The sequence below is a fragment of the Gorilla gorilla genome, chromosome 6, assembly GCF_029281585.2.
Source record: "Gorilla gorilla gorilla isolate KB3781 chromosome 6, NHGRI_mGorGor1-v2.1_pri, whole genome shotgun sequence".
Classification (NCBI taxonomy): domain Eukaryota; kingdom Metazoa; phylum Chordata; class Mammalia; order Primates; family Hominidae; genus Gorilla; species Gorilla gorilla.
In genome coordinates, this window is record NC_073230.2 from 49,826,555 (window position 1) to 49,898,643 (window position 72,089).

The following is a 72,089-nucleotide window of genomic DNA, read 5'->3' on the forward strand; positions in this document are numbered from 1 at the left end:
AAAAAATGAAATTCAAAATACACTTTTAGGCTGGACTCGGTGGCTCACACTTGTAATCCCAGCATTTTGGGAAGCCGAGGCAGGCGGATCCCCTGAGGTCAGGAGTTCAAGACCAGCCTGGCTAACATGGTGAAAACCCTGTCTCTACTAAAAATACAAAAATTAGCCAGGTATGGTGGCGTGTACCTATAGTCCTAGCTACTTGGGAGGTTGAGGCAGGAGAATCGCTTGAACCCAGGAGGCAGAGGGTGCAGTGAGCCGAGATGGCACCATTGCATTCCAGCCTGGGTGACAGAGTAAGACTCTGTCTTTTAAATGAAATCTCCCAAATTTTAAACATCAGCAACAAATTCAAATATTTTTAAAGCCTGCTTGAAGCAATTCTATATGAACTGAAAGCCTCAATTGAAAACTCTCTTAGGAGAAGGATGAAGCCTTGTGAATTGAATTCCCTATTAATAGTGCGCTTAATAAAGTGGCAAAGTGAGCCGCTGATTGTGGTATTCTCTGGTAAAGATTTTAGGCTTCTGTCTCTAATTAAGGGCAGATACTTGATGACTCAAGCTGACAACAGAAGTGACATCCTTTTGTGAAGATCAAAGTGGTACTAGAACTTACCTGAACCAAGATCAACCATCTTCCATGGAAGCTCAGAGAGATTATCTGTAGGCTGGGCCACGGCTTGCCTTTGGCCAACATTCATTTTGCCCCAGCAAATGAATAATTGAGCATATATATTAACAGGATTCCAGGCCTGGCATGTTGGCTCATGCCTGTAACCCCAGCACTTTGGGAGGCCAATGTGGGCAGATCACCTAAGGTCAGGAGTTCAAGACCAGCCTGGCCAACATGGTGAAACCCCACTCTACTAAAAATACAAAAAGTTAGCCAGGCATGGTGGCATGTGCCTGTAATCCCAGCTACTTGGGAGGCTGAGGCAGGAGAATCGCTTGAACCTGGGAGGCGGAGGTTGCAGTGGGCCAACATCATGCCACTGCACTCCAGCCTGGTCAACAGAACAAGACTGTCTCAAAAAAACAACAATAAAAAAGGATTCCATCAGGGTAGAAGAACCTGTGAAAAAGGAAGCGGGCCTTAAAGAATTGTGGGAGAATCTGGGCAAAGAAGGTCAGAAGGGGTAGTTGCAAGATCAGAGAGTTGCAAGTCCCTCCAAGCCCACTGAAAGCATTGGAGACAATTTGGATTTTGCAGGGAAATGTGGGAAGCCAAGCACATCCCTTCTCAAAGGGACTACTTGTGGAAAAGTCTAGGAAGCTGCTATCTCTGTGTAACCACTGCCTCTGTGTGTCCATAGGCCAGCATCTTGGGATGGGTGTTGGCCTCTGTTGGTCAGCTCTGAAGTCAGAAAGTCCTGTCCAGCTGGTGCCATGGGCACCTCTGCATCTCCCTGTACCGTATCTGAGCACAGGAAGGTCTTCAGAGTCTAATGGGTCCTGCTTTATCTTTGCCTCCCAAATTTCACACCAGCTTCTCTTCTGGCCAGCTCTGGAATAACAGAGGTAAGGGGATTTTTGAGAAGCATATTGTCCAGATTGGCTAGGTCAACCACAGAACAAACTAGCACACAGAGGATGCATACTTCACTTTTTACAAACCAGGTCATGATCAGTTTAGCTCGTGCAGTTCCAAAACCATTTTGATTTCTGTGTTACAGATGAAGTCATTTGGGGAAGAAAAGAGGGAAGAGGTGGCTAAGAAGTAAGAGGGACTTGGATTTGAATCTTGATTACTTCCTTGCTTTATGGCCTTGGAAAAGGCAGTCCATCTCTCTCATTTGTAGTTTCTCCATCCATAAAGTGGGGCTCCTAATACCATTATGATAGTGTTGTCTTAAGGATCAGACACAATGTTGGGAAAATACATAGTGTTGTCCACGGGGACAAATGCTACGTTTAGCTTATTCATTGTTGCAGTCTCTTGGACCAAGAAAGGTGTGTGACACTAGAGTAAGCAAGCAATATGTTTAAATCACTATAATTATTGCTTATAAAAGCAATAGAGGCTCTTAAACACACATGAAAGTTTAAAAGAATGGATGTACTATGGGAATGAATAGCCAATGAGATTTTTTTCCTGATCTTTTTGGAGGGTGATGAAAATGAATTCTCTCAAAGGTTTGTTGTCTGCTAGGACACATTTAGAATGAGTTGGGTTTAATTTTCATAGTAAAAAAGATTGAGAGCCAGCATAAGACAGATTCTGTAAGTAAGTATTCTTTCATTCTTTGTCCAAAAGAGTGTACAGTCATGTAATCTCCCTCAAGGTACATTATCATTTTCATTGTCATTCAGCATCCCATCTCTGAACAGAGTCCAGCTCACATCCAATAAATGGAAGACAAGCACGCTGACCACACACACTGCATCTTTCTCCTTGAACACATGCACACACTGGCCTTTGGTAAGAGGCAGGGCAAGAATAGGGAAAAACAGAGATGCATTCCACAAAGACATTAGCTAAACAAAAGTCAAGTCCACCAGGCGAAGCCATCAGGAAATTGGTTAACATATTTTTCCCCCATTCAACAAAAGATAGCAGGCACTTGTCTCAATATCTCCTTTCATCCCTGAAAGCTTTAAAATTGATTCATGGTTTCATAACTACAACAAAGTAACCTTGGATAGATTAAAATCAAGCCTTTTTTTAATTTGGATATCAACAGCAAGAATCCCACCCAGGTCTTACTAAAAACGACTTTGGCTGACGTTATGAAATGCTTCCTCAAGCTCTTCTTCAGCCAAATGAGAAGTCGTCTGGAAAGGATTCATCCTTTTAGTGTACACAGAAGATCTTCTTCTTGGATCTATAAACTAAGTCTTTAAATTCCACTGTAATTACTCCAAAGACATAAATAGAGCTGATACTATTTCTGGTATCCCAGCTGGCCCTTTAGACAAGGTACACAGCATTTTCAAATAAAGCTTCCGCAAAGTGTGTAGGTATTCTAGCAACAGACAGATGCCTGGAAATTCTAAAACATAGTGTCTAAAAAGAATGGCTTCCAAAAATGCTAGTGTGTAAGACAGGCTCCTTTCTTCATTTTAATTCTTGTACCAGTTGTTAGGATTGAGTTTCTTAGTAAGGACTTAAGCCTATTCTGTTTTCAACCACTAACTTGGCTCTCTTTGAAAGTATACTGAAACAATTCATTAAAATACTCATACATAAAGTTTTATTAAGAGGACATGTTATTGCTCTCAGACTCACTCTGTAGTTATTAACCAGTGCAATTTAAAACTTTATTTCAAAAGCCAGAGCCTCACAAACCATCCTGGTATTTGTGCTGATTAATACCAACATCATATCCATTTTAAAAATGAACACCACCCATATCTGGAGTATGTCTCAGATTTGGACATGAACTTTTTGCTTTTGTTCTTTGTGGACATGTTTGGCTTTCTTTTCAGAGCAGATTTGTAGAATCTTAAGTTTCCATGCATTTGTTTCCTCTCCATTGTTTCTGATCACTTTTTTATTTTCCCTCTGAAATTTGAATTCAGATTACAGGTGCCATTGGTACAAAAAATGAACATAATTTATTTCCAGAACCTATAGTCATTTTCATTTCTTGACTTACTAACAAATATAACTGAGAATCAGCACTGTGTTCTTTGATTATTTATCAGTGGATATGTATCAGCTGTTCTGTGGGTTAGCTCCCTTGTACGCCAGGATCCCTTTGGGCATGACACCAGGGCACAAGGAAGAAGCAAAGCTAGAGCTTTAGCGCACAACTATGTGAGCTAGTCCACAAGAGGGACAGCCCATTCTCAGTGCTGGCCCTGATGGAGTGAACTGGCACTAGAGAGAGCATTTCCGTCTAGATTTGTGGATATTATGATAATGAGAGGATGGTGATATTTAAGACTGGGTCAGACAATTTCACATTCTGCTATAGTGACTAAAAGGAGGGGTTTTGAAGTCAGCCAGGACTTGGCCAAATCAAAGTTCTCAGTGATCATGTTATCTTCCATAACATAACCTGTTTGAGGCTAGATTGCATCTTTTGTATAAAGGAGATGCCATATTTTAATGTCTGGTGTATAGTGTGGGCTGTTATTATTGACTACTCTGTAGTCATTGGCAATATCTGCTCATAAATGAAACCTCTGCTTACAAAGAAAGCCAAACATAGCACACACACAAAAAATTGGGCATTTTGTGGCAGAAAGACTCTAAGGTGCCCCCATCATACCCACCTCCCCATACTCCTCTCTGTTTCATTCCCTCTCCTTGAGGGTGGGCAGGACCTGCAACTTGCTTCTAACTAATAGGACATGGCAAAGGTGATTGGACGTCAATCTCATCATTAGGGTATGCTATAACAGAATCTATCTAAACAGACCAAGCTAGAGACTTTCCTGTGGGCTTGATGCATTGAATGGCTGAGATGGCAAAACCCCTGTGGCAAGAAACTGCCAGGAAGGCTCCAGGAACTGCCGTGGCTATTAGGATCTGAGGGCAGCCTACGAAAAGTCAGGGCTCTAACCACAAGGAAATGAATTCTACCAACAACCTGCATTAGTCTGGATGTAAATTCTAACCTAGTGGAGCTTCCTAAGGAGAACAAAGCACGGTCAACATCTTGGTTGAGCCTCGTGAGACTGAGCAACAGACTCAGCTCAGCCCTAGGCAGGCCCATAACTCTGACCTGTATAAACTCTGAGAAAATAAATGTGTGTTGTTTTACGCACCTAAGTTTGTGGTTATTTGTTACAATAAAACAGAAAACTATATATATGCTTAACTGGAGAACTTGGCTATTATGCCATGCAAATAAGATCATTTGAATTTTTATTTGAACAGTTATTAAATTCTCTTTCTTCTGGTATCTTTTTCTTTATGAATCAAAAAAAAATTGTGATTCCAGGATTTTTCTCTATATGAGAAAGTGGCCCTTCAAGTTTAGCCTGGATATTGGTTGTCATTGAGACTTCATAAGGTAAAGAGCCCAGTTAAGAGAATATATTTTTAAGTACTTCTGCAGTGAAATTTTATAATAAAAAATGCTTTGTTGTGGAAAGGGCTTGAGAACCCTTTCTGCTAAGAAGGAAAGTAAACAGTCATTTGTTCACTTGCCCAATCCTGCTCATCATTAAATATTCAGCAGAATGACACCTAGTTTTGAATGCACTTTTCATGTCTCTCCCAGGCATGGGAGAACTGCTTCTCTCCTTTCAGGTTCACAGAGCACCTTCACTATGAGCATCTTACTCTGTGTTGTAATTGCCTACTCCATGGTTGTCTCTGCCCCTAGCCCAGCATGAGCAAATTACAGCTCAGGGGCCAAATCCTGCTTGCTGCTTGTTTTGTTAATAAAGTTTTATTGAAACATAGCCATGCCTTTTTGCTTGCCCATCATCCGTAGTTGCTTATGTATGGTACAATGCAGGGCCTAATGATTGCAACAGAGACTTGTGGCCCAAAGTCTCAACTATTTGCTATCTGTTCCTTACAGGAGAAATCCTGACCCTAGAGCTAGACCATGAACCTCACCAGGTGACAGACTGGGTCATGTTCATCTCTGTGGCCTCAGAAGCTAGCCCATAGCAGAACCTGAATTTGTAATTTAGTGAATACAAAGATGCATCAAACACCTGAAATTCAAGCTAACATTAGCATTTATCTTCTAAATTAGACCTTCCCTAGAGAAGCCCGTAGAATTTCATTAAGACTCTGTCACAGGGAAACAGTCTGTCCGCATACTTTGTATGATCCTGAAAGTTGAAAACAGAATGAAGACAGCTGGCTATTAAAGCACATTCCTGTCCTTCATTAGGTCACATTTAGACCAAATTGTCATTTATTAAACAATTTTCACATTAATTACCAAGTCCATGTGCCTTTCAGGGGACAGTTATCCTTTTTCAGATTCACTTAGAACCAATTTCCAAAATACTGCTGGTGTATTTGCTGTCCAAGAAACCTTTTAATTTTCATTTGTAAGCCTTTTTTGATGTTGCTCCCTTGACGAAAACAGGAAACTATTATTTTCTAGTGGTAAACAAGTTCAAATTCAAGTTAGCCACTCAATTCCCCAATTCAAGACTGTGTTTTGTATACATTTTTTAAAAATCATCTTTCTAATCTTCATCAAATGTATCAAAATCCTCAAGGAAAAGCCAAGTGCCTCAAAATTTTGTGGGAATCAAAGAATTTAAAGATCCCCCCACCACTCCAGATTTGGCTTTTCTCCAAAACCAGTGAAACCTTTCAAATCTCTTGTGATTCACTCCTTCACTATTTCAGTCCCCTGAGATTAGTCTGAGTGCTTTCCCCTTCATTCACCCACCCACAATCTCTTTTACTCCCATATGGGATGTATACAGTAACACTAACCACCAAGAACAAAGCAGAACAAGATGTTTGCCATGGATATCAAGTCTCAAAAGAGACAATTAAATTGATACAAATCATCATTGCTTTCTGAATCACCATAGACTCCAGTATTTTAGAATGCCAATTACTATAAAGTGTTACCTAAAGATTTTATAAACAAATGTATTAAACTCATAGGGGAAACTTAATGAGTAGGACGATGTTTCCTTGTTTCATCATGATGTTTAGAAAATCCTTCCAAGTCGTTTGATGAATGCCTCAAGGAGAAAGAGACCTCAATTTCCTACTGGGATTAGTAAACAATGATGCTTATCCCTTCCTGGCCCTTGACTCTTTTCACTGAGATTGGACTCCCTCCCTTAACACCACCTTCACCTTCTAATCACCCACTCATCCTCAGAAAGGACTGTATTCCCCTTGGTCTGTAGAAATTTACAAAAAAAAAAAAAAAAAAAACTGTAATCAATATATAAGGAGCTTTATCTACACTTACCTATTTATCTTTATATTGAATACAATGTTAGCTGTCCTATTTTAGAATGTTTTCCCTACTTAATTGGGTGGACAAAATATTCATTATTTGATAAAATATTAATGTCACTGATTTCAGTTTTTATATCCTTATTGAACAAAAGATAAATTGTCACTCTTTTATCACCTCCCCCAGTTTTAAAACAAATTTAATAATATATTTAATTCAACCCATTAGATGCAAAATATATCATGTCACTATGTAACCAACATAAAAATCATTAATATATTTTACCTTTCTTCTTAAAGTACTATATCTATGAAATCTGGTGTGTATTTTACACTTACAGTCACATTTGTGACTAATTTGAATTAGTCACAAATCATGTTCTCAATTTTCACATGTGCCTAGTTAGCTATCATATTATATAGCAAAGGAAAATGTCTTGATTAAATTGAAACTGACCACTCTGGATGATAATAGTCCATAGGTGAGGTTGTATTCTTCATATTCAATTCTTCCAGGAGACCCATGATGTCCAATTCTTTCACTATTCATGACATGAAGTATGGTCATTTTATTAAGGAATACCTGCAATCCCTTTTCATTGCAGAAGATTTTTCCTCCTTTCAAGTAGTAAATGATCTGTGGGATAATACATTGGCTCTGTGTGAATTTTATACTACTTAAGAAACCAGCACCAAATGATTCTTACATTCACTGATGATCTCCACTTGAATCCCTAAATCAATAATTACATTATGTGTTGTAAAATAGGGATTTTTGTATCATCTTTTCTCTTATTAGATGTCATTCTTCGGTAGAGAAAAGCTTTTCTTTTCCTTTCTCTTTTACTATTACTTTTCAAAAATTTCAAAATAATCATGTTTTTAAATTTAAAATGCTCCTTCACATTTCCTGAGGGTTCTTTTTCTATTGTATCTTGTTCTTGTTCCTTGGATGTAAATTTCTCTCAACTTATTCTGAATGAACTAGATGGTTCTTGGTTCGGTTTAATTTTGAATCCACTTTATTAAGATAGCCATGACCCAGGATAAAAGTAGTCAGGGTCCAAAACTCATTCCTCCAATATTTAAACTGATCTATGAAGTCACAAAGACTCTAAGGACTTAGAGCACTGAGGAGTCATTAAAATAGAGAAGAGGAGGGGATGTTGGGAGTGTTTATGACTCACAGAAGGCCAATGACTTATCTAAGTTCTCTCAGCTGGTTACCGGCAGTGAAATAAAGTGAATTATAACCTAGATCACTAACTCCTGGACAAGTGCACTGCTTAACATTCTGGGCTGCTCTCTGCAGAGCTAGTGTAGCCAGCTCCTTCAAGAGCAGTCAAATCTCATTTGCTATTAAACCTGAAACTTTTCAGATGAGCCCTATTCTTTTGTTTTGTTTTGTTTTGTTTTGTTTTGTTTTGTTTGAGACAGTCTCGCTTTGTCACTCAGACTGGAGTGCAGTGGTGTGATCTTGGTTCACTGCAACCTCCACCTCCTGATTTCCAGCAATCCTCGTGCATCAGCCTCCCGAGTAGCTGGGACTACAGACATATGTCGCCACGCCTAGCTAATTTTTGTATTTTTAATAGAGACGGGGTTTCACCATATTGGCCAGGCTTGTCTTGAACTCCTCACCTCTGGTGATCCACCTGCCTCGGCCTCTCAAAGGGCTGGGATTACAGGCGTGAGCCACTGTGCCCAGCTGCCCTATCCCTTTTTAATTGTTTCATTTTATATCTTTAGAAAATTTGCCAATGTAGGCATTCCTAAAATCCTCCGAAAATTGTTTTGAAATTAATTATATCTTGCTCTATACTTGTGTCATCTCATGAACTACTTCCCCAATGGGGGCAATTGTCATGTAAATACCAATGGGCAGAGATACGTAGCAGAAACTCGTGATACCCAACATGTCCCAAAGTGTTGTTGAAAGAACAATCATCTCACAAAACATCCTGGAAAAAAGAGGGATGGTTAGAGAGCAAAAAAGTCTGATCCACAGTTTATTTTTACCACAAATACTGCAGATTTCCACAAAACAATTCAGCAAATGCCTTCTCTGACGCTTCCCTGGTCCGTGGCAGTTCTAATGTTAATATGATGTTTTAAGTCTTCATAAGTATATAAAGATAGCTTTTCAGGGTTAAATAACCGACAGAACAACGAGATATTTGTAAATACCACTTGTATTCTTCAATGGTAAGTACCAACGTATATGCATATATTTCTCATAAATGACTAAGGCGCTGAAGTATATGTGGGGCTTGCAGGCACCAAATGAGAATCACAGGGGTTGGGTCCAGTGCTTTGGAACTTTCCGATAAGCATCTCAGATGTTTGCTGGATTTATAGGTTTGAGACCCACCGATCTATTGGGATAATGGCCGAGGCAAACGTGCATAAAGAACTGGTCAGGGCCGGTGTGCTCAGTGGTATCTCTCCCACCACAGAGATGCTGTCAACCAGTGCAGAAGGTGCCATCAGCTTCCCGCTCCTACTCACTTGAGTCTGCCTTTCCCTCCATTCCCAGTGGATGAGGTTCTGGGGATCACCTTATGGTGCCTGGCATTCTACCTTGCCTCTGACTGCACACCCCAGTTCCTCACCCCCAGTACCTTTTCACCACTTAGATACACCTTTGCCCTTTTAGTTTCTGTGTAATCAGGCACCACTCCTGCCCTCACAGAGCAGGATTTATCAGGATCCTTTCCTCCTGTCTCACCGCCACTGCTGCTGGGGGCGCCCATCACAGGTTCTCATCTCTTGCTCAGGATGAGCATCTAGGCAGTGAGGAGGGCCCTTCCACCCTCACTCATGGACCAGTGGCCTCTGGGAACTTCACTCCCAGTCACGTGAGTTCTCAGGCCTGGGTTTGTCAGACTTGAGATAGATAGAAAAGGAAAGACAGCTAATTGGATGTGAAATAGGAATTTTAATTGAGATGCAACGTAGTGTATATAACCTTTTAATATCTAAATGATGACGGAAAATAACCAGAAAGTGGGGATCCGTTTGAGATCACCAAGCAGGCAGGATGGAAGATAACAGTTCAGTGAGTCTAAAGGCAGAGATGGGAAAGAAATACAGCTTTTTCCTGATGGGATTCTACCAAGTTTATCCCATTCAGTAACCTAATATAGGTCCAGTAGTCTAGATGTGTGGTGTATTGGCACCACAGGCAATATCACGCCTTTTATTTGCTGCTCTGACATTTACAGTGTGTCTGAATATCTGGTAAAAGACAGCATAGACCTTATCCTTCTGCAAACAATTTTAAATGAGCTTGTCAAGCCTCCTTCCTCCATCCCACCAATATCCTGCTGGAATTATGTTTGAGATGTCATTGAATTTACAGATTAATTTGGTGGTTTTCAATTGAATCTTACCAATGTTAAGGCCTCCTATTCATAAATATGTATCCCAGTTTTCTTTTAAATCTGCTAAGAGATTTATGGAAATTTCTCCATAAAGGACTTGAGTAAATCTTTATAGGTTAATTCCTAGATATTTTATAGATATTGATCTCATTTTAAATGATTTTTTGTTATATATTCTAGTTAGCTATGCTAACATCTCTGTCTCTCTTCCCCTAGACTGAGTGAGGTTAGGTATCTACGCTCATATTTTTTCCTTTACAAAACTCCACTGTAACAATGATCACATGGTACAGAATGTGACTATTGTTTAAGGACTACTTACTCTACTGCACTGTGAACCCCTTGAGGGCAGGAATGATCTCCTATTCACTGTTGTATCCTCAGCAACAAGCTCAGGTATACTTGTCTTTCAGTGTTTACTGAATGCACATAAAAACACATACCACAATTACATTATAATAATATGGTTAAAAATATCTGGAAATAAAGAAGATAACCACTTTGACTGAAGGCTCATATCAGCTAAATAATTTATCTGCTAGGTAGGCAGTTATGAGGTCATCCTTATAATCCAACTCCTTTTCCTCCCTCCTTCCCTCTTCTTGCTTTCTCTCTCTTTCTTTCTTCATTTCCTACTTCCTTTTCTTTTCTTTCTTTCTTTTCTTTTTCTTTCTTTCTTTCTTTCTTTCTTTCTTTCTTTCTTTCTTTCTTTCAATTGAGCGTCTTGGAAATGGATAAATCAAAGGCAACTTATTATAATATAAATGCCTAAGATTCTAGTTCTTCCAGTTCTAAATAATGACATGAAAAGTCATATTGCTATATTCTCTGCTTCTATGTCTCCCCACCCCTCCCAAGTTAGTCTCTCAGTTGCCTAAATTCAAGTACAACTATTTCCCCAGCAGTAAACCCAGACCAAGAAGTCGGGCCACAGGAAGCCATTGGTTGAAAACCCATTTTGTAGATTGCAACTGATGTTGCTAATTGCACAGTCATCTGCTCATCTGTTTCTCATCACATTCTAGCTTTCTGTGTCCTAACTTCAAATTTGATAATGGTCCAGGATTCCGTGTGTAATCCATTGGGAATTTAGAGTGAGGTGGCAAGAAGCAAATGAGCAAAGTGGGAAAGAAAGGGCATGAGGGTAGTTACAGAGCCCCTGCCACTGATTTAATAAGGCCTGGCTTCAAATCTCAGGTATCCCAGGAATCATACCAGCTGTCATAATTATTAGGCCATCATCATCCTTTAGGATAAAATAGACTGAGATATTCAGTAAAAAACATTTTTAAAAAAGCCTACAGAACAACAATAAGAACAACAAAGCATAAACAAATGACAACAACAAAACAGTTCCTTGGGAAAAAGCATTGCAAGCAAGAATCGGGGGAAACTATCCCTGTCTACTCACCCCCCACCACCAGAAGGAGCCTCCCATAATTACCTCTCCCTTTGGCCACTGTCTCTGATCCTTCCGTCCCTGGTAGAGAAACATGCAAATAGAAAAGAATTCAGACATCTGGAAATGTTTTAGTTATCACAAGTTTTAGTAACTTTTCAAAGAGAAACATAAAATTGAGTGAAAAGTCAAACAAAGATTTTGGTTCACTAGAGGGGTAACAACCTTCCTTTTATCCTGTTCATCTCTCATTTGATGGGATTACTCAGGAAATGTATTCCTATTTTGATTTTAAATTGCTCTAAAATATGTGATTACATAAATGTAATCCAGAGTGAATCTGCAGGAAAAAAAATTTTGGGAAGAATCACTATTTTATTGCATTTATTACATTCCCTTTTTGTTCCTTGTATATGTCATGAGAATCCATCGATCTGTATTATCATTTTGGGAAAACATCCCTGAAAATGCTATTTGAAGTATCCAGCAAGCCTGGGGTAATCTGGCTATCAGATGTTGGCTCAGTGATTGAGGATGTATAAAAACAAACTGAGTACTAATGTCATCCACCAGTCTAATTTCTGCTGAAATTACCAAAATGGATGAAAGAGTATTTACACTGTGTTCTTGTTTTTTGTAACTTAAGATGCAATTTAGTACACTTTTTGGGTTTTAAGCTCATTTTCCTAACCACCAACATACTAACACACTACCTTGCACACAGAGCACACGGAAACTTCTTGTGTACACAGGCTTCTGGGTCTGACTCCGTCCCCTAACTAAATGGCTGATCCTTGTCGATTTCCTTAACTTGCCTGAGCTCCAGTTTTCTGTTCTCAAAAAATAGAATTAATAGAAAAACACAGTGGTACTTAGTTGCTAGGTTTATTGTGAACAGTAAATGAGATAAAACAAGAAAAGTAATGAACACAGTATCTAACATCTTATGTGACAAACGTTGTCAGAACTGAAAGGGATTTTCAGGAACATCTCATACAAAGACTGCTGTATGCATTTTTAGGGAGAGGGTCCTAAATGATCCTCAAAGGAGTCTATGACTCAAAAAATTTAGCATCATCTGTCAGTCTTATTGACTTGTAATTAATCTATTTCCTAAAAAGGAAACCTAGGCCCAGAGAGGGTAAATTAGTGTCCAAGGTAACACAGCTCCTTAGCAGTAGAATAAAAACTTAGATGCCTAATCTCTCAGTACTATTATCCTGTGTCCAATACTGTATTCTATTACACTAATGTTGTTTTTAAAAGCATCAGTGAGAGAGAATATAATGAGAAAAGAGCATCTAGAGGGAGACCATGGGGAACAGCACAGAGTAAATGACCTTAGCCTGGACTCAAGGATTATTTGAAACAATTCCAATAACAGAAGTAACAACACAACATTAAAAAGAATACCCAAATAGTAAAAGTCATTGTCCTATAATAATACACTCTATTATCAGTCCCAACGAATCCATCAAAATTAACATCATCTGACTCTGCAAAAAGAGTAAAACAAAGTCCCTACCCTCCAGAAATGTCCTGTCCAGGCAGCACTAATACAAGTCTGAACAACTTTGCTATTACAGAGGCAAGAGAAAGTAGAAGAGGGAGATACTCATTGCTATTGCAGACATGGCCTTTTTTCATGGAGTTGGATGGCAAGGAGAGAGAAATATCTTTAGATGTATCTGCCTGGTCCCTGGATCTTTTGTGATGATGATTTTCTGGTGCCAGAAAAGTGTCCAATATAGGTTAAGGGAAAAAAATCTCAAAGTATAATATCCTCATAGTTGTATTGACCCCCAGCATGTTCTTCTCCATTAGCATAGAAAAGCTAAGTGTACTTATGTATGCTCACATGAGCAAATGAGCAAAGTGGGAAGCAAATGAGCCTCAACTTCTCTAATTCCTGTTGGCCTTGGATTTGCTCTTCAGAGAAACCTACGCAACACTGGTAAGTATATATCTTCTTCAGCTCCTAAATTTTGTTCAGGTAAAGAGCCTTTGAGAAATGTTCCGGTGCATGCTGCGTTATAAGATCGCATACCGGTTGTGATTATGATCAATAAACTTGACCATTAAAAGGTGTGACAATAAATGGCTATAAAGTTTACATTTATGTCCCAAGTAATTATCATAGTAAATATAAGAAAAATGCTAAGAAAAGAAATACCACAAGCCAGAGATACATACACTAGCCATTAACTTGTATTAGCTTCACTGAGTGTTTGCAAACAGGACACTATATCTTTCTCCCAGGAGAGCAAACCTGGCTGTGTTATCAAACTACATGATAGTTATGGCCTTCAAAGAACCAGCGGCATAGGCCGGGCGCAGTGGCTCACACCTGTAATCCTAGCACTTTGGGAGACCGAGGCAGGTGAATCACAAAGTCAGGAGTTCGAGACCAGCCTGACCAAGATGGTGAAACCCCTTCTCTACTAAAAATACAAAAATTAGCTGGGCACAGTGGTAGGCACCTGTAATCCCAGCTACTCAGGAGGCTGAGGCAGGAGAATCGCTGGAATCCAGGAGGCGGAGGTTGCAGTGAGCCAAGATCATGCCACTGCACTCTAGCCTGGGCTACAGAGCAAGACTCTGTCCCCCCCCCCCAAAAAAAAAAAAAACAAAAGAAAAAAAAAAAACATAAACAATCCCAAGGAAGGTGGGAGATTTATTTTAAACAGAGATACGTGTTCATCTATTTACGGCAAATTTAAAACCACAATGTATGATTAGTGTGTGAATGTTTTAATGACTTTTCTGATAATGTAAGTGATTAAATGATTTCCTGGCAGAAACTTTATAGGTAATTTTTCTAGTTTCTCCATTTCAGAACAATACATTGGAAAGCCCAGTCTTCGTTTCTCAACAGCTCTCTTGGCCTTTTCTGGGATGCAGATGAGGGGTCTTTTGTTGAACTCTAAGAATGAGTGCAGTGGACAGGAAGCCGGCTAGAAGCTGGAAGTCTGGGGTTCAAGTGCCACACAGCTACCACCTGCCCGTGTAATCTCAGACAGTGGATTTCCTCTGCTGGACCTCAGGATCCTCGTCTGTACACCAAGAGTGGCCTGTACAGTCTCTTCCAGCTCTAAAATGCTATGATTTACTAGACGTTGCTCTAATAATTAATGTATTACCTCTTTTTATTTCTTTAAAGTGCTGTTGAGTTCCAGAGAGTTTTATTACAATGTGGAAACCAGGTGTGGTAGGCAGAATAATGGCCCCCCAAAGATGTCCAGGCCCTAATTCCCGGAACCTGTGAATATGTTACCTTATCTGGAAAAAGAGCCTTTGCAGATGTGATTAAGTTAAGGATCTGAGATGGGGAGATTGTTCTGGATTATGCAGGTGGGCTCCGTGTAATCACAAGGGTCCTTATAATGGAAAGAGGGAGGTGGGAGAGTCAGTCAGGGAAGGAGATGCGATGACAGAAACAGAGGTTGGGGGGTTGATGGCTGGCTGGGGGCCATGAGGCACAGAATGGGGCAGACAGCAGACGCTGGGAAAGCAGGGAATTCACTTAAATATCCTGCTTGTTGTTTTTTAAATTTAATATCTTAAATCTTTTTTTTTTTTTTGAGATGGAGTCTCACTCTGTTGCCCAGGCTAGAGTGCAATGGCAATCTTGACTCACTGCAACCTCTGCCTCCTGAGTTCAAGCAATTCTCCTGCCTCAGCCTCCTGAGTATCTGGGACTACAGGTGTGCACCACCACATCCAGCTAATTTTTGTATTTTTTTTTTTTTTCAGTTGAGACAGAGTTTCACCATGTTGGCCAGGCTGGTCTTGAACTCCTGACCTCAGGTGATCCACCCCCCTCGGCTTCCCAAAGTGTTGGGATTACAGGCCACCGTGCCTGGCCTAATATTTTCAATCTTTTGTTGACACTATTTTGGTGAAATTAGCATCCTCAGGAAGAAAATTATTCTTAAAATGCACGACCCAAAGTATTGTGTGTACCTGCGTGTGTCAGGATAGCCTTGGGAAATCAGTTTTCTAACCTTATCTGTGAAATGAGAATACTACCTTAGGTTTAGCTCAGGACTTGGCAAATTTATCACTCAAACCATAGTCATTGTGAATGATCACAAGGATGTGGGTGAAGATGATGTAAGAGGTGAGGAAGTTGGTCACCAAATTGGAGGAAACAGAAGCCCTCTCTCCTCCCTTGTCTTTCTGTCTTGAAGGAAAAGCAAAACCTTTTGAGCTTTTTCCCAAAGGGAACCCAAGTGTGACTGTGGCCACGGTTCTAGCATCTGCCAGGGCATGTCAGTTTTCTTAAAGCACAAGGTATCTTTCTGTTGTGCTTCCTGACTTGCATTTAAAGCAGACATCCTCGGGGTCATTCCACCACATCCTCCTTCATCATTCCCTCTGTAAGAAGGACTTAGGACTGGAATGCTTTTAAAGAAAGACCACGAAAAAGAAAGAGCCTCAGGCCTCTGAGTAATGATATTGTGGCCCCTCCTTCCTTGCCCCCCACTATGCCAGGCAAGACCAGAGTAATCATTAAAACATTTTATAATGAAAACAAGTCCCTTATTAAAAGGAGTGAAAGTGATCTAAGTCATTTGCTTTGCCCTAACACTTGGTAAAAAGTGAACAAGCTTCGCCTACAAAGAAGACAGTATTGTGGTTTTTCTCTCCATTTCAGCTGCTAAGAGTGTTAGGGACCTCTCCTAAGAACAGAACTGTGCCTGACAACTGTCTTCCAACATGGCTGATGCTCATGTGAAGATTCTGAGTGCCTCGATCCAGTGATGCAGGGATGGTTTCCTTGTTTGTTTGTTTTTCTTTACAACTGTTATTGCAGAAAGCATGCTATAAACTGAGACCAGCTATAAAATAGGAATAAGTAATAAAAACAATTGTAAAACACATTGCAAACATGAAGTGCCATGCAAATGCTTTAAATAATAAGTACCCCCTGGCTAGTCTACAGCATGGTTTATAAATCCAGTGGTAAGAGACAGGCACCAGGCAAGATTAAAGAATGCATGTAATGGCCAGTCAGACCTGGGTTCAAATCCTGGCTTGCCCTGCCTGTGATTAGCCATTTAATCTTGACCTTGATTAACATTGTTTAACTTCTCCATGCTTCAGTTTTTCTATGTGTAAAATGGGCCTGTAAAATATCTATATTATAGGGTTGCTGTGAATCTTAAATTCTTTGCTAGGTACTTGACATAGAGGCTGGCACATTGAAAATCACTCAAACTTACATTTCAAGGCAGAAGTTTTCTCTCCCACAATCAAAGTCACTAGACAACAAAAGTCACTCCCCAAGAATCTTAAGAAGAGAATTTAAGGCCAAAAAAATGCTCAAGAAAAATCAAACAGAATGGCAATAATAATAAAGAAATTGATTTTAAAAGGCCATGGTCATGCTGGGATATTAAAGGGTGAGATGGCTCTTCAGACCTTAACTTTATCCCAAGGGACATTTAGGCTGGAAGATCTGCTAGATACAACTTTCTTTGCTTGTAAATATGCCCTAAGGTGTGCTCTCTGGCCACTATCTCAAAGGTATTTTCTTTCTTTTGTCTCCAAATTTTTAATTAAAAAACAATAAAACTCTTTGAAGTACCCCTACTCCTGCCCAATCCATTCTTTTCACCTTAGAAAATGCTATCACCCTAAAGTTGGCAGGTACCCCCTCTCTGGGATGTTACAATTGTATTCCACAATCTGTGCTAGTACCAATATATAACATGATGTGATTTTTTTTGAAAAAAAAAAAAACTATGTAAATAGTATACTGTGAGTAGCCTATCCCAACTTTTTGTTCATGTAACATATTTTCGAGATTTACTTGGGTAGGTATATGTAGATTTAGTTTTTCATTTTAAATAGTATAGATCAGCTTTTAGAATACAATTTATTTTTCTCACACCTTTATGGGTGAATATTTAATGTTTCTGATTTTTCGTGTTACATACATCATTGTGTGAAATTGTCCTTGGTTGCGTCCTTTGTGCATATGTGCCAGAGCTTCTCGGGAAATGGAACTGCTGAGCAGTAGAATCTGCACATCTGTAACTTTACCAGACAGTGCCAAATGACCATCTGAAAAGGTTACAGCAACTCAGACTTCCACATAGCAGAGCATGGGGGTGTCTTTGCCCCACATCCTCATCCACATGTTGTAATACCAAACTCTTAGATGTTTGCAAATCAGGTAGGTAAGAACTGATATATTGTTATTGTTTTACTTTGCAGTTACCTAATTTACTTTTTCCATCTGGATTGCTAATTATCACACTATCATTTACTAAATCTCTCATTCTTCCCACAATGATTTGTAATGTCACTACTCTCAAAAACCAAGTTTCCATATATTCGGAGGCCTATTTCCTAGCTTTCTATTCTTTCAATTAGTCTGTTTATTACCACACAATCTTAATAAAGGTCTTGTTTTCTGCACAGTGAGTCCTCTATTATTGTTATTATTTTTAAAAATCTTCTAGAGTATTCTTGGCCCTCTATCCTTCAATATAAATTTGAGATTAAGCTTGTCAAAGCTATTTTAAATGCTTATCTGAATTTTTATTATAATGGAGTCTACTGTCTATTAATTTAGAGACAAATTTATGACATTGAGTCTTCTTATTCATGAACATGGTATATTACTCAATTTATACTCTTTTGTTAGTTTCATAACAAAGTATCTACTATGTATCTATTCCATATTTGTCTTGTGTATCTTTTGTTAGTATTCTTTAGTTAGTCTTGTTAGTATTTAGTTAGGTATTTCTGCATACCTTATACATTTTGTGGCTATTTTCAAATAGCAACTTTTATAAATAACCATTTCTAATTGGTTGTTATTGGCATCTGTGAAAGCTATTGATTTTTGTATTCTAATAATATACACCAAAAGCTTACTGAAGTTTCTTATGAGTTTTAATAATATATTTGTAGGGCCGGGTGCAGTGGCTCACACCTGTAATCCCAGCAATTTGGGAGGCCATGGCAAGTGGACCACGAGGTCAGGAGTTCGAGACCAGCCTGGCCAACATGGTGAAACCCCATCTCTACGAAAGATACAAAAAGTGAGCCAGGTGTGGTGGTGTATGCCTGTAATCCCAGCTACTCGGGAGGCTGAGGCAGGAGAATCACTTGAACCCGGGAGGCAGAGGTTGCAGTGAGCCGAAATCACACCACTGCACTCCAGCCTGGGCAACAGGGTGAGACTCTGTCTCTCTCTCTCTCTCTCTCTCTCTCTCTCTCTCTGTCTCTCTGTCTCTCTCTCTCTCTCTCTATATATATATAATGTATAAACATATATATATGTAGATTATTCTTTCCATCTTGAATGATTTTCTTAGTGAAGTAATTTACAATGCAATTACAGAATGCAGAATGCAGAGAGAGAGAGAACCAGACAACAGGAAAGGGCTTGGAGCACAAAAGTCAGACAGACCTGAATTCAAATCCTGGCTAGGCCTACATCTGATTAGCCATGCATCTTTAAATACATTGATTGACCTCTCTGCAGCTCAGTTTTCTTATGCATAAAATGGGGCTAAACTATGTTTATATTATAACATAGTTTAACTCTCATCTTTTATAAGATAAACCTTATCTTATAAGGTTTCTGTGACTCTTAAATTAACTATTAATAATAATATTAACATTAATAACACCAAAAATACTTACTCTGTGCCAAGGTCTCTGCCAAATAGTATAGAGGCTGGCACATTGAAGGTGCTCTACCTAACATCTCTCTCTCTCTCTTCCTTCACACACACAAACACAAACACACGCCCCTTGTGCTAGGGAAATGTGCTAGAGGAAAATACAAATATCAAATATCACCTCTCAGGGTTTGGTGGCTGCTGGGATGGCGAATACTCAGAAAATTATTCACACTTAAAATGTCTAATCTTATCTTAACTTTGCCTGGCTCCAGTTATAATGTGAGAGCTCTGAAAATGTCCAGCAAAAACTCACCAAATTTTTAATCCGTCTCCACCCCCAGCTTACCAAGAGCAGCCTCAAGACCCTCTTTTGTACTTGTAGGGGCTGTTCAGCTATCACACCCTACTGAACACATCTGAACTGCATCTTAAGATTTTTATTAAGCGTATGTAGGAATACACAAAATACAAAAATTAGCTGGGCATGGTGGCATGTGCCTGTAGTCCCAGCTACTCGGGAGGCTGAGGCAGGAGAATCGCTTGAACCAGGGAGGTGGAGGTTGCAGTGAGCTGAGACTGCGCCACTGCACTACAGCCTGGGTGACTGAGTGAGACTTGGTCTCAAAAAAAAAAAAAAAAAAAAAAAGAAAAGGACCAATAGAAAGAATAGAAAGCCAGGAAATAGGCCTCCTTATATATAGAAACTTCGTTTTTGAGAAACGTGACATTACAAATCAAATCTCTGGGTATAAGATGAAAACTGTTCAGTGGAACTAAGTCTCAGCATTGACCTAAGCAGCTTGCAGTTCAGCTGTGGAGGGACCCCTAACTTCACATCAAGTATTGGTGAGTAAGGAGTTACAAATGAGACAGGGGAAAGATTAATAAGAAAACAAATTTCTTAATTTCAGAAGGAATGTCAAACATCTAAGTTTGGAAGAGGACAAATAATTGCAAAATGCCAATAGTGTATTCATACGACATTACAGTAATAATGACCATGCAGAGAGTAAAACCAACCAACTATGACTTCCACTTCCATCTGGGTGGATGTTTTAGGAGCGTGGTGAACATTTGTTGTTTTTCTCCCAAGTATCATTCTTTTAGCAGGCAACAGCTCTGGTCTTGGCTTGGGGATTCCTCTTCCTCACTCTGCCCATGTTGCCTGGGGAAGGCTTCAGTTGGGGTGAAAGGCAGAACTCATAACTGGAATAACCCTGGCCAAAGAGATTATTAGGATGAGCACAAAACTAGCTTAACACCTTCCAAGTGAGTCTTACAACTTCGTTGTAAAGACCCAGAAGGCTGTCTCTCTTCTTTTTAACTCAAAGTTATGAGAACGTGAGCTCTGGGTGACTGCAATACTATGCCACTGGATTTGTTTCTTGAGGCCGCTATTTTAAAAAATCCTAAAAACTTGGTAACTTGAAACAATAGAAATCTACTCTCTCACAGTTCTGGAGGCCAGAAATCCCACATCAGGGTGTCAGTAAGCTCCCACCAGAGGATCTAGGGAAAGTGCCTTCCTTGCCTCATTCAACTTCCTGACTGGTGACTGCATCACTCACATCCCTGCCTCCATCTTCACAAGGTCTTCTCTTCTTCCATCTGTGTCCTCTCCCTTCCTGTCTCTCTTTTTTTTTTTTTTTTTTCTGAGATGGAGTCTCACTCTGTCGCTGAGGCTGGAGTGCAGTGGTGCTGAGAGGTGAAGCCAGCTGGGCTTCTGGGTAGGGTGGGGACTTGGAGAACTTTTCTGTCTAGCTAGAGGATTATAAACACACCAATCAGCACTCTGTGTCTAGCTAAAGGATTGTAAATACACCAATCAGCATTGTGTAAAAACACACCAATCAGTGCCCTGTGTCTACCTAAAGGATTGTAAATGCACCAATCAGCACTCTGTGTCTAGCTAAAGGATTGTAAACATACCAATCAGCACTCTGAAAATGGACCAATCAGCACTCTAGAAAATGGACCTATCAGCACTCTGTAAAATGGACCAATCAGCACTCTGTAAAATGGACCAATCAGCAGGATGTGGGCTGGCCAAATAAGGGAATAAACGCTGGCCACCGCAGCCAATAGCAGCAACCTGCTTGGGTCCCCTTCCATGCTGTGGTAGCTTTGTTCTTTTGCTCGTCACAATCAATCTTGCTGCTGCTCACTCTTTGGGTCTGCGCTACCTTTATGAGCTTTAACACTTCACTGCAAAGGTCTGCGGCTTCACTCCTGAAGTCAGTGAGACCACGAACCCATCGGAAGGAAGAAACTCTGGACACATCTGAACATCTGAAGGAACAAACTCCAGACACACCATCTTTAAGAACTGTAACACTCACCACGAAGGTCCAGGGCTTCATTATTGAAGTCAGCGAGACCAAGAACCCACCGGAAGGAACCAATCCTGGACACAGTGTGATCTCAGCTCACTGTAAGCTCCACCTCCCGGGTTCCCGCTATTCTCCTGCCTCAGTCTCCCGAGTAGCGGGGACTACAGGCACCCACCACCACGCCCAGATACTTTTTTGTATTTTTAGTAGAGACAGAGTTTCACCGTAGGCAGGATGGGCTCCATCTCCTGACCTCATGATCCGCCCACCTCGGGCTCCCAAAGTGGTGGGATTACAGGCGTGAGCCACCATGCTTGGCCTCCTGTCTCTGCTATCTCCTATAAGAATGAACCGTCACTGGATTTAGGGCCCACCTGGGTAATATAGAATAATTCCATGTCAAGGCCGGGTGTGATGGTTCACATCTGTAATCCCAGCACTTTGGGTGGCCGAGGCAGGCGGATGACCTGAGGTCAGCAAGACACCATCTCAAAAAAAAAAAAAAAAAAAAAAATTCCATGTTAAGATCCTTCGCTTAATTACATCTTTTCCAAATAATATACCATTCACAAATCCCAGGGATTTGGATGTGATATATCTTTCTGGGTGCCACCATTCCATCCGCCATAAAGGGAGAGTTTGTTCTGAAAATGCAGCCAACCCAGAGGAAGCAGGGCCAAGAGATGGAGAGAGAAATCTTGGGGCTGGTTACTCCCATGAGGCCCTGCACCAAGCTGTGCCTGAAATCAACCCTAGCCCTGGGGTGTCCTGTATGTGAGCCAGAGGGTTTTATCACTGTTTCCTTAAGCTGGCTTGAATTGGGTTTTCTGTTATTCACACCCCAAAGAGTCCTCACAAAGATGCCTGGGCAAAAAGAATACTTTCCATCATGAGACTCGTCCTTGATCTTTCAAGCAGAAGGAATAGCTGCAGGATTCTATGCAATTTGAGGGAATTCAGGAATTTTCCCTGCGATGACACAGTCTGAAGGTGCCCCCTTATTCTCTTGTACTGTAGGCTGTGTGGATGTGCACACCCCAAGAATGAGCCACTCTCTCTCCTACTGAGGAGGGCCACAGGGGCTTCCGTGGGGTTGACCTGGGGCAGGATGGAAAGTTACAACTGGGTGTTGAAAAAAGAGATTTTCTGATCTCAAGAAGAGGCAGTATGGGATAGTGAGAAGGCAAGGGTTTTGGAGTGAAACAAACGTGAAATGGAATCCAGCCCTGTTGGGGGGCTAGTTGGGTGGTGTAGCAAAGCAGAAGTTACTTAACCTTTCCGAGCCTCAGATTCCAGAAGCTCAAAATGCACCCTAACCGCATCTCACCTGCATTATATGGTGATTGCATCCTATAGTGATGCATCACTAACACTCTTCACTGCCTCAGATGGCAATTGTGAGGATGAAAAACACAAGTATAGCAGAAAGAGGATGTCCCATATATTCTCCAGGCCATGTGACTGCTGACCCAATGTGTCCTGAGGGAGAAGCAGCAGAGGTGAAGATGGAGATACAGATACTGAATGGGGACTAGTGTTTCTTGAGTACTCTCGAGGCACCAGGCTGTGTGGGTCTCTTTCCTTTAATGCTCTGAAGTAGGAGGTAATCGCTGCATGGCACAGATCAGAATCCTGAAGCTGCCAGGATTATGTAACTTCCCCAGTTCACACAGGTAGTGAGTGTCCGGGCTGGAATTTGAACTCAGGTTGGTCTGACTTCAAAGACCACGCTGTTTATGCTACTCCACCCTCTCTTATAACGAGGGAGGAGGACAGTGAGGGCAGGAAAAATAATCCTAACACCAAACAGAGAAACAAAACACTTACAATTCTTACTGTGAGCCAGGAGCTCTGCTGAATGCTTTTGTGAAATTGCCTTTAAATATTTATAAAAATAGTCAATGTTTATTGAATGCATACTGTATGTCAGGCTGTGATGAAAGGACTTCATATGCAATATTTTGTTTAAACCTCACACCAATCCTTTGAAGAATATCGTGGTGTTATTATCACTGCTGTTTTTATTATTAATAATAGTAGTTCCATGTTACAGATGAAGAAAAGGTGGCCCAGAAGGGGTTAAATGGCTTGCAGAAGCTAGCAAGGAGGATATGGACCCAGGTGGGCAGCTTCAGAACTGTACCTTGTAGGTGCAGGACACTTTGAAGATGTTGAGGGTCCCTGGACCCCACGCATTCTAGCAACATCCACACTACGGGGCAGGCATCATGCACAGATGGAGGGATTAGTATGATCATACCACCCCCTCCCCAGCGTGCCCCATGCAGCACCTTCCAGGCAGCCTGCCCAGGAGCTCTGCACAGCGCCCTCAGCTGGCCAGGGGCATCCGCACACAGAGCAGCTCTGAAGGTGGGGTTGTGGGGGACAGGTCTTCTCTTCTGAGGTTTGTCGGGAGGGATGGACCATCTTTACCCCTTAAAGAGTTAAGAATGTAAGAAGGGAGGTAAAACAACCTCATCTGTAAGGACTGGGGTGGTTTTTGTTGTTGTTGTTCTAACACTGGCACATACAAAATGTTCAGCCAGTAAGTCCATTTCAAAACTCAGGGGTCATGTGTGATTTTCAGGAAAAAAAAAAAAAAAAAAAAAGGCTATTAACACCTTTGAAGTTGCCAAGGTTTCAGACCCCACACTGTATCTTTCTTGAATATTATTTTAAACCATTCAAACAAAACATTTATTCAGAATTTACAAAAATAATTCGAGCAAGACAGCTGAGCTTAAAAAAAAAAAGACGCCCACAGTGATTTCCCTCAGCCTCAGTTTCCCCCATTTATACAGCAGGCAAATACTATTGACTTCAGCCAGCTGTTGTGAGGAATAATGGAGAAGATACTTACAAAAAATTTAGAGATGTCCCCGGCACAGTGACTCAGTCGTTGTTACTGTTAGTTTTATTATGCTTATCTAGATAATGATCATAATTTTGATATTAGGACAAATCATGCACTGGACAGAATGTTATCCCAATATGAGGGCTGATCTTGTTCATTTGTCCTGCTGAATCCATGCTTTATCGGTGTCCACCTCATCTGACTTACTGGTCACCACGCAGGGATGGCGACTGGAACTTAAGAGACTCACTCTCTGTGGCACGAGCACCATGTGTCACATGGTTTGCTGGCAGGGTGAGGTTTGCACTACGGCTTTTGACAGGCGGCTTTCGTTCTTCTCCTTTAAGCTCTATACTTGATGCTATTGGACTTGTAAATGAATCACATTTTGTTGAGATCCTTTTTAGAGAGTCTTAGAAAGGCTCTCAAAACAAATCTCATGGCCGGGCACGGTGGCTCCTACCTGTAATCCCAGCACTTTGGAAGGCCAGGTGGGCAGATCACAAAGTCAAGAGTTCAAGACCAGCCTGGCCAACATGGTGAAACTCCGTCTCTACTAAAAATACAAAACATTAGCCAGGTGTAGTGGCGTGGTTGTAATCCCCGCTACTAGGGAGGGTGAGACAGGAGAATTGTTTGAACCCAGAAGGCGGAGGTTGCAGTTAGCTGAGATTGTGCCACTGCACTCCAGCCTGAGCGACAAATGAATAACGTCTTATAGGATAAGGATATGATTTAAACTGACATAAACAGTATCATTTTTTTGGCCAGGTATGGTGGTTCATGCTTGTAATCACAGCACTTTGGGAGGCCGAGGCAGGAGGATCACTGGAGCCCAGGAGTTCCAGACCAACCTGGGAAACATGGCAAGACCCTACCTTTACAAAAATACAACAACAACAAAAAAGACTAGGCAGGTATGGTGGTGCACATCTGTAGTCCCAGCTACTTAGGAGGCTGAGGTGGGAGGATTGCTTGAGTCCAGGAGGTAGAGGCTGTGGTGAGTTGCAATTGCACCACTGCACTCCAGCCTGGATGACAGAGCAAGACCCTGTTTCAAAAAAAAAGTGTCATTTTTCCATCTTGCTTAAATGAAGTCTAAATTTCTAAAATAACAATAATAGAAATAATAAGGATTTAAAAGTTATCAAACTTATTATTTTTAATGTGTACATGTAGATCATAATTTTCCAAAGCTATATAAATGTTTTGGTCAAATGGTATGCTGAGTAACTAGTTATCAAGTGAGACATTTTAGTTTACGTTGATACACACAAATATTAGAGATAATCTGAATCAGACTGATGGTCCAGTTCTTAAAACAATCCAGTTTCAGTTTGTAAAATGATTAATAGTTGGATTTGATGACTCAAGGGCTGCTTGTAAATTGGCCTAAGAGAAGCCTCCTTTTGGTGGAAGGGGAGAAATGGGTGCAGGCCCCTGTGAACTCATGATATGACCTTGGGCATATCACTACTACACTTTTCAATCTTAGGAGCCTGAGACATGTCATCATGCAAGTGAACCACTGATGTCAACCTTTAGGATCTGATTTGATTCTCAAATTGTAGATGTACTTCCTCAGAATGACTTGACCATCAACCTACAAGCAGCCCGTGAAATAGAGGAAGACTTTCTTTCTATGTGTCTGCACTGTTCGCAGTTGTGTACTTTATACTATCCTTTCATTAAGAACTGCAATTTTAAGAATTCAAGAGGAGAATCCTCTTTTGTGGGGAGAGAGATTTGTCATCACTTTTTCCTATAAAGTCTTCACAGGACAGTGTTCAGTGTTTTGCCAAATAAACGTTAGAGTCTGGTGATGGTGATCACTTTGTGATACACCTAATCTGCAAAAACTTCTCCCTTACTCACACTGCTTGTTCTCATGAATATGTACACTTCCTGATGTTCCTTTTCAAGTCACAGCACATCATATTTCTATTTCTAGAAAGCTCTACCTAAGACACCATCATTTCTTGTTTAATTGGCTACTTTTAAATTTCCAATGTGTTCTTGCCTTATATATAGCCTCTTTCACAATTATTTCTAGGGTGAGTCAGGATTCCATAATAGATTGCTGGAAACATCTGGGCCTTCACAGAGGAAAGATTTCTAGAATGGGAAGGGAGAAGTATGGTGGCATAACTCTCAAGCATCAGTATCATGTATGTAAAAGGCCAGTTTGGAAAACATGGCTAAGGTGATAAATGTAGCTTGTCACTGAGAGGTAAAGAAATGCAGATGACATTCAAAGGCAATGGTAGAGGAAATGCATGGAGATCGGTCAAGTCTCTATAATTGTATGTGCCACCAGGGAGTCACATACCAGGCAGGAGACAGCAGGGAGAAAATCCACATAGCAATATTTTTAAGCCAACGTAGTCTTATTTTAGATCAAATTTGGATACTTCAGTTAAAAAGACAATGTTTCTGGTGGGATATGCCTTCTTCCCTTACCATAAAATTCCTTTATTATTCTCTGTTGCCTTGCCTCTTCCCCAATGCACACATTTAAATTTCCTGCCTGGCCCCATTAGGATTTGGGTTTGCAGACCCCTTGAACTGATTCCTGAAATTAGATGAGAAAATGACCTTACAAAATGATTCCACTTATTCTCTTCAACCATAGAATGTTAATCAGATTTTTTTTAAAGCGAATGACTATTCAAGAACTGACTTTCATGCTATGCCTCAAATCTATGGCTCAGAATCCATAAGAAAGCTTTGGAAATACTGCAGAGAGTAATGTTGAGCTGTGCACTTCCCTTTTCTTATGGGGCCAGAGACCAAGGACTTTAAAACAGCTTCAGTGATTTAGCTTGTCCCAGCAAGACACAGTTGGAGGTGCTGCAAAGATGTTTGAAAATGTTGTCTCCCTGGCAGAAGCAGCAGCGGAGGCTGAGGGATGATGCTGGTCCTCCTAAGGGTTCCCTCCTGGAACTCACAGGGTGGGAAGAGGCTATAAAGCGTTGTTTGATCTGGCACTGGGCATTATGTTATCATCACAGGTTGAGCTTGCCAAGACCGTCACAGGCTCTGCATTGAAATACTGGCCTATCCATAAGGCCTTATGCCTGGGTTTGTGCTGCCCTAGATCCTGGCCCTTTTCATGCAAAACCATTTGCAAATTCACCTAGCTGCATGGCATCACAAGCTAGACAGACGTGCTTGGAATAGCTGCAGAAGTCATTCCAGGTAACACCATCGGACACAATCCAGGTCTTCATTGCACCCTTCTTCACCTTTGGAGTCTCTCAAATATTTATAATTTATGGTAGCTGATTTCTCTAAGTCAGAATATACCCTGCAAGACCAATGGAAGAAAGCAGCAGGCAGCCCAAGCCACCCCAGGGAGGGGCTAAATCCATGCTCTATGCTATGCCATGCCAAGCACTCTGTGAGCAGATTCCCTGCCTGTCCTCACACTCTCTTCTTTTACTGCTCTCTCTGACGGACTTGTTAGGTTCTAGCCACACTACAATGTAGGAGGTCGCCACATGAGTTATGCTTTGCCTTTGTGTATACCGTCCCCTTTTACTAGTCCTGTAGGATCAAACACAGGTCCACCTCTTCCAGGAAGGCTTCCTGATTTCCCCCATCCTACGCTGAATTTCGCACTCCTCATCTCTGCTCCTTACTGGTACCCTGTGTAATTTCTATCACTTCTACTTATATCATAGTTACCAGTGTGTGTCTATCTTTTTCACAATTATGACCCCATTTAGTATAGGAGTTGTCTTGTTCATTTTTCTGCCTCAGGGCCTTGTGCAGGGTACATAGTTAGCACTGAATGAATGAATGAGGGGGAAAAGAGTGAGAAGAGGATTTGAGAATGAACATGTAGCCATCATCTGGCACGTGTGAGAAACTGTCAGATGTGTTATGTCATTTAATCCTCAGGAAAATATGCAAAGTGGGCATAATTATCCAAATTCATCAAGTGAGAAAAATGAGGCTCACAGAGGAGAAATACCTTTATATCTGAGAAATATCTTCAGGTCCTATAATTGATAAATGACAGCAGCAATTTTTGAATCCTAGCCTTCATGACTTTGAAGGCTGTGCTCTCTTCATTGTATCCTGACTGGCTCCCTAATGGCCACCATCTGATGTGCCCGGGCCAAGGGTGCCACGGTTGGGTGGGGGAGGCCAGTGCTGCAGGCTGACCTGGTACATAATAAGACCCTTTTTGGATAGTGTCTTTTGACTACCTGTGTTTGACCATGCGTGAATGCTGTTGTGAGAAATAGCATATTCAATCGCCATTCTCCCTGGAAGAATTGCCCAGGAAGGAGTCAAGGTTTCCTCTTAACCCCTGTATGACCTCAGGGTTATTGCCTCACAATTTTTTTATAACTCTGCTTCCTACAGATAGCATTTAGCTTTTATAAAACCCACCCAATTCGTTATCTGCTCACATTTCTCCAGATGTTTCACCTCCCACTCCTGTCTTTCTTAATGACTCTAGGGGTTGATTACCAGCAGGGTTTAAGCTGTCAAATTATTCTTGGCTCTATTCCATTTAAAAACATTTTTTAAAAAATCCATCTTCAAAGTTCAATTCTAAATCCTCACCAATGGATCAATAATCTAATTTTGAATTTTAATCAAATCACTGTCCTAGAGCTGGACACATAGAGAATATTTTATTTTTCTGTGATTCACACTCACCCTGAAGACTTTGTGTTGACTTTGCTTCTGGGTTCATACTCCTCCTCCCTGCTTCTCATACAGAACCAGAGATCTGGAAAAGCAAGAGGAGGCTGTGACCGCCTAAGGACTCTGCACCAGGGAGGGTCTTCCTCTGTCAGCTTAGACCTTTTTAATGGGGGAGAGAAAAGGATATCTCTGGGATTCTGGAGTTTCAGCAAATGTATCCCTGCTGATCTTTGGAGAGTAGAGCATGAAGGCCAATATCTTTATTCATGCAACAGATTTAATGGGGCTGGCAGTCTTCTTTTTCTAGATGCCACCATGTATTTACATAGCACACAGAAACATGCAGGGGGAACACAGCCTTGGAGCTCCCAGAATCCTCACAGTGACCCCACTGAGTCCTGGAGGCTGCTGTGCACCCCCAGTTGGTCCCTACCTGAAACTTTCCCTTCAGCTGGGGCAAGATGACATCATTTGGGGGTGAATCCTGACTTTAATTCCAACATCCGCTTTTCCTAGCACAGAACTGATTGTGGGAAATAAAAGGTCCTGCTTTCTCTCAACTTGGATTTTGATTATCTCTGAGGTTCTGGGACTTTTTTGAGAGGGAGTGGGTTTCTTGATTCAGAGTAGCAGTAAGGGGGCATAAGGGGACACTGAAGCAAATTTCACTTCTGAGGCCTCAAGAAAGTGCTCTAATTGGTCCTTTGTTAAATACTATGGGGGATATGCAATTTCTTCCTCCATTCTGGGACTCAGAGTCTTGGAATTACACCTACTGTACCCCAGCACAGCATTACTTAAAGTATTTTTTAAAAAGCGATAATTAAATATTTATATTGCACTTAACATTTTGCAAAGGATATTTTCATTTAATATTTCTTGTGTGCAACTGGAAAATCTCTGCACTGAGTGAGAGGGAGGGCTGTAACGTATGATGAAGCTGTATGATGATGCTGTGCCTTATGTTTCCTTTCTAATATTGTTACACATTTTCACGGACACAGAGTTGAAGACCATCATAGGAACCATGTATTCATAGAGCAAGAGGTGGTTTTCAGAAATCCAACTGAACGACTTTTTTTTTAAGACCTTGCAACTTCATCTCATACTTGAAGTCTTGCCATCCACACACTCCACTGGAAGGTTGAAATTATCCAAATGATATCAATTATTTTATTTTTAACCTACAGTAAACAATTATTAATGCTTTTCATACATAGCAGCTGCATATACACAGGCACACACATTGCAATAATAAGCTTCTTAGACTTAGTTTTATGAGATTAAAATCTTTCTATTTTTGATAAAGGAGATAGAATAAGTATATACACACATGAGATGAGATTTTAAAAAAATTTTAAATTGTTTTTCAGCAAAGGATTGTAATGAAAGCTTTCTAAGGACAACTTCACTGTATATAAGACAGTTTTAGGCTCATGTTTTAAAATATACTACAGTGCTTTGGCAGAACAGCCATGTTTGTCAAAAAGGTATTTTTTATGTCAACAGTGCCTCATAGGCTGATAGGTTTTTTATACATTAATTTTTTAATCCAAATATTCAAATCCAAATATTGAATATACTTGATTGGGTTTGACTATATCTGTTTATTTGGCCAGAATGTTATCAGAGTAGATGAAACCAGATAAAACTCCTAGTCTAGGAGCACAGCTTGTCACCCCTGCTCACTTTCTTTAGTCTCTATCCAATAAGCTAGAGCACACCAGCATTTCTTGCTTGGTTAAATTATACATTTCACGAATACCCCTAGTCAAATGTTATTCTCACGTTCTCAATGGAAACATTCAATATTAAAAATCATGTATGTATACAAACTACAGACTGGGTGACTTAACAACAGACCTTTATTTGCTCACAGTTGTAGAGGCCAAGAGTCTGAGATCAAGGTATCAGGAGAGGTGGTTTCTTCTGAAGCCTCTCTCCTTGGCTTGTGCATGGCCGTCTTCTCTCTGTGTCTTTACATGGTCTTCTCTTTGTGTATATATGTGTCCAAATTTTCTTTTCCTATAAGCACCACAGTCATACTGGATCAGGGCCCTCCCTACAGAACTCATTTTAGTTTAATTATCTCTTTAAAGATCCTGTCTCTAAATACAGTCACATTCTGAGTACCAGGGTTTGGAGCTTCAACATACAAATTATTAGGTATCCCTTTGCACAGAGACGCGTTTTTATTCCAAGTTGCCTATGCATTCTCCAAATACCCAGGTTATTAATTACTTGGCCAAAAGGCCCCAGTTAAGTAGGGTGGTATAAAATCAATGGTCACATTGGCTATTTGGTGTCTTACAGACTACACTGTGGAGTCTTATGCCCCCAACCCCACCACCTGCCAAAGCATTCCATCCAAGAGGGAAGAGTTTAGGTTCATTTAATCATGCCTACGGCAAAGAGAGACAAGCTCTTGAAAGTCAAAATAAACTTGGCCTTTCATCTCTCAAGGGTGGCCCCCTGGCTCCCAGCTTCCCTGATAGAAATGTAATCTTAAGATGACCCTCTCTTGCCAAACCCAAGAGCTTTGCTAATTCCCACAGCCTTTAGGGAAATTTTCATGGTGGTAAGATAGCAACTAAGTTCCAAGCAAGAGTGAAAATAATTAACTGAATTGTGTAACTCAGTCCTAGTAGAAAGAGTTTGGGGTACTTCTAAATAAGTCTTTGAAAATTCTCTTTTGGGGCATTAATACCGTGAAAACAATCTACTTGTTGCCTTCTCCACTATATCAAGTTTCTGAAGGGTGGGAATTTTGGCCTTTTTTTGTTTTTCTTTTATGCTTTTGTTTTTTTAGTAAATATAGGGTCACACTCTTTCGTGTTCATACTAAATACACTAAAGAGAGTGTTTTTTTTACACTTATGATCCATGCCACATACTAAACAGACACATTCCTTTTGCTAATACTTATCTTTTTTGTATCCACCTTACCTAGCATAGGCATTATCTTAGATTTCTTTAACTCTAATTATCTCATTCATTTCCCACATATGATAGATGCCAATCTTATTTGTTTATTGCCCATTGACTTAAAAATGTCATATTATGAATCTCAATATTAAAAAATCTTTTTTATGGCACTATGATGATGATGGTTGAAGCTGCATCATGGCACAAGGGGTTCATTACACCATTCTCTCTATTTTTGTGTACATTTGGAAATTTGAATGATAAAATGTTTACTAAATAGTACAATAGCAAAGTATATCTTTGAGCACAGTCTAATTTGTTTTAATTTTTTAAATATCCAGTTTATGTTGAACATTTCTAATTTTCCCTCAGGCTTCATTATTAAATTTTGGAGTGAAACGTAATTCAAATCACTTATTTAGTACCAGCAGACTTCCTTTTTTTATAAGAAGTTTATAAATTTATTTTACTTTATTGTTGAGACAGGGTCTCACTCCCTCATCCAGGCTGGAGTGCAATAGCACAATCTCTGCTCACTGCAACCTCTGCCTCCTGGGGTCAAGTGATCCTCCTGCCTCAGCCTCCTAAGTAGCTGGGATTACAGGTGCATACCTCCAAGCCTGGCTAATTTTTATATTTTTAGTAGAGACAGAGTTTCCCCATGTTGGCAAGGCTGGTCTCAAACTCCCAGCCTCAAGTGATCTGCCCAGGTTGGCCTCCCAAAGTGCTGGGATTACAGGCATGAGCCACTGTTCGAGGCTTTAAAAGAAGTTTTGATAGACTAACAGTGTTAGTGGACATGGAGGTATGCTTTCCCACAAAGTTTTGCAAAGTAACTTTAGGGAATAAACTATTATCCCTGATTTCTAAGCAACCATGTTCAGTAGGGACAGTGAGGGTGTGAAAAGAGACACATATCAAAGAGACACATATCTGGACCCATGTTAAGATGCAAGCAGTAGAAAACAAAGACAGACTGCAACAAGCATGTGCCACAACTCCCCACCCTCTCTCCAAACCCTTAGGACTGGAGAAGCCAGCCAGAAGGAATAAAATATCTAGATGTGCTCTTGAAGGGATGGGAGAACCCAGCGATGTTTTGAGTGGTCTGGTGAAACATCTTGAACTGCTTCTTAAATCTTTAGGACTTGGCAAAATACAAAACACATTTTGCCAGGCACTTTTTCTCTTAATTTTTAAGCCCCTGTGTATTTCAAGGGAAATTAAATCCTTATGTTTCTGATTCATTTACACTTAACTCATCAAAAATGCTATTTTATAAGAGTTATTTGATGTCTAAAATGCGGTATGAGTATTTTGTATGTCTTTTTTTTTTTTTTTTCAAACCATGAAGTTGCTTTTTGCCAGCAGTAAATAGAACTTCAACCACTGGAGACTTAATCTCAGTTTTTAACTAAGGACCCACCAAATTCAAATGTCTTTCAACTTCCTCAAGCATTTTCTCTTGCTGCTACATGAGCGTACATGGTTTGTCAAAGAGGGCTATAACCATCCGTTCAAGAACCACACAAGGAATAAGACAGCCTTCCTTGAAATGGCAATGTTATTTTTTAGTTAAAGGTCATCTCTTCCACAAGATCTTTCACAACCTTCTTCCAACAAGTCAGTATTATTTTCGTATTCTTAGAACTTTTGGTATCCGCCTTTGCTGTAGCACTAATTGAACACTTGATTGCAGTGATTTATGTGTGGACTTGTCTTCTCTCACATACCATTTGTTATGATATTTTGTGGCAAAAACCAAAAACCAACTTTCACAAATAAAATGAAATAGGGATTTATTGAAGGTATATTGGGTGGCAACAGAATGAATGGAAGGTTAGAGAACCAGGACCAGAACCTGGGCAAGTCCAGGCATCCAGACACTACCATAAGAAATGATTGGCTCCAACTGTTCTTTTCCATTCTTATACTGTTGGCCTCAAGATATAGAAAAAGGAGGGTCCGATTGGCTTAATTTGCTTCGTGTGCATACTCCCTTGCTAGAGGGAGGCAGAGTATTTAATTTTCTGTCCCAGCCAAAATCCCGTATGGGGGAAAGTTGGTTCTCCAGAAGGAACAGGGAAGGGAAACTGAATGCTGTGAGCTCCTTCAGGGCAGGGACTGTTTCTCATTTTTTAATCCCTGGAGTCCAGAATAGGGTTTGGCATGCAGTCCATCTTTGAAAGTCTACACTAAACCATTAAGGAGCTATTTCTTTAAAAAGAGACAGTGGTAGAGGAGTTTGATAAACTTGCATGACTGGCCAATGCATTAAAATAGAACCAGAGTATTTCTGGTTTTAGGTAAGATGGAGTAAACCTATTTCATCCTCTCCACTTTCTGGACAGAATATATAAAGTAGCAATTTCAGAACTCTCACGAGTAAATAGCAGCAGGTAGATTGGGAAGAAAGCCCTGATTCATAATACCATGAAACCAATGATGAGTTTACAATTTTCATTTCTGCCAGTATCTTCTGGCTTGAACTTAATGCTGAATGATGAATTCAGGGTGCTGATGAATACTAGGGTGCAGACAGAGTTTCAGAGAAACCTTCTAGTTTTGGCTCAAAGAGAGGAAAAGGGAAATTCCAGCACTAACATGCAGAAATTCAACAATTTCTTTCTTTCTCTCTCTGTTCCTCTTCTCTCTCCTTCTATGCCCTAGACCCCAAGCAATCCTGTGGGGGTGGCAGCAGCCTACAGTAATGTGAGTAAGTAGGAGAAAAAACTCTGTGGGAGCAGTATCTTCCTCTACATTTAGTGGAGCAGTGTTTCCAGGAATGTGGGGCAAACCCTCACTGCTTTTACTCTCTCTGTCCTCCTGCCACTTGTCCCAGACATAGGCACAACTACAGAAGTACATGGCAGAACACGGTAAGTAAAACCCTCACTTTCTGGCTGCAGGAGCAAAAGGAGGGAACCGAGAGTACAAGGGAGATTGCAAAGAGGGAAGAACTCAGTAGGGTAACATTAAAAAGGTGCTTATTAACTCCTGGGCTCACCACTGCAGCTGCACATACACAGATCTGATTTGACCTAGTATACCAAAGCCTTTGAGAACTGAACTGACATCTAGGCCATAGGCCACATCCTCAAGTGGCTACTGGGGTGCACACACAAAAGACAGATATGATATTGCAAACACTTTGACTCCTGAACTGACATTGGAACTATGGTCCACAGAATGTATGTTGGAACTTGTTACCTGAGCCTACAACATTTTCCACAGGATATAAAGACGACTCATAGTTTCATAATATTCCAAATGTCCTGGATATAATACAAAATTTCACTGCAGTCCAGGCACGGTGGCTCATGCCTGTAATCCCAGCACTTTGGGAGGCCGAGGAGGGTGGATCACCTGAGGTCAGGAGTTCGAGACCAGTCTGGCAAACATAGTGAAATCCCGTTTCTACTAAAAATACAAAAATTAGCTGGGCATGGTGGCACATGCGTGTAATCTCAGCTACTTGGGTGACTGAGGTGGGAGAATCGCTTGAACCTGGGAGGCAGAGGTTGCAGTGAGCCAAGACCGCGCCACTGCACTCCAGGATAGGTGACACAGAGATACTCCATCTCAAAAAATAAGTAAATAAATAAATAATAAATTTCACTGCACATAAAAAATCAGGAAAATCTCAACTCGCATGAGAAAAGATAATCATCAGATGCCAGTGTCATAATGGCACAGATATTGGAATTATCTATTGAAAGTTTTAAAGCAGCAATTATACAAATGCTCCAAAAAATAATTGCAAGCCTTCTCAAAATAAATAGAAAAATAAAAATCTCAACAAAGAAAAGGAGACAGAAAGAGCAAGATGAAAAAAAATAGAGCTGGAAAACATAATGATTGAAACTTAAAAATTCACTAGATGACCTCAACCCACAAGCGCAAGAGGAAATAACTGGTTAACTTAAAGATATCTCATTGGTGCAAAAGTAATTGCGGTTTTTCCCATTAAAATAATGGCGAACCGCAATTACTTGTGCACCAACCTAATAGGTCAAGAGAAACTGTCCAATCTGAACGACAGAGAAGAAAAGATTGGAACAAAATAACTTGAAGAGCTTCAGGGACCTGTGGGTCAATAACAAAAGATCTAACATTTGTGTCATTCATAGGAAAGACAGGAAAAATTCAGTGACAAAAAATATTTGCAGAAATAATGGCTGAAAACTTCCCACATTTGGCAAAGACATAAAGTTATAGACACAAGAAGCTGTGTGATCCCAAAAAGGATAAACCCAATGAATTCCATGCCAAGAAACATCAGAATCAAGCTGCCAAACAAACACTAAAGACAAAAAACATATTGAAAACAGCCAGAGAAAAAAATGATGCATTACCAATAGGAGAACATTGATTTCTAATTATTGTAATTTTCTCTCATTGGAAATCAAGGGTTCCAGGAGGAAGTGTCATTTTTTTTAAGTGTTGCAAGAAAAGAACTGTCATACCAGATCTATATCCGGCAAAAATATTCTTCAGGGATGAAAGTGAAATAAAGACATTCTATGATGAAAGAAAACTAAAAGAATTCATTGCTGGCAGATCTGCTTAAAGAATTGCTAAAGAAAGTTCTTCAGACAGAAGGGAAATGATGAGAAGGAAGCTTACTACATCAGGGAGGAGTAAAAACAATAAAAATGATAAATATTGGGCTAATTATAGCAGACTATTCTTCTCTTCTTCACTTCTTTAAAAAATGTTTGACTGTGAAAGCAAAAAATATAACATTGCCTGATGGGGTTTTCAATGTATATAGATATACTACATGACAACAATAACATAAGGAGGAGAGTAAATTCATCATTATCATGGCAAGGTTTCTACATTTCATGTGATGTGGTAAAATATTGATTCTAAGCAGACTGTGGAAAGTTAAGTATGTATATTGTAATTTTTAGAACAACCACTAAAAATATATATGAAGGTATATAATAAAAAACACAATAGATAAGTCAAACTAAATACTAAAAAATGTTCAACTCAAAAGAGTCAGAAAATTGGAAATACAAAAATAGAAAAAGAAATGAGGGAAAAACAGAAAACAAAAAGTGATAGAACTAAATTTAAATATAATAATTATATTAAATGCAAATGTACTAAATGTGTCTGTTAAAACGGAGAGATTTGAAGAATGGAATTGAAAAAAGGTTGTCTTCAAGAGACACATTTCAAATATAGTGATATAGGTAGGTTAAAAGTAAATGGATGTTTAATTAAGTCTCAGCTATTTATCTTTGTTTTTACTGCATTCGATTTTGGGTTCTTGGTCATGAAGCCCTTGCCAAAGCCAATGTCTACAACAGTTTTTCCAATGGTATCTTCCAGAATTTTTATTGTTTCAGGTCTTAGATTTAAGTCCTTGATCCATCTTGAGTTGATTTTTGTATAAGGTGAGAGATGGGGATCCAGTCTCATTCTCCTACATGTGGCTTGCCAATTATCCCAGCAACATTTGTTGAAAAAAGTGTGCTTTCCCCACTGTATGTTGTTGTTCCATTGGTCTATGTGCCTATTTTTAAAGAGCTTTGCAAGGCAAAAGCAATAGTCAGCAGAGTAAACAGATAACCTACAGAGTGGGAGAAAATCTTCACAATCTATACATCTGATCAAGGACTAATATCCAAAATCTACAATTAACTCAAACAAATTAGCAAGGAAAAAAACAAAGAGTCCCATCAAAAAGTGGGCTAAGGACATGAATACACAATTCTCAAAAGAAAATATACAAATGGCCAACAAACATATGAAAAAATGCTCAACATCACTAATGATCAGGGAAATGCAAATCAAAACCACCATGTGATATCACCTTAGTCCTGTGAGAACAGCCGTAATCAAAAAGTCAAAAATAATAGAAGTTGGCATGGATGTGGTGAACAGGGAACACTTCTACACTGCTGGTGGGAATGTAAACTAATAAAACCACTATGGAAAATGGTGTGGAGAGTCCTTAAAGAACTAGAAGTAGAACTACCATTTGATCCAGCAATCCCGCTACTGAGTAACTACGCAGAGGAATAGAAGTCATTATTCGAAAAAGATACTTGCACATGCATGTTTATAGCAACACAATTCACAATTGCAAAAACGTGGAACCAACCCAAATGCCCATCAATCAATGAGTGGATAAAGAAACTATTCCATATATATGATGGAACAGTACTCAGCCATAAAAAGGAATGAATTAATGGCATTTGTAGTGACCTGGATGAGATTGGAGACTAGTATTCTAAGTGAAGTAACGCAGGAATGGAAAACCAAAATTGTATGTTCTCACTCATAAGTTAAGCTATGAGGATGCGAAGGCTTAAGAATGACACAATGGACTTTGTGGACTCAGAGGGAAAAGGTGGTAAGGGGGTGAGGAATAAAAGACTACATATTGGGTGCAGTGTATACCACTTGGGTAATGGGTGCACCAAAATCTCACAAATCACCACTAAAGAACTTACTCATGTAACCAAACACCACCTGTTCCCCGATAACCTATGGAAATAAAAAAAAAATTAAATAAATGGATGAAAAAAGATACCATGAGCTATTCCAAATACTAATTAATAAAGTCACGTGGCTAGATGATTTCAGGCATAGTTTGCTTCGGAAAAGAGAAGACTGCCAAGAATAAAAAGGAATGTCACATAAACATAAAAAATCTTAATTCGCCAAGTGGACTTGACAATTATAAATGTGAAGGCACCTAACAACGGAGCTTCAAACCTAATGGAGCGAGAACTGACAGATGGAAAAGAGAGGTAGACAAATTCACAATCATTGTTAGAGACCTTAACACTCTTGCCAGGGGCGGTGGCTCATGGCTGTAATACCAGCACTTTGGATCACCTGAGGTCGGGAGTTCGAGACCAGCCTGACCAACCTGGAGAAACCGTCTCTACTAAAAATACAAAATTAGTCGGGTGTAGTGGCGCGTACCTGTAATTCCAGCTACTCGAGAGGCTGAGTCAGGAGAATCGCTTGAACCCGGGAGGCAGAGGTTGAGGTGAGCCAAGATCGCGCCATTGCACTCCAGCCTGGGCAACAAAAGTGAAACTCCGTCTCAAAACAAACAAACAAACAAACAAAAAAAACCCCACACTCTTCCTCTAGATAGAAGTCTCATGGGAAATTAGAAAATATTTTGAACTAAAAAAATAATAAGGGAGAAAATATTTGGGACACAGAGTTAGAGAAAGAGTTCTTAAGCACAGCGTCAAAAGCATGTTTCATAAGAGAAAATAAAAGATAAACTAAGCTTTTAAAAATTAAATACTTTTGCTCAGTGAAAGATATTACTAAGAGGAGAGAAAACAAGTTACAGGCTGAGAGAAAACATTTGTAAATCAAATATTTGGCAAAGGACTTTTATTTAATGTATATTTTAAAACTCAAAACTTAATAAGAAAACAAACATCCAATTAAAAATGCACAAAAGACGTGAACAGACGCCTCGCCAAGTATGGTGGCAAATAAATATATGAAAAGATGTTTAGGATCATTAGCCATTAGCAAAATTTAAATTAAAACTATAATGGTATTCCAATACACATCTATTAGAAGCCGTAAAATTAAAAAGACCAGGTATTGGACTGATGACAGAAAAAACTGAATGGATTCATCTGACGACCTAAGAATCCTAAAGGAAATGGGATTTTACTTTAACTGGTCAGAGTAGCAGTAGCACTGTCATCAACAGATCTCAATAGGCACTCAGCAAAACATTGAAATGGGTCAGAGTTTTCTCTCCCTTGGACCATTGAATGAAGTACTAATGCTTATTGAAGGTGAGCAGGAATTTAAAAACCACTCATAAAAATGAAATCTACCCAAATATTTAAAACATAAAAGCTTACCGCATTCTACATTTCAGTCACGGAATGCATGCCTGAATTCAGGTCGGTACCTTATAATCAGGTTGTAGCGGTTATCTTCACATATGTAGCCTATGTGTTTCAATTAGTTTCATGAATATAAATGTGATAGTCTAGTTTCAAATCAGCGTGCTTAGATAGGGGCAGTAGAGAAATGCGGGCCATCACAGAGAGAACTGCCCCAAGGATCGTTATCAAGGCATCCATCCATAAAAAAGAACTAGTATATGAGCCCTCCTATTTTAATCATGCCCAAGTTTGGCAATAAACAAAGGAATACTAAACACACAAAAAAGCAAATACAATAGTTTTGGGTATTACTTAGGAAACAAACATCAATACATAAAATGAATTTTTTACATGAAAATATTTCATCTACAGCAAAGAAGTCAAAATATGCTGGCAGAAACTGACAAATTAACTGACATAAAAGCTAAAAACATCCAATGTGGTTAAAGACAATGCAATATAGGGACCAAATTACAGATACTGGAGTTCATTGTACCTGTTTTATGCCCTGGCTCCAACCACTGGGCAAATCATTTAATCACTCTGAGCAATCAGTTTCAGGATCTGTAAAATGAAAATTCAAAAGTACTTAATTTAGTTGTTAGGGTTAAATGAGAAAATGCATGCAAAGCACTTAACTCCTAGCACACAGCAATGACCAAAAAGATACTAGCCATTATTATTTTATCATCATCATTGCAGAAAAGACATGTTGATATCCTTCCAAAATCCAAGCATTAGGAAAGGTACACTCTGCAAAACCCCCAAACTTTCTCCAAGAGATTACTCATTCATATCGGGGCTGGCTGTCAAAGGGAAAGGATGTCTTTTTGTGTGACATTGTGCACACAAAATACAACTCAGGCTTTAGAGGCTCTGGATCTTTATCCTGGCTTTGCCATCAGTTTTCTGGGTGACCTTGAAGTAGTCACCTCACCTTTTAAGACCTCAGTTGATGCCTGCAAGTGGTTGAATTTAGCCTGGCCTTCTCTCATATCCTTTCCTGCATCCACATTTTATGAGATTTGCCAGGATCTGCCATGGGATTTGTGTGGTCATGCCACCAAATACTAACCCATCCACTCATTGTTGTAGTGCAACCACACAAATCAACTAAAAAGGGGTGGGTTCTGCTGTTCAGACAGACTCTGACTTTGTCTTCCTCAGGAAGCTAACAGAAGAAATCTGACATCTTGTGTCCCCAGATTAATGACACTCCAGGCGCTGTCTCAGCAAGTCCTCCAGGTGCTCTGCTGACTGGTCTTTTGTAGGGGTAAAGCTTTCAGTACGACAATGTCTTTACTTTTGCTTCTGGCAAGAATTAATAAGTTACTTATGATATTTAATAAGAAACAGATGCTCCCAATGAGAATGGGGCCCAGTTGCCCATTAATTCTGGTTGGATTTTTCTTGCCATGGTGAATGGAAGCAGACAAAGTAGGTGATCCATACGATATGTTGCAAGACCAAAGGCATCTGCAGACAGTAGAGCTGAGGACAATTGCTCTGTATAATTCAAAATGGGTGAGACAATGATATGATGTTTAAAATTAGGAAAGCATTTGGTGTGTATAGTTAAAATAAGTGCTATGGTCCTGAAACTGTTCCATATGCTAGGAAGTGACTGTACATAACAGAGGTGGGATAGCTAATGAGTCAATAGTTCTAGAACATCCACTACTAACAAAATATTATTTTCGGGTTATGGATGGTACAATGTGAAAGAGCAACATTTATTAGGCACCAACATTGTGTCAAGCACACATTCAAAACCATAAATCTATGGAGCTTGATACATTAGGTATCAAGTAATTTTTCAATTGTCACACACTTGGTTCAGTTTTATTCTGGTGTTTGGATTTTTTTTTTGAGATGGAGTTTCGGTCTTGTTGCCCAGGCTGGAGTGCAATGGTGTGATCTCAGCTCACTGCACTCTCTGCCTCCTGGGTTCAAGTGATTTTCCTGACTCAGCCTCCCAAGTAGCTGGGATTACAGGTGTGTGCCACCATGCCCGGCTAATAATTTTTGTATTTTTAATAGAGACGGAGTTTCACCATGTTGGCCAGCCTGGTCTCGAACTCCTGACCTCAGGTGATCCACCTGCCTCAGCCTTCCAAAGTGCTGGGATTCTTATATGTGCTCAGTAGCCTGAGTGTGTGTGTGTGTGTGTGTGTGCATGTGTGTGTGTATTTTTTTGTTTTGTTCTATCAACCCGTAACCTTCAGGGACATTATTATAATCTACTTAAACAAATAAAACAAGGTACAAATTTAAAGTTGAATCTAAAAACGTTCAAATAGCAGATGGTATATGTAAGACACCATGGTAGCTTAGATTAGTATTTTTGAACATGACAGGGGGATGCTTGCCTGTCCCACTGACATTCAGCCACATGACACACTTTGGCCTTGTGGAAGGTGCAGGGCACTTCACTGAACCTTGCGTTTGGGTCTAGCCGTATGATTTGGCTTGGCTGCTGGAGCTTTAGCAGATGTGTTACAAGCAGAACTGGAATGTGTTTGTGTGGTTGGGCTTGTCCTCTTGTGCCTTTGTTGTTGCCACAAGAAGAGCTCCCCTGAGAGTTTCATACCTTCAGGCTGATCACCAGAATGGGCACCCTGAAGCCAACAGAAGCCCAGCCCTAGCCTACAACAGGGGACAATCCCAGCTGGCCCCTCAGCTTGAAACAGAGACCTCCAGCCTCACATGAGTCAAAATAAAGGATGGCTATTACTTTTAGGGGTGGCTTATTTTATTGCTTTATTTTAAAACAATAGACTTGACAGTTGCCATGAGGGAAAACAAATAATAGCGAATAAGGTTTTTCTCTGCTCCAACTGTAAACTCAATTCCAATTGAGTTAGAACAGAAATGTGTGAAGTTACTGTAATGGAAAGAATGGCTTTCAAACCAGACCAGTACTTGACAAATGGAACTGAACTTCTAGGGGAATCAGCAGAGGCTAAGTATGAAAGCCCTAAGAAAATCATTCAGAGAGGCGTGAGTTGTCAGCATTACCCCAACACAGTTAAGGGTAGAGAGATCCACCCCATGGACTCCAATTTCTAAAGGGACTGCGTCTCTGTTGGAGATGAATGCACAAGGAAATCAAGAAAATTGCAACCTAGAGTGATTTGACAATTGATACGTAATACCAACACCCCTCGCCTTGGTTCAGGGCTCACCAAACACTCTTCATGCTCCCAATGATGATATGGCTTCCCTTCAGTATCAGGGAGAAAATGGGCTGGTCGTGTCAACTTGAGTATTTAGGACCAAGTGATAGTTATAGTTGTCAGTGTATGGTTACATACTGGAATTTGGGGTTACATGCCCATCTGTGAATATGGTCAGTGTGACTCTGATTTGACATCTGCCCTCAGTGTGCTGACAAGTTCAGCTTTCAGAAAGAGAAGAGCTGGTGACCAGACTAAGGTAAAATCCACCTGGGGAGAGCTATTGGTCCACACCCTGGTAGCTTCTTCTTGTGATACTCCAACCTTTTTGGGTCCTTTCCCATTTAAAATGCTAAAATGATGTTATACCTAGCAAGAAAAAAATGCTCATTGAAATTTAGTCTAATTTTAAAATTTCCTTATTCTTTAATAATCACAAAATAAGTTGTATAGTTAATAAGGGCCAAACAAATTTAGAATATGGAGGATTATAATGTCTTGAGAAATCAAGGGAAGGCCATTTCACAGTAAATGAGAAGTGTTACCTGTAAAATGGATTTAACATCATGCACAAAGATGTGAAAATGGAACCTAGTTTCTTGGTATGTACTAATGGCAAAGGAATCCTAATATTTGGAAATGGTAGGAAATATCTATGGGAAGACAGAAAATGCCATAGGGATTTATAGTGAAATGTAAAGCTATAAAATGGATAAAATATGTGTAATATACAGAGCACAGGTGAGAACAAGAGTGAATAAATACTCTAAGGAAAAACAACTGTGGGTGTTCTGAGGATATATAAACGTGGTTAACAAGAAGTCAATGCTTACATTTTTTAGAACTACTTTTTTCAAACATGCATCCCTCTGTGAGGAGAGGAAAATCATAGTTTTGGCCTAAATTGGTGAATAAATGGACAAATGTCTACACAACTTTTGAGATGCAAGCCCCACCGTGAACCAAAGATGACTTTATGACTTTATAATAGTCAGGTAATGCACTTGATCCTACAACCCTTCTCTGACAACCTGTGATGTAATTTTCACATCTATTATCTCATCTTGCACTCATACACACAAAAAATTAAAACAAAGGAGGCACAGATACAATTATCTTCATTTTAGAGATGTGAAACCCAAATATCTAAGAAGGTATGACTTACTAGGCATTTCTCAGCTAAATAGTAAGTGGTGAGTCAAAGCAAGCTCTAAGAGTTGACTTTCCATAGTTCTGCACTCAGTGACATTATGTTTGTGTCTCAAGATTGGCAATGGGAGTGTTTGCACATGGAAATTGGCAAAAAAACACTGCAAATCAAGAATTCCTGCCCCCCACCCCAAGAGCTGGTTATAAAACATTTGCCACCATGTCACTGACTAGAACACAGGTCCTATAGACAGGGCTTCCATCCACTGGGCCACTCTGCTCAAGATCCAAAAAGTTCAATTCATCAACCCCAGGTGCATTGACAGGAGTCCACAAGTGCCAGAGCAGACGCCTCTAGGCTCATCTCTAACTCTTTACAGAAATTTAGTGTTAATGCCCTTCTGCTAATGATGTGAAGACAGGCTTTTGTGGGGAGAGAAAAAGGCATGTGGACTTCAATAATTGAATGAAAATCAAATAATTTGTGTAACTATAACTTTAAATATTTGGTTGGCCTACACTGTATAATGAACCTTAACACATTTGGATCCTGGAGTGGATTACCAAATAGTCCACCTAGGTAAATAGACAAGTGTAGCATGCTTAGATATTGGTTAACTATCATTTTACTCACTTATCCTTGTAGAACTTATAGGGAAGTCATTTTATTTAAAACGTTAAGATGAGTTGAATATAAACCAATGTTTCTCAAATACTTTTAAGTGTTTTACTTTTGTTAGTATTATTTTAAAAATTATAGAATGAATATATTTTTCAAGGTACTTGCCAGAAATGCTACATAGCTTACTGATGGTCTAAAGAGGAACCAGTGATTTTCAGCTTATTATATTCTTCTAATCTCCTGTTACCCAATCTTTAATTGACCATGCCTCTTCCTTCTACAAAGAACTTATGTAACAAAGAAGAGTCCATGAAAACACCAGCAGTACCAAAAAGCATGAAAGGAAGCCAGTAAGAAAAGCAGATTGCAATAGGAATAGGATGATTTGGAAGTCACAATAATTACATTTTCACTTTAACTTAGTTGGTGCTGAAGAAAACAACTTTGCCTGGCCTGGCTGTGAAGCTTACTGTATTTTACACTGAAGTTGGAAGATAGAAAATTTCCTTTTTAAGCATTTATCCAAAGATTATGCCATCATGACAAGGCCTGATTTACTCCTAAAGAAGTTATGAGAAAAGGCTCATCAATTATAAGAGTGGCTGGGCACCATGGTTCACGCAGCACATTGGGAGGCTGAGGCTGGAGTATCACTTGAGCCTAGGAGGTCAAGAAGAGCCTGGGCAATATTGCAAGACCTATATCTACAGAAAATAAAAAAACTAGCTGTGTGTGGTGGTGTATGCCAGTAGTCCCAGATACTATGGAGGCTGAGGCAGGAGGATGGCTTAAGCCTAGGATCTCAAGGTTACAGTGAGCTATGATTGTGCCATAGCACTCCAGCCTGGGTGACAGAGGGAGACCCACCTCTAAACAAAATAATAATAATACATAAATAAGTAACTGTTCCTAAAGGTAAACTGATTCTGTACAAAAGGAAAATGGGTAATGCGTATGCAATTGTTACGTGAAAGCTCTCTGAAGGCCTCAAATGATGCGTTATTTCTCACAGTCTTATCCTTACCTTTCTTGCAAGTGATCGTGACCTCAAGGGGCCCCAAGTTACCTGTAGGTGGCCTCTCATTCTGGAGTGCCATATTTCAAACCATGAAACGTGTGTCAAGCACACCTATGTACAAATGAGAGTAAACTAAAGCATTGCTCTGCCATGTAGAGGGCCTCATAGAAAAGGCCAAGGAGTGTTTAATAAGCCTCCTAGGTGAGTTGGAATTAAAGCTAGTCTTGGGTAGAAGCGGTTCAGATGGCTAGTCACTGGTGCTGATTGCATTTCTTCATGGAATGAGAGATGGGGCATAATAACTTCTTAGACATTTTGATCTCTAAAATTACCATCATTCTATGAGCAGTTTGCCATTTGAATAATCAGGAACCCTAGGAACCCTAGCAGTACCTTATCTTTTCCCCAAGGGGAAAGGGCTAGTGGAGAAAGAAGAGGAGAGAAGAAGCTAGGGCGGGGTAGCAGGAGGGAATAGAAGAAAAGATGAGAGAAAGAAGGGAAGTTGTATTATGCTTTTCACTGTGCCAAACAACTAACCCATTTACCCTCACAAGCAGGAGCCAGATCTGGGGGTTTTCTTCTTTTTCTAAGACCTAACCTCAGCATCTTAACCATGGCTGTCAATACCTTTCTGGACAATTGGCATTACCAGCAAGTAACTTTTACTTACAAGCATTGTTGCATTATTTGGGGGATTATGAGGGTGGGTGATGGAGGAGTCCCAGTAGAACCATTATTTAAATTTTGTGTAATAAGTGACCTTAATGGTTGAGATATAATCTGGCTATGGTACAAAGTAAAAACTGGAGACTCTTAATGCTCAAGCCAGAATCCTCTTCAACTGAGAAGAAATAAAACATTCTTTGACACTAGTTTACAGTTCCAAGGTGGGGAGAAAAAAAAAAAAAGAATTTAGTTGAGCTCAAATGGAAAATTTGGTCCAGGGTCCATGAACAAAAGCAAAAGAGAGAGAGAAAAACTTCTTTTGACGAAATAACTTTGGTTAATTTTACTGTGCTAAATGATCTGTTTTCCTATAAATTAGCTTGCTCTTTTAGCTGAAGCTCACTAAAAAAAATGCAAGTTAATAAAATGCACAACATTTATTGTGCATGCAGCATATCCTGGATTCATGACTTGGAACTCCAAATCAGAACGAGGAATTTGGAACACAAAATATAGAACGAGAATGTACAGAAACCAAGTACAGTTGGCACTTTATAATTACAAGTGGCACAACATTTCGGCAGGGATCCAGGTTTTTTTTTTAATGCATATGACTCAATATGGAATGTTTTTGTTCATGATGTGTAACTACTGCCATTGACAACTGTCCAGGTGCTATAATGTGTACTGAACTAACACAGGCTGGTGACAAATTTTCCTGAGCAATATACAGATACACCTCACATGGCCAAGAAAGGCAAAGTACTATGATTAGGATTTGGGTTTGTCTACAAGTATGCACATACTCATACTGTATTTTATAAAGAACGATATATATATGTGTATATGTATTATGTATATTACATGTACACACATACATGTTAATCCTAACAAATGCAGTTTATATGTTATATATTATATTTTTACATTTATACATATATTACATATATATTAAGCACTGTTTTTGTTAGGATTAACATTTGATGCAGCAAACAGGTCTTAATTGAAAACTTATTTATAGACCTATAAAGAATTAGGTAATTGAATAAAGAAACAACAATTATTTGATCTTCTGACTTCTTTTCTTCCAACCTCCTCTCTTTAGTCCAAGGTTCTTGTGAAACAAGTAACCAGACAAATGTTTGGGTTATGTAGGCATTTCTTACCTAGTTATCTTAAAGTCAATTTAACCAGTATGGTGGGACACCTAATTACACTGTATTTGTATTTCTGCAATTTTGAGAATTCACAGGTGTCAATCGTGAGGACAGAAAGAATCAATCTAGGAAAAGACATTTGGACTCTTGTTTATTATAGTAGTCCCCTCTTGCTGTGGTTTTGCTTTCTACGGCGTTAGTTACCTGAAGATTTATTAGCATTGTCAGCATTGATCCTATTTTGTCTGCTTCAATTTTGACTTTTAGTGGAATTAATTAAAGTCACTAAATATTGAGTTCCACTAAATATTAATTTAGTGGAGTTAATTTGGACATATTAGTGGAATTTGTGAACATGTATACATTTATACATGTATGTTACTTACATATGGGTGTGCGTGTATATACACACACGCAAATATACATATATATTTGACCTGTGGGCATATGTATTTGTATGTATTTAGAGAGATATATGCATATGCATGCAGACAACAGTTTTGATTTGATTTTTATTTAATCAAAGATAATATTTGGAATCATGTCAATCTCCTTATTTTGGAGGCAACAAAACTGGACCCCAGGAACATGTGGAAACTAAGCTGAATTTGCAAAATGTGTGTGTATGGTTTTACAATATAAGTATGTATCCATTTATCTACGTATGTATGTATATATGTATCTACCACTTGATATAGACTTATCTCTATACATATGCATATATACACACAAAATATATAAAATCAAAAAACAAAAAAGTATAAGAGATAAAATAATTCCACTACACAGATATAGCTACTGTTAATTATGCCAACATATAATTATGTTTAAATTAATAGAACTCTCAAGAATATTGACTATAACTTTTTTTTTTTGGAGACAGAGTCTTGCTCTCTCACCCAGGCTGAAGTGCAGTGGATGATCAGGGATCACAACAGCCTTGACATCATGGGGACTACAGGTGTGCACCAACCACACCCGGCTAATTTTTTTTTTAATTTTAGTAGAGACAAGGTCTTACTATGTTGCCCAGGCTGGTCTCAAACTCCTGAGCTCGAGGGATCCTCCCATCTCAGCTTCCCAAAATGCTGGGATTACAGGCATGAGCCACCACGCCCAGACAACTTCATTTTTTAAACCATTAATTTGGTACAAAAAAGATTAACCTTTTTAAATTTTGTATTTCTTTATCTAATATAAAGTTTAAAAGATTAAAAAATCTTTATTAAGAAATTTTATCACTTGTTCATGGCTTTTGCATTATTTTCTGTATGGGTTATAAATACTTTTCTTATAATAATTTTTATGTGATAAGGATAGGCACAAGAGCTTTAATGTTTTTAGTGAAATGTATGACCTTTCTTAATTATTTCTTCCATTAATTTTTACTTTAGAAATATCTTGCTCATTCTTCAGCCATTTACATATTCTCCTATGGTTTCTTCAAAATGTATATGTTAAGGGTTAAATTTTAACCATTAATTCTCTAGGAATTTATGTTGGCATGAGACATTATGTGAGCTCTACCTTAAATTTTTTTCTTTTAATTTTTATCAACACCATTTTTATCTAATCCATTATTATTTCCTCATTAAATTTTGGTGTGTTTTTTAGTACATATTGAACTTTTCAATTCTTCTGAGAGCTTATTAGTGAATTCTAAATTCTGTGTCATACATTTATTATTGACTGTTGTTTAATATTTTGGTGATTGGGCTGGTGTCTAATACATTTTAGTATCTGCAAGCACAATTCCCAATTCTCTATTTCAATATTTCTATAGTCATCATTCTTATTTATTTATTCTTTCATGTAAATTTGAGAATCACTGTGTCAAGCAAAAATAGTGAAACTGTCATTAAGCATGAGTTAAACCCGTAAGTTAATTTTGGAAACAATATTTTGAGAATATTGACATTTTTATAAATTAACACTGTATATCTTTCCCACAAAGATTTTATAAGTTTGTGTATTTAAGTACTTCACATTTCTTTTTAAAATTATTACTACTCTTGCATCATTATAGTTTTACTACTGAGAATGAATATTTCTTTCCTCTAATCTATTGTCCACTCAGTTACTGTTGGTCTGCAAGAAAAAAAGGAGTCTTTTTTCTTTCTTTTTTTTTCTTAAACCCAGTCGCAGTCATAAAAATTTGAAAATTTTACAGTAAAACTTCTTTGATTTTTAGTTGTATTATTTGAAATGCTGTCTTTTCTTTTTCTCCTATAATGCTACATGTCTTCATGGCTAGAATTCAGAATAATGTTAAGTAATAATTGGGATAAAACACATCCTTATCTCATTCTTTCTTATTAAAGGAAGTGTTTCTAATATTTCACTGCAAGTACTGCAAATATGATGTTGACTTTAATATAGATGTTCTCTATCATGTTAGGCAAGTATATTTCTGAGCCTAGACATTTTTTTTAACCTGCGATAGGTGTTGTATTACACTGTTCTTGCATTTGTACAAATAAGTGCCTGAAACTGGGTAACTTATATGGAAAAGAGGTTTAATTGGTTCATGGTTCTGCAGACTGAACAGGAAGCATGACATTGGCATCTGCTCAGCTTCTGGGGAGGCCTCAGGGAGCCTTTACTCATGACAGAAGGTGAAGTGGGAGCAGGTATGTCACGTGGCAAAAGCAGGAGCAAGAGAGAGAGTGGGGGGATGTGTCACACACTTTAAACAACCAGATGTCATGTGAACTCAGAGCAAGAGCTCACTTGTCACCAAGGGGATGGCCCAAGCCATTCATGGGGGATCTATCCCTATGATCCAAACACCTCCCACTAGGCCCCACCTCCAACACTGGGCATTACATTTTAACATGAGATTTGGGTGAGGACAAGTAACCAAACTATCAAACTATATCATTGTACCTCTGCCCTCCCAAATTATCATGTCCTTCTCACATTGCAAAATACAGTCATGCCTTCCCAGTGGTTTGCCAAAGTCTTAACTTGTTCCAGCATCATCTCGAAAGTCCAAAGTCCAAAATCTTATCTGAGAAAAGACAAGTCCTTCCACCTATTAGCCTGTAAAATAAAAAAGAAGTTATTTACATCCAAGATACAATGTGGGTGCAAGCACTGGGTAAACATTCCCTTTCTAAAAGGGAGAAATCATCCACAAGAAAGGAGCTATAGGTCCCATGCAAGTCTGAAACTCAGCAAGGCAGTCATTGAATCTTCAAGCTCCAAAATAGTCTCTTTTGACTCTATGTCCTTCATCCAGGCCACACTGATACAAGGGTTGGACAACCAAGGCCTTGGGTAGCTTGGGTAGCTCTGCCCCTTTGGCTTTGCAGGGTAAAGTCCCCAAGGCTGCCGTCATGGGCCGGAATTGAGTGTCTGTGGCTTTTCCATGCTAATAGTGCAAGCTGTTGGTGGATCTACCATTCTGGGGTCTGGAGGATGGTGGCCCTCTTCTCACAGCTCCACTAGTCAGTGCTGCAGTGGGGACTCTGTGTGGGGCCTCCAATCCCACATTTTACCTCTGCACTGCACTAGTATAGGTTCTATATGAGGGCTCAGCCCCTGCAGCAGGCTTCTGCCTGGACACCAGTCTTTCCCATACATTCTCTGAAATCTAGGTGAAGGCTTAGCAGCCTTCCGCCTGAAAATGTGGAAGCAGCTTTGGAGCTGGTTAATGGGCAGAACCTGGAAGAGTTTGGAAGGCTCAGAAGAAGACAGGAAGATGAGGAAAAGTTTGAAACTTCTTAGAGAGTGGTTTAATGGTTGTGACCAAAACGGCTTGGCAGCCTTCATCACTCTTGCATTCTGTGTGCCTACAGGCTTAACACCACATGTAAGAGGCCAAGGGTTACAGCTTGCATTCTCCACAGGGGCAGCTGTACCTAGGCCCCTTTGAAGCATGGCTGGAACTGAAGTGGTCAGGATGTGGGGAGCAGCATCCCTGAGGCCTCATTGAAGCCTTGAGTCCGGCCCATGAAACCATTCTTCCCTCCTAAGCATCAGGGCTTGTGATGGAAGGGGCTGCTGGGAAGGTCTCTAAAATGCCTTTGAGGCCTTTTCCCCATTGTTTTGGATATTAGCACTTGGCTCCCTTTTAGTTATGCAACTATCTTTACCAAGTGATTGCTCCACAGCCTGTTTGAATTCCTCTCCCACAAAAAGCTTTTTCTTTCTTTACCCTATGGTCAGTTTTCAAAATTTCCAAACTTCTACTCTCTGCTTACTGTTTAAATATAAGTTTCAACTTTAAGTCATTTTTTCAATCTCACATCTGAGCATAGGTTGTTAGAAGCAGCCAGACTACATCTTGAATGCTTTGCTGCTTAGAAATTTCCTCTGACAGATACCCTAGCTTGTCATTCTGAAGTTCAAACTTCCACAGATCCCTACCCCAGGAACAGAATGCAGCCAAACTCTTTGCTAAGGCATAACACAGGTGGCCTTTGCTCTAGTTCCCAATAAGTACTTCATTTCCATCTGAAACCTCAACAGCCTGGACTTCACTGTCCATATCACTATCAGCATTTTGGTCACAACTATCCAACCAGTCTCTAAGAAGTTTCAAACTTTTCCTCATCTTCCTGTCTTGTCCTGAGCCTTCCAAATTCTTCCAATCTCTGCCTATTACCCAGTTCCAAAGCTGCTTTCACATTTTCAGGTATCTTTATAGCAATGCCCCACTCCTGGGTACCAATTTTCTGTATTAGACCATTATTGCATTGCTACAAAGAAATACTTGAAACTGGATAATTTATATGGAAAAGACATTTAATTGGCTCACAGTGCTGCAGACTGTACAGGAAGCATGGCATGGTCATCTGCTTGGCTTTCAGGGAGGACTGAGGAAGCTTTTACTCATAGCAGAAGGTGAGTGGGGGCAGGCATGTCACATGATGAAAGCAGGAGCAAGAAAGAGTCAGGGAGGTGCCACACACTTTAAACAACCAGATCTCATGTGAACTCAGTGCAAGAGCTCACTTATCATCAAGGAGATGGCCGAAGCCATTCATGAGGGATCTTCCCCCATGATCCAAACACCTCCCACAAGGCCCCACCTCCAATATTGGGGATTATATTTCAACGTGAGATTTTAGTGGGAACAATTGTACAAAGTATATCAGGTATTCAGTTCCACTAAATGCCTTTAAACCACCTGCTGAGAAGGTAACTGTATTTTGTTATAAATGGACCTTCTAATACGTGTCATTATAGAAAGAGATATTCTAATATTTAGCTTCCTACCCATTTCTTGTATTAACACTGTTAATGGAGGTGGATTTCTCTATTACCAAATATAGTTGAATTCAATTTGCAAATATTGTATTGGTCTATAATTTTTGTGCTATTTATATTAGCTTTTTTTATTTTCTAAAATAATCTGGATAGCTTTCAAACTCTTTCTATGTTCTGGAATAATTTATTAAACCTGCTACTAGAAAGCTTGATCAACCCACCTTATAATCTTTTGTGGAAATAATTCTTTGAAACTTTTATTTTCTCATTTTTTCAATGGATATTCCACATATTCTGGTTTCTAGTTACTTATGAGTCAATTTTCGCCACTTAAGATCTTTAAAATAAAATTTCCTTTCCACTGAAATTCTCAGATTTGTAGGAATAAACTTAGATAATAGCATATTTTTCTCTGTATTTTTAAAAATATCATCTGTCTTATATAACTTAGTTCCAATTTTTTTCTTCATATTTTCTCTCTGTTTTTAAAATTAAAATTACTGGAGCCTTGTCACTTTTTTCCTTCATCTCACAGATACATTGATTTTTGCTTTTGTTATTATTTCACCCTTATTTCCTTATTTAATATCTTGTCATTCCTCCAACTCTGGGACTGAGTGCTTAGTTCATTTATTTAAATTATTTCATGTTTAAGTAAGCATAATTAAGACTATAAATTTGAGCCACTATGTTGCTAGACAGGATTTTAATTTCTATTACGCTTTTTAAATAGTCATCATTCATTAATTAAATGATTATTCATTTAACACCTTCCATGTGCCAAGCATTGTCTTAGAAGAAAAACTAAAATTATAATTACAATTTTAATTTTCTCTTGGGACAATAGATTTTAAGACACTCTTTATCCTTTTAAATTTGTTAGATTTTTGTGGGTTTTGACTTTTTGCTTAAACTTATATTATTAACGGTTAGTCATTGAATTATACTCAGAGGAATCTGTCTACAAATATTCTAGAGTTGGAAACCTTTTGAGTTTTTCCCTTGCAGCTTCATGTATGATGAACTTTTGTAAATATTTCACAAGTGACTGAAAAGAGGGAAAAGTCTCTCTGTGATGTTTGTTAAAATTTATTAATTATAATATTCAGACTCTGTTGATTTTCAAAGTCTGAGAGATCTGTGTTAGAACGTAATGAATGTTAGTTAATGAGTGCAAGGTTCTAGTTAGGAAGAATAAGTTCAGGTGTCCTATTGCACAGCATGGCGACTATAATTAATAATAATGTAGTGCATATTTCAAAGTAGTTAAAAAAGGATTTTAAATGTTCTCACCACAAAGAAATGATTACTTATTTAAGATGATGAATATGTTAATTAGCCTGATTTATTTCATAATGTATGCACATATTAAAACATTACATTGTACTCCATAAATGTATACAATAACCATTAGTCAATTAAAAAAATTTTTTTTTGAGAGAACATCTCACCTTGTCTCCAGGCTGCAGGGCAGTGGCGTGATCTCAGCTCACTGCAACCTCTGCCTCCCAGGTTCAAGTGATTCTCCTGCCTCAGCCTCCCGAGTAGCTGGGACTACAGGCATGCACCACCATGCCCAGCTAATTTTTGTATTTTTAATAGAGATGGGGTTTCACCATGTTGGCCAGGATAGTCTCAATCTCTTGACCTCATTATCCACCCACCTCGGCCTCCCAAACTGCTGGGATTACAGGTGTGAGCCACCACTTTTTTTTTTTTTTTAAGACAGGGTCTTGCTCTACCACCCAGGCTGAAGGGCAGTCACATGATCTCCACTCACTGCAACCTCCAACTCTCAGCTTCAAGTGATTCTCGTGCCTCAGCCTCCTGAGTAGTTGGGATTACAGGTGCGTACCACCACACTGGCTAGTTTTTGTATTTTTAGTAGATATAGGTTTTCTCCCTGTTGGCCAGCTGGTCTTGAACTCCTGACCTCAAGTGATCTGCCTGCCTCGGCCTCTCACAGTGCTGGGATTTACAGTCGTGAGCCACTGTGCCAGGCAAAAACTTAAATTTAAAAAAACAGTTAGGAGCCTGAAAAATGTGTTATTTGAAATATGTATTGCTATATTTCAATGCACACATCTGACTGTTACATTGTAATTCTAAATTATAATTGGCATGATAGAACAAAAGTCTTCCATCCACATTTTTTGGCCTAAAACAATTTTTCCTAAAATTAATATTGTCACAAATTTTTCTTTCTGTATTTTCTGGAAAACTCATGCCTATCAAATTATTTTTTAAACATGAATAACTAATAGTAGATAAGTGAGAGGTTTAGAGATAGATGCAGGATATGACCTCAATAAGGAGCTCGCTGAAATTGCCCTCATTTCTGGCCCTTAATGAGCTTGGGGCCTCTGAGTTAGTGGGTGATAGATGAAATATTTACATCATCGTGAAAGGCACACCTGTTTTGTTTCAATGCATAAAATCATAGGCAATCCACTGATTTTTTAATTCCTCAACCCGGTTTCTTCAACCTTATTTGTAGGGGAAGTATGCCTAGATTCTGGCATGAAGTTGTTGGTCATTCATAGTTTTCATTCTGGTGATTTTTCATGGGCATACTGGGAGAAATTGTACCTGGGAGTATTAGTCTGGTGCTATTTTAAAGCTAGGGATTAGGCTCTGGTCTTGACATGAAAATTGCCTAAATGATATGCAAAATAAATAGAACATCATCTGGTTATATTTTGATAATGTGATTTCTCATGCTCTTGAAACACTGAATTATAATTTAAAAGGTGATGAAGTCGTTAGGAAGTATTACCTGAAAAAATCCTCTACTGTATGTGCTCTTTTCAGTTGCAGACAACTTATTAGAAATAATGAATATAAGGGTTTTTATAGGTTCCCAAGAGAAATAATCAGCTCATCACTTCAGTATTTTTAAATATGTAGGAGGTAAGCAGGAAGAGATTTCAGGAATAACAGTTTGTAGCCTGTCCAACAAAACCAGAATTCTGACACATGGCTCAGAATGACACTGGTATTCTGGCCATTTGCTCCTCACTTGTGACTGCTAACAGCTACATGTAGTCAACTAAGCCAGACTCTGGTCCAATTTCAGCAGAGTAAGATGAAACTTAACAACATACTGAAATGCCTTTTAGTGATTTACCTACACTTTAAATAGTCCTAAGTGGTTCTTTTATTTAATTTCTATAAGGGTATTAGAAAGACTTCGAGAAACGTTAGAGTAACTCTTAGCAGCTGCAAGGAGCATGGGCTCTATTTTTCCCACAATGGTGCAGGGAACTCTCTGTAACTGAATCTTTATGTGATAACCTAAAAATGTAGCAAAATCCAGACCTCACCGAATCCCCTTAGTAGTGGCGCAGAATTGTTCAGATCTCTCCATTTTCCAAGGGACTTGAATTTAAAAATTAGTTAATTTGTACGTAAGCAAAATCACAAGCCAGTTAACTAGGCTGGACTTTTGGTATGTGTATGTGTGGCAGGCTGGCAGATCATGTGCATGAGACTGATCTCCTCCCCTCCCTGCTTCCTGATCCGGCACATGGTGGTCAGGAGAAGGGGAGAAGATGCAGGAGGAAGAGTGGGGAAAAGAAACAAGGAATGCAAATTGGAGCAACTCCTGACCTCAGCTGAAGAATCGTGGTCTGGACAGCATCCTCCCCAGGGCAGAGCTCCTCATGCAGAAACAGAGCAAGATAAAAGTTGCAGTCCTCCAGCCCAACAGAACCACTGCCCTCTCCCACTGTTCCCTCTTGAGATAATCAGACCAACAGAACCACTGCCCTCTCCCTGTTCCCCCTTGAGATACTCAGACCACAGAACCACTGCCCTCTACCACTGCTCCCCCTTGAGATACTCAGACCACAGAACCACTGCCCTCTCCCTGTTGCCTCTTGAGATGCTCAGACCAACAGAATCACAGCTCTTTCCCTGTTCCCTCTTGAGATGCTCAGACCAGCAGAATCACTGCTCTCTCCCTGTTCCCTCTTGAGATGCTCAGACCAACAGAACCACTGCTCTCTCCCTGTTCCCTCTTGAGATATTCAGACCACAGAACAACTGCCCTCTCTCTGTTGCCTCTTTAGATGCTCAAATCAACAGAATCACCGCTCTCTCACTGTTCCCTCTTGAGATGCTCAGACCAACAAAACCGCTGACTTCTCCCTGTTCCTTTTTGAGATGCTCAGACCAGCAGAACCACTGCCTTCTCCCTGTTCCCTCTTGAGATACTCAGACCAACAGAACCACCGCTCTCTCCCTGTTCCCTCTTGAGATGCTCAGACCAACAGAACCACCGCTCTCTCCCTGTTCCCTCTTGAGATACTCAGACCAACAGAACCACCGCTCTCTCTCTGTTCCCTCTTGAGATACTCAGACCAACAGAACCACCGCTCTCTCTCTGTTCCCTCTTGAGATACTCAGACCAACAGAACCACCACTCTCTCCCTGTTCCCTCTTGAGATACTCAGACCAACAGAATCACTGCCTTCTCCCTGTTCCCTCTTGAGATGCTCAGATCAACAGAACCACTGCTGTCTCCCTGTTACCTCTTGAGATGCTCAGACCAACAGAACCACTGCCTTCTCCTTGTTCCCTCGAGATACTCAGACCAACAGAATCACTGCTCTCTCCCTGTTCCCTCTTGAGGTGCTCAGACCAGTAGAACTACTGCTCTCTCACTATTCTCTCTTGAGATAATCAGACTGACCTCACAAGGTTTTTGTGAAGATTCATTAAGAAACTTCCAGAAATCTTCCCTTAATAATGTATGTATATTACCAAGAGTAAATAACTTGCTTCCAAGTTCCCAAAGTGACTTTGAATCACAGATAACTATAACAATCTATATTCCCATGAGTGCTGAATGACCTTAAACTATTTTTTCTTATTGTTTTACTACTTACAAAGATAAAATGACAGTTTTTAGAAAATTAAAAAAAAATACAAGAGAGAAAAAAATAAGTCCCAAGACTAACTACTAAGTCAGCTACTGTCAAGGATTTGATGGACACCCTTCCAAAGCTGGCCGTATAATATATGGATATATATGTATGACCATATATGTATATAATCTGCACATAAATGGGATCAAAATATACATGCTGTTTTACAAGCTGTTTTTTTCAACAATATGCCAAAAAGATTTTTTAAGACAGTGTACAGACAGATACACACACACACACACACACACACACACACACACACACATAATCTTGTTTAAGAGCCATGTAGTAATCTATTGTGTGGGATTTTTCACAATATCTTTAACTAGCTTCCTATTGATAAGCAACAAGATTTATTCCACTGTTTACTGTTATAAACATGGGTGTGATGTCATGTCCTTGTGTTTACATCTTTTCTTACTTATCTGAGTACCCCCTTTGGAAAGATTTCTTAGAAATGGGATTGTTAAAGGCAACACATGCAAAATTTTGATATTGTCAAATTTCCCACCAAAAAGGCGCTACCAATCTGTATTCCCATGAGTGGTGTATGTCCTTTCCTAAAGCAGAAAGAATTACATGGTTAAAAACAAAAAGCATGAGCCCATGATGACAATCAAGGCTGTAGGGAAAGAAGTTAGTGAGAATCTGATGGCAGCATCCAGAGAAGAGATTGCCATGGGGAATCTGAATTCATGCATTGGCAATAAGCAGCAACACGGAAAAAGAGAGCAGAGTATTCCAAGTATTGTTAATAGCTTCTGATACTATCATCTGCTTTGGTTCAAATAAGTTATGAGCTGCTGCTTACAGTCATGTTTAAGAATAAGAATTAATGAACATGTAAGTAGCAGCCTTGTGTATGTCTCCATATAATATGCTCTAAATGATGCACTCAAATTACCATATATCAGCACCCACTCCATTTAAAGACAAAGTGTTGAGGATACTGAAAGCTCTAAAACATGAGTTGCCAGGCTGAAGTAAAGAATTCCAGTTCTCTGTATATCTATTATCTATCTATCAATCATTTACTTGTCTATCTATGTATCCATCTATGTATCTATCTAGCATCTATCATGTATCTATGTGTCTATGTATATATTTATGTATGTGTCTATCAATCAACCATCTAATAAACAATGCCCAACTTGTATATCAGTTAACCTTCAATTCTACAGACATTGAAAAATAACATTCCCTGGTATAGTTTAATGAAAAGAATGCTGAATCTAAGAAGATACTTAAATTAAGGCAAATGATGTTTTGCAAAGACTTTGACTCTTCAGACTGAGGTAAAAAATTACAATTACTAAAGCTAACTTTAATACAATTTGCAGCTCAAACTAAGACATGCATTAACCAATAGTTGATTGTGTTGGCTAAAGAGACAAATCCTAAGTGGGAAACTACTCAAGCAAGTGTTTGTCTGAGTGAGCTTCCCTAGAAGTGGTGCCTAAGATGATGATTCTTGAACAAGTGTTCTATTCAGAAAACAGCTATGAGGAAGTGAGGAAAGCGGGACAGGACAAAAGAAGCCAGGCAGACATGTGATTTCAGTTGAAGACTAATATTAGCTTGATTCCACAGGGAGCTCAACAGCTTGAGTAATATCACAAACACGTCTTACCTTGAGGCAAGGAGGGTGGGATTTTCCATCCCTGTATCAGCTACTCATTGGCTGTAAAGTGCCTCATGAACATCCACCAGGGCATTTCTGGATGAGGCACTCAGTGCTCCAGAGAAAGATGCCTGGGTGAGCTGTTGTTGGCCAACACTCATGGCAGCTGGGGATGGGTGTGTGGGCTGGTGGAGGGGGATCAGGATGAGACACCACAAACACCTAATACTACCCACCCCTTGCAACTCTCAGACCCACTTGCTTTTCACATTAATGTCATTTTCTTTGGGCATGCCTTTGCCAGGATTGTGGTTAGTCAAAATTTCTGAGTACACTTACAAGAAAAGAGTCAATTAGACAAACTGGTAGCCCCTACTGCTGATTAATTAACAGTACTGAATTAGACGAAGAGAAGGCAACAGCATTCCAGAAGTACAGCCTGTCATGAGGCCATCACTGATATTTATCATCTCCCTCCACTATAACCGCTTTGGATACACCTTCAGCTCAACCAGCACTTCCTAGTAAAGGTGGCTCACCTGGTGAGAGTGGGAGAATCATTTCCTCAGCCCTTAGTTACCATTCCCTTATTCGGCTTTGGATGCTGTACTTGAATATGCAGAATCTGAAGTCAACCTAGGGGTTCCAAGATATGCTCCAGAGGATCACCTGGATGCCAGACTGTTTCCTTCTGCCCCCATTTATAGCAGCTGTCCTACATGCCCCTGACACTCAGGTTTGTTTACTCCGCTAGATGGTAAATTTATTCTTTGACTATAGTCTACAGACAACAGCTACAGCTGTAAGTTTAGTGGAACTCTCACTGCATCCTCTAGTAGAAGCAACTACCCCCAGAGGACCAAAACTTCTAGACTCACAGAGTATAAAGGTACAGACATGAGAAGCACAAATTTTCTGTCCCTGGGAGTGATGGTGAGAGGCACCACTCCAACTTCCACTCCTTGGTTACTGGGCCAAATGTATTCTGCCAAGTGAGGAACAGCACCCTGCAATGGCCACATCGGTTGCCTCCTAAAGTACCTGATAGGATGGTGCATGAAGGATATATAGCAGTAATACTCATAGTAACTAGAGAATGGAAATACTATCCTTCCAGGTAAAGGAATTCTGCATGAGTCACCAAAAGCACATACTACATGATTTTAGACAATGCTCAAGATTTTATATAGATTCTTAGTATCAATGAACAGTTGGTTCCACTCTTAACAATAATACTTCAAAACTAACACCAGCATATTATTTAGTTTTCACTCGTTTATTCAGCATTTGTTGAATATCTCCTATTGAGCAGGCACCTATTCTAAGCACTAGAGATTCAGTAATAAGTAAATACCCTCTTGACAAATAGTTGACAAAGAAGTAAAGAGATAATTAGCATGCAATGTGATAATAGTCACAACAGGAGCGTGAACCCACATTTGAACTTGAATGTGATGATTGAATAGGCATTTTCCAGGTGGAGAAGGAAGGGCAAAGAAACAGCAAGAAACACCTAGTGTCAAATGTTAAGGTTCTTAGAGAAGAATAACATGTCAATGGTGGAGCACAGGTTGTCTGTATGTCTGCATTTCCAAAAATGTGTATCATGGTACAAACCCCTAGAGAGATGCTCTTGGGAGAAAAGCTTCCAAGTCAAATATGTTTGGGAAAGTCAGCATATTACTGGCTCACAGCCCCTTATAATCAATTCCAAAATCCAAACATCTCAGAAAAAACAATTTGTGTAATTCTTCAGGCTGCAAAACCTTACCTGAACTGATGTGAGACTATTTTTGGTCTTTATTTATCTCAGTATGATGGTCATATGTTTCGAAACAGAAATAACAATGTGTTTGATTGCTAGGAAGTGTCATTTGATAGTGGTATATATACCAACCATTTACCTTTCTAAACATCTAAAACTTTCTGAATTCCAAACACATCCAGTAAAGATTTTTGGATAAAGGACTGTGGACCTGCACGATCTCCTCTTAGAGAGTTACAATGCAAATTACCAGTTTCTAAGTTCTTCAGTAAATTAACTAAACTTATTTCACCTAGCATTTTCAACATCAATTAACTTTTAAACATTTAACTTCCCCCTTTTGCTTACAAAACACCTACTAACATCCCAAGAAAAATTATAATTAATATCCCAAGGAATGAGTTTAGGAAAACTGTTTAGTATAAGCACTGAGCAGACAACTGAAGTCTCAGTAAAAGGGAAAAAATTGCATTGTTTTCCAGGATGGTAAGTCTATTTTCAGTAAAGATAGCAGACTGATGCACACTTCTGGTTAGGAGACTTTTGCGTAGTGCAGGCAAGAAAGAAAATAAGCTTGAACCAAGACATTCCAAATGGCACATATTTAAGTGGAGAGATCCAAATATGGGGACAATTTCAGGGTGAATTGATAGCTTTTGGAATTGGATAAGGTATAGAGGGAAAAGAAAAATGGAGAGTTCATTGTAATTCTGGGTTTTCTAAATTGAGAGAATAGATGAATGGCAATGCTATCCACTGGGCTAGGGAATCAGTCAGTGCTTAAGAGAGATGACAAATAAGGTATAAAGTTTCAGGTGTCTGGCAAAGTATAGGTGCTGAAGCATAAGGAAATTAGGCAGTGCTTCTCAGAGAAGCAATTAGTCTGCTGATATGGAGCTGGGAATCATCTATTAATATAATGGTATGAGAGAGTATAAGAGTTGAAAAAGCCATCACCGGCAGAATAATAAATCCAAGAATGCAGAATAATAAAGCCAAGACCAGAAAACTTGTAATACATTGGCATGGGTAAAAGGAGAAGAATTGGAGGAAGTGTTACTTAAGGAGAAGTAAGAGTGCTGAGAGAGGCATTAGCAGAAGCACAAAGAGCTTCAAGGATTTGGTTGTGGGTGTTCCCCACTGCATGAGTCAAGGGTGAAGAGGCCTGAAAATAGATCATGGCATTGGACAACCATCAGGTCACTGATGACATGGGCAGGAGCTGCCTCTGTGTTTGTGTTTCACACAAAAACTAGATCCAAGTAGGTTGAGGAGTGCTTTAGTGAGCTTTGGCTTCCATAACAAATACCATCAACCAGATGCTGTAAATAACAAAAATTTATTTTTTCACAGTTCTGGAGAATGCAAAGCTCAAGATCAATGTCTAAACTTGACCTTGGACTTGGTGTGGGAGAAGAAGGAAGAAGGTGAGTTTGGGGCTTGTTCTGGTTTGCTCTGGAGATGAGGTAGACAAAAATTGAGTTAATTGTATCTTCAATGGTGTCAGTTTCCTTGAAATTGATGTTGAATTAGACGTGAAATTTAATTGAACAAGACAACGGATGATAATGATGTTTCCTTTCCATGTTTTGAAGTAGGTGCCTTGTAAAAAACAAAGAGGGCATGTCTCCAGTATGTGGCAGCAGTTCAGTTGGACTACACATCCATGAAGGATATTGCTTAAATATTTAAACAGACTTCTTATCAACCTATGAAATAGATACAGAATTATGTAAGATTAAAAGCTTACCCCCATTGCCACCACTTTTCAGATGAGAGATAACACAATGAAATTTCCTGTCCTCAAACCCACCAATAATCCTAAGCTTATTTCATATCTCAAAGGTTGGTGCCATCTGAATGGACAGGGCACCATCTGCCCCATCCTCACCTTCACAGAATGGAGAGGCTGGCAATAACCAGTTCATCAGCAGGAACAAGTCTTAGCTTAATTCTGCTATATATGAATGGAGAAACGCCTGCACAGCTCTTCATAATGTCATGAGAGGTGAGAACTTTAAGCAGAATGAAAGGAAGGAGAGCTAAAAGCATTGAAAGGATTCTGCAGAATAACACTCTCAGAGCCAGGTAGCTCTCTGTGTAGCTGGGAAACAAAGACCCATTGATTCTTTTTTTTCTCAGCTCACCATTCAGCCCACACTCACTGTGTACCCACAGTTTGTCAGGTACTGAGCTAGGCACGGGGAATACAGTTGCTCTTGAGGTAAGCAAGACTGTTGTTAAATAAGCAATTACAACAAAGTGAGATGTTGTGATAAGGACGCCTGGGTATTATAAAAGCATAGAACAGAGGGGTTTAAATAGGATGTGGCATTTAGAATCCACAGGGTAAACAGTAGTTAATTAGATGAAGAGAAAGGGGCAACTTTCCAGCAGTGCAGATGAGCAAGAAGTAGAGGCCCAGATGTGTGAAGGAGAACAGAAAGAGTTCCAATATACCCAGGGAGGGAAAGCACACACACACACACACACACACACCTGCATGCACACACATGCACACACACACATGTGCACACACACACACATACACACACACATCCAAAACAGCTGGGCCTGACTGAAAGAGAGAAAACAAACAAAGCCAAGGTAGGAAAGTTGGCCATGGCCAAGTCGAGGATGACTTTTTAACTCAAATTAAGGTATTTGAACCACATCATATGGCTGTAATAGAATCAGATCTGCAGGACAAGATTAGAATTGTATCTTAGGAAAAGAATCTACATTCAGCAGGCAGGAGGGATTAGAATTGAGGAGCCTGGCCCCGGGGTGATGGTAGTTGAGAGCTGGGGTGGGCAGAGGCTGGTGACCCAGAGCACTTCAGAACAAACAAGCATTACCCATTTGAGTTGTGCAGATCAGAGTGCAGCACCAACACTGCTTCCTCTACACCTGTGGCTCTTCTCCTAGGGTCTTACTGGCCTAGAGACTGTACTGGGAGGGGTGCCCATTAACCACCTGTGATGTCTAAATGACTTGCTGCTGCAATATCTACCTTTACTCTTTGCACTGTGTGGTTTGAGTGTGTGACTATTTGTGTCATTTTATTTTTCTCCTGCAAATGTTAAAATCTGTTTTGTACTACTGAGGAATTTAGTTTGGCTCATGGAGATTTACTCCAAAGCAGAGGCCTGGAGGCAGCCAAGCTTAACCCGCCCAGTGCTGCAGAACAGAGCGATCAATAATCCAGTCAGCCAACAGGAACAAATGTGATGAGGAGGAAATGCACTACCAGAGGCCTGGTGCTGAGCTGGAATCGTGGTGAAGCAAAGATGACAGATGCCACTGCTTTCTGCCAAAGACCCATTCCAACCCCATTCGTGCATCGTGTAAGGATGAGCGTGCAAAAATCACCATAAAAACAAAGGCAGCCTGTTGGGCTGGGCATGGTGACTCGGGCGAATGGGGTTGCCTGCACGCTGGTGCATTGCTGTGCCTGCTGGGGTCTGGGGTGGCCAATCTGGTCGGGTCAGACCTTCACTCCTCTCCTGTTCCTTTGTCTCTATGCTGGTGGTAGGGGATCTGCAGCCATCCTGCCTCTGATGGAGAAGGACCACAAAGAAGAGCAGGGACTCAGCCCTAGCAACAAAGGCTCTGCAAATAAGTGTACCCCAGGAGTAGGGCAACAGAGCTGCTGCTGTTACTCATATGAGCCTGGAAAAGGCAAGTCCATCTCAATCTGCAAGTGTTTAAACAGAGACATTGAGCACATCAGGTTGCCATGAAAAAGATGGATATTAAAAGCAACTTCATGTTTGGCCACTTTGAAATTTCCTACTGAATACCGCTGAGGTTGACCTGATGGTGGGCAGGGAGGGTGATTTTAACATGCAGCTTCCTTTTATAAAGCCTGGGCCTGGGAGTTATTAAAGATGGGGTGGAATGCTTTCATCTTTACTAACTGTGTATTAACACACGGTTAGCACTCTGTAGTTCATTTGCATGGGCTTTCTGGTCACAAATAGAGGGCAGATGGCATGCTACTGCTGAACCAGACTCCAGGCTTCACCTCACTTGCTTTATTCTAATGAGCTCCAGGTCGTGGGTGAGCAGAGGGGTTTGCTGTGCTTGTATGGCCTTCTCGGGGGATGTGTTGAAGAACAGTTCTGGAATCTCTACACAGCAACCCACTGAGGGGCTGGGGTCTTGATTCACATAGGCCCTCTCTGGAAGGAATTGATATCTAGATCTGCTGCCTGCCATGGGCAACCAGAAGTACCTGCCTCCTGGGGTGTGTCCTAGAGAACACTGGCTTTGGCACTAGGCACAAACTGCATGGACACCAGTCCACAGCCATGCGGTGAGAGGGAGGGGGATTCCTCAGGCCGGAGCTGGGCCTGCCAGAAAGAAGCCTTTGACCCAGAGGCTGCTCAGCTGTCTGGCCCACTACTGGCCCTGTGGTGCTCCCCAGCCATGCTCAGCTCTTTCTCTCCTCTTTCTATCAGCACTGCTTCCCAGTAAGAGATACCGGAGGGAGGACAGTCATTCCCCTGATAGGAAAGCAAGGACATTAGGGTCACCGGGAATTAAGCAGAGGTGTGATAGCATGACCCAGAAAGGAGGCTGAAAGCAAAGAGATAGTAGCCAGAGTGAACTCAGTGCAATGCCAGCAATTCAAGGCAACGCCAAACAATGTGGTCTCAGCAGATGCCCACTCCAACATAGAGAGGCGGCCAGTGAGGCTTTAGGGTTTCCTGCCGAGGTTAGGGCCTTGGAAGAATGCTGATAAAGAGCCTATCACAGAAGGACAGGGAAGGCCATTTAGTCTAGGCTTCAAATTCAGATTTTTGATATTATCTTCAACTGAGTTTATTTATTTAGTCACTGAGATACAGTGACTGGATTGGAAGAAGATGTCTATGTTTTCATAATCAATATTTTCATAAGTTCTGGCTGTCTTGTGAATAGCTCAATATATTTTATTTTTTGAAATAAATTTGCTAAATGTAAACATTTAAAAATGAACCACAGAATTTATAGTACTCTTCTGATATATCTTTATGTTTTATACCTGGAGTTTTAACAAAATCAAAGTAGCCTTAGTTTCTCTTGAACTCTGAGAGATCCTGGTTATTCCTCCCTTTCACCTTCCCAAAATAAATTAGACATTTTTCATTTTATTCAAAATTAAGGCAATGCCTAACTGACACTTAGAGCTAACCAACTAATGCCTGAATTGTAGAATCTGAAAACATCAACTTGTGACCAACTTAGCAACTTAGCACAAAGCCAAATGTGTCCCCATATGGCACAACACAAAGATCATTGGAAATTTAAAAAGACGCACCTGCTCTGGCCTTGGCTTTGCCACTAACCAGGTGCGTGTCTAGATGATGTTCTTATGCTTCTGTGAGCCTCCGTTTTCTCACCTATGAGACATCACAGGGGAGAATTGAATTAATCATGTCAAATGCCCTGCACAGGATTTGGCCCATAGAGGTCCATTTTCCTCTCTTTTTCTAATTCTGGGACTCACTCTTCTTTTCTGTTAAGATGTGAACGTTTCAAACTCTAACACCTTCTATTTTCAAAAGAAATCTAAGTAATGATTTTTGTTTTCTCTATGCCACAGATGATGACATCGTTCTTTGTTCCTTAAAGGCAGACCTTGATCTATGACATTACAGCTATGGCCCATAAAACAAATGTAGGAATGACCCCCTCATACACGGGCAACTACCAGAAAACAGGGTCTCATCACATCCTCCTTCCACCTGGCCTTGTCCAGCAAAATCCTGAACAATCCTTCCAGCCCAAACCAAAGGTCTCCTTCTGTCACGTGGCCTTTGGTAATCACCCTTTTCAGAAGTGAATGTCCACTCTCCAGGGCACCCTCGGTCACACGCATGCTCACTTTGGTGTAATGAGTACCTTGGAGAAGGGACCATGTGCCCTTAGGTTTCTGTGACATCACCTTCTCTTTGTCTCCAACCTCCTGCACTGCAGACTGCTCATCCTCCTGCATCTCCTCTTTGAGGTGTCTAGAGGAGACCAAGGGAAACACTGTGAGCATTTGTATTCAAGCCACACATGAGAGCCACATATGAAACTTTAAATGCACACAATGTCACTGCTTCATTTGCATAAACAATGAGCACGATGCAATAAACTTTCCTACAATAAACACATAACCTATTGATAGCAGGTCAAAGAGAAAAAAAGTTTTCTGTTTGTAGTTTCAACACTAAAGAAGCCAAGGTAGGTTATAAACTATACCTATTTTTGAAGCATACAAGGCGTTAATTAAAAGCACTATTGAGTAAATGGCTAGAATAAATGAGACATTTCAAGTATGGAAGATATATGAGCTAAGGAGAGACGACCGAGATTGCAACGAGGGACATATATAATTTACTGACATAAAAGAGACTCACCGAATGAAGCCAAACCTTTCCACTCTTGTGTTTATAAAAAAGAGTAGAAGCCAGGAATGGACATATGGTGTCCCTGGGGAGGAAAGAAGACAGATGCAAAGTAAGTTATGTTCTTGCCACAACAGGTGATCAAGAAATTTATAATTTTTGAATTAATAACCAAGGCAACTCCAAGGCCAGAGAGAAAACTGTCACAGTATTTTGAGGGCAGTGGCAAAAGAAAAAAGAATATCAGTGCATATGAGAAAAAGTCAAAGTTTAACACCTGGAAAAAGCATCTTTCCCTTAAACCTGGAGACTTAGCTTACTTTGTAGAAAGCATCCCTTTGGGGATGTAGTCTTGTACCCCTTCCCCTATTTTCTCTGGTCAGGACACCGGAGGCAACTCTGTTTTTTTTTTTTTTTTTGAGACGGAGTCTTGCTTTGTCGCCCAGGCTGGAGTGCAGTGGCACGATCTTGGCTCACTGCAAGCTCCACCTCCCGGGTTCACGCCATTCTCCTGCCTCAGCCTCCCGAGTAGCTGGGACTACAGGCGCCCACTACCACGCCCGGCTAATTTTTTGTATTTTTAGTAGAGACGGGGTTTCACCGTGTTAGCCAGGATGGTCTTGATCTCCTGACCTCGTGATCCGCCCGCCTCGGCCTCCCAAAGTGCTGGGATTACAGGCGTGAACCACCGCGCCCGGCCTCGGAGGCAACTCTTAAAGGACTTGAAGACCAGCCAAACTGTCATTTGACCACAATGAGAGGGAGCAAAGAAAGGCTGAGGAGGGGGCGGAGAGATGGGGAGCCTGTCCCAGGGTTTAGAAAAGACTGAAAAGACAAACAAGAGAGAAGGGGCTGTAGGAGGAAGAGGAAGCAGCAGGGCCCTTAGCAAGAACATTATGGGTTATGAAAGTGGAACACTTTGCTACTTCAGGTTCCTAGGAGTGAAGAGCATAAAATAAGGCAAAATATATAAATATGTCCATGTTGTAAGTTATTTATATTAAAAATAATATAGGATGGGCCAGGGATAGTAGCTAATGCCTGTAATCCCAGCATTTTGGGAGGCTTAAGCGGGCAGATCACTTGAGGTCAGGAGTTTGAAACCAGCCTGGCCAGCATGGTGAAAACCTGTCTGTATTAAAAATACAAAGATTAGCTGGGTGTGGTGGTGCACACCTGTAATCCCAGCTACTCGGGAGGCTGAGGCAGGAGAATTCCTTGAACCTGGGGGGCAGAGGTTGCAGTGAGCCAAGATCATGCCACTGCATTCCAGCCTGGACAACAGTGAGACCCTGTCTCAAAAAAAAATAATAATAATAATATGTTTAATAGATCAACTGATGAATCAAAATGCATACTGCAACCATTTTAGGTAACATTTTATAGATTTTTCCTAAAAACAAAACAAAACTAAAACAAAAACAAAAAATGACAACTAAGGCTCCCTGAGAGCTCCCAAACCCTGAGCACTGTACTGAGGGCTTGACTCATTCAATTTTCAAAGTAGCTCCATGAGCGAGGAGTTTTGTTTATCCCTTTTACCAGATGCCAAATGAGTTTTGTTTTTGCCAGAGCAGTCCATTAAGAATTACAAGGAAATAACTCACAGATTAGCCCTCTCTGTGGCACCTGCAGGTTATTGGATATTCAGTCAAAGGCTCAAACATGGAATGGGATCCCGAGTCTAGTTCACCTTGAGAATGGATGAACCTGGCACTTGAATGCTATGGCCAGATACAGCATGGTTATGTGCAGGAGAGGGAGAGGTTATGCCCACTTGAGTACTTAGGGTAAAACAGGCACCCACTTGAAGCAGAGGTAGGAAAAAGGGATGCTTACGCTTACGTGTCCCTTGTTCCTACTTGAATTACTGGCTACACTAAGGCAGCAGTGATGCATGGGCCCTGCCAGCCTTCCATAGGAGCTCTGCATCCTGCCATTCATGAGAATCACCTAAGGAATTTTACAAGCCCAGATTCTGATGCCCTAGTGCAGACCCTCAGAAAGACCCAGGCGGGAGGGCCAGGGCTGGGGACACTATAACCTGAAGGACACCCTGGTGTGATTCTGACACTTGGCCATGTGTGTGAACAGAAACCCAGTCCTGGGGATATGTTGAAAATAATGTTGATGTCTCTGAATTTTTGTTTTTCATGTTTTCTTCAAGTTAGCATGAAAAATAGTTAACAGAGAGGTAACAACTGACATCTCTCAGCTACTTAGTTTGCTCCAGGCACTGAGCTAAGTACTTATTGTGAATTACCTCATTTTATCACGATGATAAATTTACGAGGTACTACAATTATTATCCCTCTTTTACCAATGACAAAGCTAGGGTTTAGAGCAGTTAAGGAATTTGGCCAAGGTTAAGCATTAATTAGATTCAAAATATCCAAGGGAGTACAACTAAAACCCGAAAGGGGTCTAGTACAGTATTTATGAAATTGAGACGGACTCTTTGACCACTCTTGGTTTTTGAGGCACATTCCTGGGATACAGTTATTTAATGTAACCTAAATGTGAAGGTCCTCATTTGCAAAGTGGGTGCAGATTGACCTCATTCCCTGGAACAGGCTTACCTCCTTGAGGCAATTCAGAGATGAGGAGGATGTTTAGAAGGCATTTCTACAAAATCCTGGTGTGAAATCAAGTAAGTTGAATCTGAGAACAACCTTGGTTTAAATTTAAGCAAAAGAAGCAAACCACTGATATTCTTTGGAAGACTTGCTAAATAACCACACTTTGGAAATGTTGATCTGATGACTTTTAAAAAGAGTAGCATAACCAATCCCTAGTTGACCAAGTGCATGTTTATCCCATTAGATTCAAGTGGGTTCTAAAGGCTTGAAAACAAATATTTCCTGAGAACAGTCCTTGGGGAGAGTTATTTTGTCAATGGAAAGATTTCCAAATGTAACCCCAAATCTGTAGAACTGTAAATAAATCATACCATAATGCCATCAAGACATTTTTTGGTAAAAGTTAAGTAAATGCTGTTTACTGAGGGTCAAATACCCAAGCACTGACAAATGTGACAGTGATTCCTCAATTGCAATGCGCTCTCATCCGCCAGATGATAAGCCAATGGCTAGGAAAGCCATCCCCCAATAAACGGTCCTGGCCACTTGAGAATAGTCATTGAATGCTTGTAATAGCCCACTGCAGAGAGCAGAGAGGAATCTAGAATTCATAGGAAGTTTCCTAGGGATAGCTCAATCCTTTAGGAAGGTGAACTAGTCAAATAAAAACTAAAATCATAAATAATGATTTTGGTTTGTCTATGGTGTAACTGAAGACTTTCTGGAGTTCCTCACAGCCTGCGAATATTGACTGATCCCATAAAGCTCAAGGATTTTTCACAAGGAGCAAGTCCAAGAATGAATTCCCTAATTATGGTAGTTATTTTTATGTAAATAAAATAAGCACATGTTCATTTATTCTCAACTTTCCAACAGAAATGCCGTGGACAGAATATTAGAAATGGTACAATTTTTGTAGTGTTCTGGTGGAGAAACATGACCTTTGGAATCAAGCAAACATAACCTGTTTTTTAAGTTCTGGATTCTCCCTCTTAAAATGTGTAAGTTTATGCATCTTACCTCTCTAACCATCGGTCACTGCCTCTATGAAAATGGAGGCAATGATACACAGTATTGGAGGGTTCTGGTTGAGGGCATGGCTGAGTCATGGCTATGCATTGCCTGTCAAGCTCAATGTGACTGATGCTCAGTGAACACCAGTTGCTTTTTGTGACTTCCTGAAATGCTTCATCTTCCATTTTAACAACACCACTGTCTACCATCACAGCTAGATACATCTGAGACAGTCAGCAAAAAGAACGACATTTGTTTCAGAAACTTCAGAGTTATGGAAATAATAATATACCTAAATAGAATCACAAATTTGAACTGGGTCTGAGCAAAAAATTCTCCTGCAAAAGCTTCCCATCTCCATTTTTCTCCCCTCTCAAATTACTCAAAAGCTTTGGTTTTGATTAAAATATAACACTTGAAATTTTTCTTTAACATTTAATGTTAAAAGAAATGGCCGATGTTCAGTCATTTTTAAGTATTTTTGGGATATATATATATATATATATATATATTTCAAGTGTTTTTAAATGGGTGTGACACATTTTGCTTCCTCACAACAAATTTTAACATGTGTTATTCAACTTTGCTTTCACAATTCATCTTCTTCTGAAAAAGAAAATCTTAAAAAGTTTCCTTAGGACTAAGACAAGACAGGGAAAACTTTCACTCTAGGAAAATAATATTAGATTTGACACAAATTAGATGCTTGCCACTAACTAAACCACACCTGTCAAATAAGATGTTAAAATATGAAATAGAATATTAGCAAAAGTTGATTTTGCTAGTGATGGAGCATTGGATTTAACTGTTGCAACCAAAGGGAAGCGGAATTTGAAGGCAGATCTGTCTTAGTTGGAGAAGCAAATATTCAT